The sequence below is a fragment of the Cajanus cajan genome, chromosome 5 (genome assembly GCF_000230855.2).
Source record: "Cajanus cajan strain Asha chromosome 5, NIPB_CcT2T_4, whole genome shotgun sequence".
Lineage (NCBI taxonomy): Eukaryota > Viridiplantae > Streptophyta > Magnoliopsida > Fabales > Fabaceae > Cajanus > Cajanus cajan.
The window spans coordinates 34,374,503-34,446,591 of NC_138521.1; the positions used below are offsets into that span (position 1 = coordinate 34,374,503).

The 72,089-nt window shown below is 39.3% G+C and overlaps 4 protein-coding genes and 3 pseudogenes across 5 annotated transcripts; 3 read left to right on the top strand and 4 right to left on the bottom strand.

Annotated features, from left to right (window-relative positions):
• Window positions 1-6,934: 6,934 nt before the first annotated feature.
• Window positions 6,935-11,033, top strand: LOC145957965 (uncharacterized; annotated as a pseudogene).
• A 4,166-nt stretch (window positions 11,034-15,199) lies between these two features.
• Window positions 15,200-17,569, bottom strand: LOC145957966 (uncharacterized). The gene has a single exon (XM_083074410.1). It carries the CDS (start codon window positions 17,567-17,569, stop codon window positions 15,200-15,202), a length of 2,370 nt encoding a protein of 789 aa, XP_082930536.1.
• A 2,083-nt stretch (window positions 17,570-19,652) lies between these two features.
• LOC109807097 (pentatricopeptide repeat-containing protein CRR2, chloroplastic-like) lies at window positions 19,653-21,505 on the bottom strand (annotated as a pseudogene).
• A 3,586-nt stretch (window positions 21,506-25,091) lies between these two features.
• Window positions 25,092-27,816, top strand: LOC109814777 (putative xyloglucan glycosyltransferase 12 pseudogene; annotated as a pseudogene). The gene is made up of 2 exons (XR_014433749.1): window positions 25,092-27,074; window positions 27,210-27,816. The product of XR_014433749.1 is annotated as a putative xyloglucan glycosyltransferase 12 pseudogene (transcript).
• A 1,611-nt stretch (window positions 27,817-29,427) lies between these two features.
• On the top strand, window positions 29,428-35,136 carry LOC109807098 (ammonium transporter 2 member 3). Its single transcript, XM_083075215.1, is given in 3 exon segments — window positions 29,428-31,104; window positions 31,997-32,351; window positions 34,445-35,136. Coding segments are annotated over 3 exon segments (1,530 nt in total). The 5' UTR covers window positions 29,428-30,486; the 3' UTR covers window positions 35,002-35,136.
• Window positions 35,137-45,636: 10,500 nt separating this feature from the next.
• On the bottom strand, window positions 45,637-50,133 carry LOC145957967 (uncharacterized). The gene has a single exon (XM_083074411.1). It carries the CDS (start codon window positions 50,131-50,133, stop codon window positions 45,637-45,639), a length of 4,497 nt encoding a protein of 1,498 aa, XP_082930537.1.
• A 3,106-nt stretch (window positions 50,134-53,239) lies between these two features.
• LOC145957968 (uncharacterized) lies at window positions 53,240-56,230 on the bottom strand. Its single transcript, XM_083074412.1, has 2 exons — window positions 56,136-56,230; window positions 53,240-53,849 (listed from the first exon to the last, which is right to left on the bottom strand). The coding sequence occupies exons 1-2, from the start codon at window positions 56,228-56,230 to the stop codon at window positions 53,240-53,242; spliced, it is 705 nt and encodes a 234-aa protein (XP_082930538.1).
• Window positions 56,231-72,089: the final 15,859 nt, after the last annotated feature.

Below are 72,089 nucleotides of genomic sequence, written 5' to 3' on the forward strand. Positions count from 1 at the left end.
CCTTAGGAAAACCTAGTTTCCTTCCCTTTGAAGTGTGCAATCCCTTGAGTTCATGAGCTTGGATGCTTCCTTCTTCCATTTCCGCAAGTGTTCTTCATCTTCACGAGTTCTTCAAGAGTGCTTCTATCTCCATTGAAGAAGATCCGAGCCTAGGAGGAGTTTAGGAAGAGTTTGAGCTTCACTCCTACTACTCACCTCCATCACTTTTGAACTTTTCTTTTGTTTTAGGCTCTGTATTTTCCTCTGTTTTCAGCCTCTTTACTCTTTTAAAATTTTGAATCCAAAAGATAGTGCACTAGAAGTAGGATTAAACACTTGAGATTTTAGGTAACACAAATTTTCTTAAGAATTTTTTTTAATGGAAAGTGATTTGAAAACTTAAGTACACAAAGGAAACCTAACTCTAAAGAAATTTGCTAGAACTAATAGCAAATTATGAACTCAATAAGGAAAAAGAAAAAGCACATATAGGTAGGCACAAATGAACACAAACCGAGACCAAAATATGAGACAATGCACTCAAAGAAAATTAGGTCAACATGCTATTCAAGGAATTCTTAAACATATAAGGACTAAACAAACACTCTAAGACAAAACATGGATTAAAAACCAAAATCTAATGCAATGCATGAAGTCCAATCACGGACACATACAAGAATGGAGAGACTCAAATAAAATCAAAAAAAATAAGCACAAGCTAATAGGTCCTAAACATGTTGATTGTGGAAGAAATTCAAAAACAATCAAGCAATGGATCTATGGAACACAAGATGATTCAAAGCATATAGATCTGAAAAGAAACTCAAATAGGACAAGAAGAACACATAGAACACAAACACGGACACAAAAGGATGAAGCAAACTTATCTCCTTGAAGACCTTGCTCTTGATACCAAAATTGATGGAGAAGGTGAGGAGGAGAGATTGATGTTCTTCTCCTATTCTTCTCTCTAGCTAGGATCTTCTTCAAAGAGATGCAAACCGAAGTGGATGAACACTATAAGAAGGATGATTCTCGGATAGGATGAAGGCTCAAGCCTTGGATGGAAGCATCCAAGCTTAAAGATCAATGGAAGACTCACTTCAAAGAGAAGGAAGAAGATGAACTTCCTAGATTTTTTTAGGTGAATTCTCACGAAGACTTTGATGAGGAAATTTGGCTCTTGGCTCTCAAATTTCATATAAGGTTCAAAGTAGTACAAAATGGTAAGGAAAGGAGCTTATAAAACATCAGGATTGGCTCACACTTGGCGCCAATGTGCAAGCCTCATGTGGCGCCAAGTTTTTGAATTCAAATTTGAATTTGAATTCAAAAACTTAACTCACATGCTAAGGTCCGGTCACATTAGTGTTAAGTGTACATTTAGGTTGGATTTAAGTGGCATTTAGGGTTGAATTTGTGTCACACTTGTTCAGCCAAGGTGGCGCAAACAATGTGACTCCAAATTCAACTTAAATGCAAGTTAAATTTAACCTAATGTTGCCTAATCCTTAGATTTAATAATTCCTCCTTAAATCCTAAACTAATGACCCAAATACAATGGTCAATGAAATACAATGAAATACAATGAAAAGGAAAAATTATAAGTAGAAGAATGAGCCTAATATTGGGTATCAAAAGCCCAAAGCCTAAGAAGCCCAAATACAAGCCCAAAAGCAAAAACCCTAATCTATGATCAAAATACAAGACCAAAAATCAAAGTAGCTTCCTATGCTAAGAAATGCAATAAAACATGGTGTTCAATCAATTAAGGTCCAAGTAAGAACACCCTAGGCCCACCAAGCCCAGTGGGCCCACTAAGCTCTGAAGCAGACAAATCTTCAAGTAATCTCCTGGCCATAGCTCTAGTGGTTGGCCTTTAGCCCATGCTTTTCCATCACCTCCCTCATGACTTTCTTTAATCAAAAGCTTTCTAATGGATCCTTGGGGTATGCAAAGTCTTCCCATTTTAAAAAGATACCCCTCAAGAAGATAGAACCCATCAAAAGGCTTTTCGAGGCATTTGGTGAAGGTGGATTGGAAATCTTGATCCTTCTCATACAACTCCTTTACATTATCAAATCCAAGAATTTGAGAGCCCAAGGAAAAGAGTAATGAGTGTCTTCTAGATAAAGCATCCGCCACTACATTATTCTTTCCCTTCTTGTATTTGATAATGTAAGGAAATTGCTCAAGATATTTTACCCACTTGGCATGTCTCTTGTTCAACTTCCCTTGCCCTCTAATGTACTTAAGTGACTCATGATCAGTGTGTATGATAAACTCTCTAGTCACTAAGTAATGCTCTCATACTTGGAGGGCTCTAATAAGGGCATAAAGCTCCTTGTCATAGGTGGGATAATTCAAGGTGGCCCCACGAAGTTTTTCACTAAAGTAAGCAATGGGGTGGCCTCCTTGAAGTAACACGGCACCTATGCCAAAACCGGATGCATCACATTCTAGCTCAAAGGTTTGAGCAAAGTTTGGGAGGGCTAGAATGGGTGCATTGGTGAGCTTTTCCTTAAGAGCATTGAAAGCTTTTTCTTGGGCTTCACCCCAAATGAAAGGGACATCCTTCTTAACAAGCTCATTAAGAGGGCATGCAAGTGTGGAGAAGTCTTTGACAAATCTTCTATAGAAGCTTGCTAAACCATGGAAGCTCCTCACATCTCCCACACTTTTTGGGGTGGGCCAATCTTGGATGGCTTTTATTTTCTCAGGGTCAACTTGCACTCCCTATTTGCCAACTATAAAGCCCAAAAAGTTCACATTTTCTTTACAAAAGGTGCATTTCTCTAAGTTGGCATAGAGGTGGTTGTCCCTAAGAATTATTAACACTTCTCTTAGATGCCCAAGATGCTCACCTAAGGATTTGCTAAAAATTAAAATGTCATTAAAATATACAACTACAAATTTCCCTATGCAATCCCTAAGTACATGATTCATGAGACGCATGAAAGTGCTAGGGGCATTGGTGAGACCAAAAGGCATCACTAACCATTCATACAAACCAAACTTGGTTTTAAAAGCGGTTTTCCATTCATCACCCTCTTTGATTCTAACTTGATGATAACCACTCTTAAGATCAATTTTGGAGAATATGATTGCCCCATGTAGTTCATCCAAAATATCATCTAGCCTAGGGATTGGGTGCCTATATTTTATGGTGATGTTATTTATGGCTCTACAATCCGTGCACATCCTCCACTTGCCATCTTTTTTAGGCACCAAAAGAACGGGAACGGCACAAGAGCTAAGGCTCTTTTGAACCCAACCCTTCTTCAACAAGTCCTCAACTTGAGATTCTATCTCTTTGGTCTCTTGAGGGTTAGTCCTATAGGCGGGCCTATTAGGAAGACTAGCCTCCGGTATGAGGTCTATTTGATGTTCTATTCCTCTTAAAGGTGGAAGCCCACTTGGAACTTCTTGAGGGAATAGGGTATCAAATTCTTTCAAAAAATTTTGAACCTCTTGAGGTAGAGACTCAAGTTCATGACTAGTTGCAGCTAGTGTCTCTTTGAAATAGAGGAGGTATAAAGGTTGCTCAAGCAAAAGTGTTTTTTTATGTCACTTTTAATGGATAAGTGACTTTTGTGAGCAACTTCTTTAGAGGGGACACTTGCCTCTGAACTTGATACCTTCTCTTCCCCTTCTTTAGCTTTTAAGGGGAGGCCTTTTTTTTCTTTCTTTTGTTTTCTTATTTTTTTTCATCCTCTTCTCTTTTGGCTTTCATTTTGAGTTGGTCCTCACTCACTTGGGAAGGTGATAGAGGACATAACACAATTTTCTTGCCCAAGTGGTGGAAACTTATTTTATTAGAAAGGCCTTCATGAATAGTTTTCTTGTCAAATTGCCAAGGTCTTCCAAGTAAAATGTGACTAGCATCCAATGGCACTATATCACATAAAATTTCATCTTTATACTTGCCAATGGAGATAGGTACATTTACTTGTTGGTTGACCACAATACCTCCCTCCTCATTAATCCATTGTAACTTGTAAGGTTTAGGGTGAGGTAGAGTAGTCAAGGCTAACTTGTTAAACAATCTAGTACTACAACAATTACAACTAGACCCACTATCCACAATGAGAGAACAAGTATTTTCTAAAACCTTGCATCTTGTATGAAACAAGTTCTCTCTTTGGGATTGGTCTAAATTACTAGATTGGTTCCCAAAAAGCCTTCTTACCACTAATAAGTCTCCTTCACATGGGTAAGTTTTCTTCCTCGGACTCTAAAACTTCTTCTTCATCACTCGAAGATGAGGAAGTAGCTTCATCAAGGCTACTATAGTGATCTTGGCCCCTTAAAATCATGGTTTTCTTTGTTGGGCATTGAGAAGCAATGTGCCCACGGCCAAGACACTTAAAACACTTGATGTCACTTATTTTAGCATCTTTGGAAGGTGCTTTAAAAGAAGATTTTTCTTTTTCTTGCTCTTTTTCTTTGGAATAAGGTTTGGAAGAGGGGCCCTCCTTCTTGAAGTTCTTGGAATAAGAGGGAGTGAAGTTTTTTCTAAAAAAATTTCTTTTGAGTTGATGCTCCACTCTTGAACAAAGTTGAACAAGCTCATTGAAATCTCTATAAGGTAAGAGTTCAAATTTGTCTCTTATTTCAAGATTTAGGCCACTTTGAAATCTAGAAATGGTAGTCCTCTCTTCTTCCCTTATACCCGCCCTCATCATAAGTAACTCCATTTGTTGCCTATACTCCTCCACACTAGATGACCCTTGTTTCAACCTTTGAAGCTTATCCATAAGCTCACGGTCATAGTATGGGGGAATATGCCTCCTCCTTAAGGCACTACGGAGTTCATTCCAATATTGAATTGGGGGTTCATGATGCATTCTTCTTTCTTTTTCTAAAGAGGTCTACCAATACATAGCATGCCCTTGGAAGCTAAGGGTTGCTAAAGAAACCTTTTTCTCTTCACTTATTCCATGGCAAGAAAAAAGTTGTTCAACTTTCATTTCCCAATCTAAATATGTTTCAACATTGTCTTTACCATGAAATAAGGGAAGAGTAATGTTAGGTTCCTTATTGGAAGACTCCCTTGGTCTTGGTCTTTGTGTTCTTGGTGGCCTTTGATAGTAATCATCATTGTGATGACTACTATAATGGCTATCACTTAGGGGGTTTGTAGGGTGTTGACTACCCTCACTTTCACTTCTAGGGATGCTTACCCTTGGGTTGGATCCCCCAACTCCCCCTCCCATGACTAGTTTTGCTAACATCTCTTTTATTTCCTTATTGTTTTTCTCATTTTCTCTCTCTTTTCTCTTATATTCTTCCTCTCTTTTTGCATTTTCTTCTTCTTTTCTTTTTATATACTCCCTAAGTTCTCTAAGATCATCCCTAAGACTATGTCTACTACTATGAGTATTTTGACCCCTCACACTTGAATGATCACTCATCTTTGATCAATAAAGGTTTTCACAAAGAAGTTCTTGGAAATGTTTTCACAAAGAGTGAGTGATAAATGGTTTTCACAAAGGAATTTTGAGGTCAAGAATAGTGATAGGAGGCCTAAGTGTACAAAGTGGACTATCAAGGGAGGTGGACCACTAGGGGTCTCTTAAAAACCAAGACTTTTCAAGTAGAAATCACTAAGCCCCTTTTCACTTTTCTCACAAAAATCAAATTTGTCACAAAAGTGTGAGTGTGTGCACGGACCCTTAGTAGGCAAATTTAGAGCCTTCTAAATGCACAAGAGAACCTAAAGCATGCATACTAACAATAACAAAGAGTAAATGAAAGCAATAAAACAAAGGCTAGTCGGAGGCCCTAGGGTGGAAGCTTGAAGTGACCTTGGGGGTATTCAAGACACTTCCACAAGTACTAAACGAAATTATTACATAAATTAATTAGTTACAAGGCCAATCACAACCCAACAAATGAATAGGGACCAATACACAAGTGGCCCAACAAAAACAACAAGAAAGGGAAAGAAAAAGGCACAAAAGAGAAAACAAGAAATTAAAGTCTTCAAGCCTCCAATGGTGGTTCCTTCACAATGAGCAAACTTGGTTAGTCCTCTCCCAAGGTGTCTATACTCAAATACTTTTAGTAATCCTTCCAAAGTACTTTGGGCTACATGAACAACTCCTCCCACTCAATCTCCCAAAAGTTGTAAGGGAAAATTGTAGTGTACTTTATCTACACCAAGTAAACCAACCAAGAGCAAGAAGGAGGCCAAGGAAATGAAAACTAAAAATGCTCAATTAGAAAGGCTAAACTCAAAGGGGATATTTATGAGACAAAACACAAAGAATTCCAAGAAAGACAAGCAAAAATTAAGGCACATTTAAAAAGGAAAGCACTCAAAGGAAATCCTAGAATGGTTCTAGAGTAGAATTAAGTGTTTAGTATTTCTTGTCTTTATAATTTCATGTCCATCCTCCCAAGTCCAGCCAAGGTATTTGTCCAAGTTCAACCAAGATTTTGGTCTCAAATAGGTCCAAAGATAGTCCAAGTCCAAGTCCAAATGTGTAGGGTAAAAAGGTCCAAGTCCACAAGTTTAGCAACAATTCCTTTTACTTTTTTTTTTCTTTTCCATTCAATTTTCGTACCAGATTTTTGGCCAGCCCATGGGATCAGATTTTGATACTATTTTTCTTATTATGTTGCTTGGTTTTTACACTTGTGGTGGTTTACAAGGTTACACAAAAAAAGGAAGGGGACAAAAAGGACTAGTAGCATGTAAATGGCAAGTTTTGGGTGAAGTGTCTTTGGTACTTTTGTCTTCTTGTTAGGTGCAGATTTTTGCAGTATGTTCAGCAATATTTCAGACTTACATCTCACTTGGTTGACTCATAAAATGGGCAACAAGACAAGGGGTGATGGTGGCATGCAAGAGTGGCTAACCATAAATGTGCAAGATACAAGTTACACATAGAAACTCAAAAAATCTTGGAGCATGTTAAGGACTAATTATCATGCAAGATTGACTTCTAAGATGGACATATATGGTTCAGCCAGCCACAAGGAAAGAGGTGTCATGCATCATTTTTCATGTTTCATGCAAACCAAGGTGTGTCATGCATAGATTTTGAATTTTAAGGAGAAAGAAAAAGAGAGGGAAACATAACTTTGACAAAACTTGGATGAGAAAAGATCAAAATAGAGTTTATCTAGTGTTCAACATGTTCATCATGTTCTTGAAACAAAAATGTCCAGCCAAGACAAAATAGAGAAAAGCACAAAAGAACCTATTTTAAGAGAATCCTAAAGGAGAACAATGAGGCTCATGAACAAGTAATGAACCACTCAACAAGAACACAATATTTCAAGCAATATTTGAGAAGACAACATCAAAGATAACATCAAGACATGTAAGAAGACATAGACATGACAAGGAAAAATTTTAAAGACACAAGAGAAGGAAACAAGTCACCCTTGAAGACAACCATGGTTCTTGATACCACATGATGGGCTCCTTCCTTCCATGGTGTGTTCTTTGGCTTCCAAGGAGGAGCTCCCTCTTTCTCCACGGTCTAGGAAGAAGGATGATGGCTGGATGTTCCTCAAGGGTGGTGGAAAAACAATATTGAAGGGTGGAGGTGAAGGTGGACGAAAATGGAGGTGGGAAGGTGGAAGGTGTTTTTGGTGCTCTTGGCTAGCTTTCTCCACCAAGGGTTGGTGGAGGCCACTCAAGGGAAACTCAAACTCTCTTTAGGGTAGAGAGGAGAGGAGGTTAGGCATGAGGACCCTAGGAGACTAAGGAAGGATTTTGAGGCACAAAGGCTCACTCAAAATGCATATATTCCAAAGTGGGTACAAGGTGGAGGGACTAGAGTACTTATAGAGATAGGAGAGCATCCTAGGGTTTCTTGGGAGCATTTGGCCAAAAATTTCAAGTCCAAATGCACCCTAAATGAACCCTAGATGCAGCCCAAATGAAATGGCTCTCATCTCTCCAAAAAGACTAAAGTACCCTTAGTCCTAAAAAATGAAAGAAATGGACTTTTGACCTTACTAGTCAAGGTTAAGTCCCTAGATAAATCCTAAGCCTATTTTTGCCCCATAATACAAAGGCTAAATAAAAATACACAATAAAATCCTAATAGCTAATGTACCCCAAAATACAAGGGCAAAATAGGAAAGGAAAGCAACAAGCTAAGGAGAGGGCCCAAAATCCACACACATGATGATCATGGCTTTTGGTGTGGTGTATTCTTCATCTTCTTCTACTCTCCTAGCCATGGACCTTGTGATAGGCCCTATATGATGTCTCAAGGATGGTCCTCCATCAATAGATCTTCGGACGCAAGTTTTTTTTTTTATTTATCTTACACTTGAAATACTATTTTCTGACAAAAAGTAGCACCTCTAAGAAAACATTTTTAAAATTCTTCATTCACACACATTCAATCCTCCCTTCTATGTGTTTTTCATCTAACTTCAGTTTGTTGGATGGCTTAGTTACTAACATTAAGGGATGTCTAGGCAATAATGAAAGGAATAACTAGTTAGAGGTTTAGGAAACTACTTTGTAAGGTATAGTAGGTTTTTTTTTATAGTGGAAATCTTACATATGATGTATTATTTTCTTTCTCTGTATTTCTATTTCAAGATGCAATTGTTTGATGTATTTGTTTTCTTTTGACTTATGAAAAGATTCAACCAAATTATCTTTGTATGTTGCTATTTTTTTTTTGTATCATGATATCCTCTCACAAAAAATCATTGATTTTCATTAAATAAAACAAACAAAATAAAATAAAAACAATCAATTAACTTTGGGTTGAGTGCAATGTAATAAAGTGTTACAAAACACTTTGATTTCAAGTTTGTATTTTAAAACAAAAAACAATTTAATGTAGTATTTAATTAATGCTCTTAATTATTTATAGAAAAATATAAATAAATAGACTTTTCTAATATAGTATGACACGATTAGGTTATGTATTTAAGAATTTTAAAAGTTAGTTTAAAAACGTATTTTAATAAGGGAAAATTCAAATTTATATTTATCTATATAATATACAATTTTATAAACTAAACTTGAAAAAGAATATTACACTTAGAAATTTTCAAATATATATATATATAAGTAACACAAATTTTCTATCTCTTTTTATGTATACAGAAATAAATTTGACTTGAAATAAAGTAATAATATAGCATTTAACTATCAGTGTAATTTTTATAAAATATATAAATAAAATTTTTAATAATTATACATTATCAGTGTAAAATATTTTATATTATCAATCAATTGTAAATCATAGTATATGACTTAATTATTATAAATGTTAATAAACTTACCTTATATAAGTAATTTTTAATTGGATAACAGTATAAAATATGTGCAACACAAAATAATTTCTCATAAATAAATAAATAAATAAATTTCTTCTTTACACAATTTTATCATATTGAGTATAATATCTATAATGAATGTCAACCTTAATATTTCTCTGATTAGTTAATATGCATGTATCACTTTTTGGCTTTTTGCTCGCACTAAAGCCTTTTGTATCCCGTCCCAGTGCCTTATTTATAGTCTTGCATGGGCATATTTATAACTGTAGATTAACAAAAAGAGACTAGACCCATTGATATTCTCGGGAGGCATAAATCCATTGATGGAGAAATTGCCTTAATAGTGTGTTTGGATGAGGAATTTTACAAATTCAAGGAATTTTAAATTCTTGGTATTTGAATTACTTTGATTTCAATTTCTATCATTCTTAAAATATTTTGTTTGAATAAGTCAATTTAAATTTCTTAAATTTTAAATTATTAGGTTGAATATGATAATTTGATTCCATCATAGTAAAATTGATTTTAAAAATATATTTATATATTGAGATTTTTAAATTAAATTTTATAAAAATAAATATTAATCCATTTTTAAATATTTAATAATTTTAAAAATTAATATTAGATAATATTTAATAATTTTAAAAATTAATATAAGAATATTTAATAATTTTAAAAATATTTTTGAATATCTAATAATTAAAAGAATGAAGAGATAAGATAAAATATATAGGTGAAAGAAGAAAAACAAATATGAGGAATTTCAAATTCTCCTATTTTTGGGAGAATTTGAAATTCTACTATTTTAAGGAATTTCACAAATGCTTGGATTTCAAATTCTTTGTAAATTCCTCATCCAAATAAAACATTTCACTTCAAGGAATTTAAAATTCTTCAAATAAATGAATTACCCTATATAAATTCCTCATCCAAACACACCATAAGTGAAAAGTTGTTCAAGTTTCTACCAAAACAACCAGTAGCTTCGGTGGCCTTTCAGAACCCAATTGCAAGCCCTAGTGAAAGTGTTACTCCACGTGGAGGTCAATCACCTAAACATATGGTCTCAATTATTCCAAAGGAAGCCCAAAGAAAGCACGAAATTAGAAGCTTTAGTGCATGAGAGCCCACCTCACCCAAGGTGTCTTATGTGAGCCAAAGGGTAAGAAAAAGAAAAAGGCCCATAAACAAAAAAGAGTTCAAACAGATAAGAGAGATTTTGTTCTATTTTGTGAAAAGATAGCTAAGTTTCTGATTAGAATTTTCAAGGGGAGTGCTGAGAACACAAAACAAAGTAGAAAGGCTTTTGTGGTGGAAGAGAAGGCACCACCAACTACCCAGGTATCTGTATCTCCAACGTTGGCTACAATGAAGAAATTTGCAACGCGTAGAGGTCATTGTCTCATTTCGATGTTCAACTTGCGGAAAAGTGAATGTCAATTTTGTAGTAGCGTTAGTAGAAAATTTAATATGGTGATTTAGAATGATAAGAATGTTAGCAAGAGTTATCACGTATGATGGATTTTTTTACTCACATGGTGGATGATATTTATGATTACCAAAAACAAGAAAATCAAAATAATGATACATGTGGAAGTGTGTAACTATTCATCCAACAACATTTTTTTGTATCTACCTCTGTTTATCTCATAATTTATTACATTTCAAATTTATTTTTTCTTTCTATTGTTTACACAATCTGTTATATAAGCATCATTTTTATTAAAATAAAACTATTTATGAAATTGGATTTTAAGCAAAATATAGTATGTAATTTGTTTGGTGCAAACAACTTAATAGAACCTCTTGAAGAAGATGATTGTTGTTCCTCCTTCAAGCTCCACCTTAAGACATCCTTTCTTCTCTTGAGGCCTTGAACACCAAAAGGAAGCAATGATCCAAGCTCCAAAGCTTGGAGAAGCAACTATATGGTTCGGTTTCTCCTTGAAGGTGGAGAAACTTTAGGAATCGAACACAAAGGAGGAATTCCTTTGTGGAGTTCTTAAGGAGAATGGAATTCTCCACGGTTTGAGACTCTTGAAGGAGAGAGAATTTTTAGAAAAAGTGTTTACAAATGAAGGTTTTGAGAATTTATAGAAGTAGGAAGCTTGTGGAGGAAGCTAAACTTGACCATGGTTCAAGTAAATAATGGTTGGCTTAGTCTTGACAGGCCACCCTAGTTTAGGAGGCTTGTGGGGCAAGCTTCTACCTTAGCTTGCTTGGAAAGCTAAGTTAGAAGCTTGTAGCACAAGCTTCCTAAAGCTCCAAGGTGAAGAGAAGCACTTCGGCCATAGAAGGGAACTAGGCGGACTTAGCTTGTTCTGGCTCCTTGAATCATTTCAAAAATTGTGGATTTGGTTTAGTTAGGTTCATCCAAAATTGATGAGACCTAGCTAAGTCAAATCCTTGAAAAATTAGGAGCAAAACAAGTTTAATATGTAAAATTTTACCTAAGCCCAATTCCGACCCAATTACTAGTCACACCCTCAAGCATTGTTAAATGCCACCCCACTTCTACTATTGAAAAAATAGAAAAAGAGTAACTTTCAATACAAAGTTAAATGGAGTTAAAGTCTCCGAGTAACCTACCCTAGAAACAATATACAATGATCTATAAAAAAAAACAAAGTGCTTCATAAATACAAAGACAAAAATAAGCCTATACAAGGAAACTATGTACAAGTTTATATACAACAGAGCTATGTCTTCCCTTCATGATAGGTTGGTCCATATGAATAATACCTTGGGCTTGGAAAGCCCACTGGTCTTCAAGTTGTCTAATCCTTCTTGAATACTCCTGGCCATAGCTCTAATGATTGGACCTTTGGCCCATGGTCCATCATAACTAAGTTTAGTTTTAATATATGTAACATTAAAGAAAATCCAATGCGGCCTTATTTGAAATTTCATAAATTATGAATTTGTCTAAATGTTTTAATATATATATATAGAATCATTAATATTGATCTAATAGTGACAAGTTGAAATAATTTATAAAAAGTGTTAAATTTAAACTTTATTATTGTCATTGTAATTTTTAGTCAAAAATAGATTAGAAAAAGGCATGTAACCAACAATTTTAGAGAAAAGCATTAGTTTCAACAATAATTTATAATAATGAAGATATTATCAACTCACAAGATCATTCAAGCTAGTATCTTCCTCTACTGATTTCAAGCAACACACCATCCTCTATGTCTAAGGACTTCAAAGAATCATCATAGGACATATTCTCTTCGCTAGTTTATAGCATTGGAGCAAGGTCCATCTTTCGTTTTAATATACAAAACCGATAGGGAACAATTAAAGAAAATTAGAACAAAAGATGCGTATTGAGTAGGGGACAAAAAGATGCATTCACTATATTGACCTGTTTTGCTTCGTGTAACCCACTATCTTAAAGAAAATCTTTGATCCCCATTTCATTTGCATTATTTGATCACACATTTGCAAGATCTCCTAAATCACCATCAAATTTAATTTACATGGACCCAGTAGTATGTTAGTTAAATTTATAAAATTAAATCATGATGTACCAATTTTACCCTCCTTACTTATCATTAAATTTTTATGAGAAGTAAAAATATTATTCTATCTCAAAGATTATGCAATAATATCAGTAAAATTGATAGCGTGGAAGTAGGGTTGGAACTTCATGACCAATTGTTAACAATAAAGAAGGATGCACTGATTTAGAGGACAGGCTGCCTCCTAAGAAAGGAACAAGAGGAGAATGAGAATACTTTTTCTGCCAATTCCATTCACAGTACAGGCCATATAAAGCAATAATTCTAGAAGGATTCCCCTAACACTTGGCACCATCAGGCCATACAACAATCACCAAATCTTAACTAACTTCTTCTAGAAATAAAGGGGAAAATACATAATGTAATAAAAGAGCTGCACTAATAGTGAATGAAGTCAGTCCAACCACTGGGCCTGTTGGTGACTCTTTTGGGCCTTGCATTGTCAACCGTAGCCTCACATGTAACAATACCATCCCCTTCGGCAACGACCTTGTCCTCAAGGTCATAGAAGGATTTGAGCTCCAACCAATTCTCCCATGATGTATCATCAGGAGACAGTCCATGCCACTGAACCAAAGCAAACTTGGTCGGTGTTCCATTGACCGGAACAGTTTTGAAAGCAAGAATTGCCAAGGGGGTGACAAGAGGATTGTTGTCAACAAAAGACGATGGAAGCTGATCAATTAGTGCTGAAACGGGTCCCTCATGCGGTTTCAACATAGAGCAATGGAAGACATTGTGAATTTTGGATGATGAAGGGAGCTCTACACGATAGGCCACTGGTCCCACCCGCTCAAGCACCTGGAAAGGGCCATAGAAACGCCGAGCCAGTTTATGATACTTCTCCCCTGATACCGAAATCTGCTTATAGGGCTGAAGTTTAAGATAAACCCATGACCCAACAGCAAAAGTCTGGTCACGGCGCTTCGAATCAGCTATCTTCTTCATTCGCGCCTGGGCTTTGGCTAAATTGGTCTTCAAAAGTGACAGAATCTCCTCTCGTGTGGCCAGGGTGGAGTCACAGCCAATGTTAGAAGAAGTCCCTTCGACATATGCAGGAATCGAAGGAGGAGGCTTGCCATACATTACCTCAAAGGGAGACAACCCTGAACCAGAATGAACAGATGTATTATAATGATACTCAGCCCACGGTAAGTATTTAAACCAGTGAGTGGGTTTGTCATGAGCAAAGGCGCGCAAGTACTGCTCAATCGTGCGATTCATGACCTCAGTTTGACTGTCCGTTTGAGGATGGTAAGAGGAACTCATTCTGAGAAGCGTGCCACTGAACTTGAAGAGGTTGGACCAGAATCGACTGATGAAAATAGGGTCGCGATCAGAGACGATACTCTTGGGTAACCCATGATGCTTGCACACAATGGAAACAAACAGTTCTGCAACCTTGTAGGCAGTAAAGTCAGATCGCAGGGCCCCCAAATGAACCCCTTTAGAGAATCGATCAACAACAACCAGCAGCACCGTGTAGCCATTGGAGGGAGGTAGCCCAGTCACAAAATCGAGGGAAATGTCCTCCCAAACACCCGTGGGAATGGGCAGAGGTTGCAAAAGACCCCCAGGGCACTTAGTGTTATACTTGGTTCGCTGACAAACAAGGCACTGAGCAACAAATGACTTGACATCCTTGGCCATAGACGCCCAATAGAAGTTGGCACTAAGACGTTTCAGTGTCTTGTTGACCCCTGCGTGGCCCCCTATAGGAGTCTCATGAAACTCACGCAAGAGCAGGGGAATGAAAGTGGAAGTGTTACTCAACCAGATCTTCCCACGATAAAACAATAACCCATCCTTCAGCTTGAAAAGGGAATGAGACGTGGGATCAGAAGAGACCTTATCCCTCATAAGGACGAAATCTGGATCAAATAGTAACGACTTCTTCAGGTCACGAAAAAATACAAACTGCAGAACTGTGAGGGTGTGCAACGATGCTTGAGCGTCACAAGGGGAACGAGAAAGTGCATCTGCAACAATATTCAACTTGCCCGGTTTGTATTGAATGTCATAATCATAACCCAGCAACTTAACAAGGTAATGCTGTTGTTCCGGAGTCTGGATGACTTGGGTAAGCAATTCCCGGAGACTCTTCTGATCCGTTTGAATGACGAAATGGTGACCCAACAAATATTGACGCCATCGCTTCACGGCACTAGTGATGGCATGTAATTCACGGATGTAAGCAGAGCACTTGGAAAGCCTTGGGCAGAAAACCTTGCTAAAGAAGGCAATGGGACGATTTTCTTGAAGTAACACTGCCCCCATAGCAATACCAGAGGCGTCAGTCTGCACACAAAAGGGCTTAGAGAAATCCGGAAGCGCTAAGACTGAGGCACTAATCATAGCAGCCTTTAATGCCTCAAAAGCCAACTACGCTGTGGGAGACCATTGGAAACTGCCCTTCTTAAGGAGATCCGTCAAAGGGGAGGCAATAGCAGCATAATTCCGGACAAATTTGCGATAAAATCCCGTGAGTCCCAGAAACCCACGCAGCCCCTTGACACTGATTGGAATGGGCCACTGCACCATAGCCTCGATCTTAGCGGGGTCAGGAGACACCCCCCCTCAGCCACAATATGTCCAAGATAAGCTATCTGAGACTGATGTAGATGACGCAAGTGTTGCTCAAAATCGCTGCTGAAAACCAAAATGTCATCGAAGAAAACAATGACTGAGTTGCGTAATAAAGGCCTGAAAATCTCGTTCATGGTGGACTGGAATGTGGCAGGGGCATTACACAATCCAAACGGCATAACGCGATACTCATAGTGCCCATCATGTGTACGGAAAGCCGTCTTGTGCACATCGGAGGGCTGGAGACGGATTTGATGAAAACCCGATGTAAGGTCCAATTTGGAAAAGCAACGTGCAGCACCCAACTCATCCAGCAGTTCATCCACCGTGGGGAGAGGAAAACGATCCTTCACCGTGATGGCGTTCAAAGCACGATAATCCACACACATACGCCATGTCCCATCTTTCTTTTTGAGGAGGAGGACAGGGGAAGAGAAGGGACTGGAACTGGGTTGGATCCACCCGGATTTCAGCATCTTGGAAACCTGTTGTTCAATCTCCAACTTCTGGACATGAGGGTATTTGTAAGGACGCACGTTGACGGGGTGCGATTCGGGAAAGAGAGGAATGGCATGGTCAGTGTCTCGGGAAGGAGGCAAGGAAGACGGTTCAGAGAACAGGGATGAGAAGGAAGAAAGGAGATGCTGAACTCGTGGATCAGAGTGAGTTGGAGGAAGGACTGATGTTGAAGCAGGCTGCACACTAAGAGAAAAGAACTGGGCCTCAGAGTCTGAACGAACCACCCTCTTGAATTGGTGCAGGGAAAGAAGTGACGAAGACTGGCCCGAATCACCCTTAAGTTCAACAATAACTTGATTGTAAACAAATTTCATAGTGAGAGCCTGATAATCCATAAGAATGGGCCCAAGTTGTTTTAACCATTGTGCACCCAACACCACATCTGACCCCCCCATGTCCAAAACATACAAATCCAGTTGGAAAGAATGGCCCTGAATGGATAATGCAACTGCCAAACAAACTGTATCACATGCCAACTCCTCCCCACTGCCCACTAAGACTTTGAGAGGGGAAGTGGGGGATTGGCCCAAGCCCAATTGAAGGGCCACATTCTTCTGGATAAAATTGTGAGTGCTTCCCCCATCCACTAGCACCCGAATCGGGTGATGGGCAATCTGGCCCGTGAGCCGCAGCGTCTTCGGGGCACCCGTACCCGAGAGGGCATGCAAACTAATCTGGGCTGGGTGGACCGAAGTGACGGTTGAAGGATCCACCAAACTCGGGTCAGGGTCCGCTGCTGGGAAATCTAAATCAGGGGCACTGGGTGGGTCATCATCTTCAGCGATGAGAAGAAGGAAACGAGCAGGACACCTATGAGATCTGGAATACTTCTGGTCACAGTTGAAACAGAGCCCCTTTTCACGGCGATCAGCCATCTCAGCCTCGGTTAACTGGCGGAAACGTGTCGTAGGTGGCGGGGAGGGCAACAATGGAGGAAGTGGTTTTGGTGCTATCGTTTGAGGTGGAGCAAAGGGAGTGAAGGTGCGGGAAAAAGGAGGAGAGGACCAAGGTGCACCTGGTTTGGCTCGTTGGATGCGAGAGAGGTCCTGAAGCTTCTCCTCGTGGAGACGCGCCAACCCGACGGCATGAGTGAGAGACGGTGGTTGTTGCGCAATCACCTCACGCCGGATCTCCAGCTTCAGCCCGGAAATTAAACAACTCAAGAGAAATTGAGGAGAAAGACCCGTCACGCGATTGGCCACAGCCTCAAACTCTGTGAGGAATGCAGAAACAGTGGTTGTCTGAGTGAGCTTGAAGAGTCTGCCGCGAGGGTCATCAAAGGCAGTGGGGGCAAATCTGGTCTCAAGAGCTTGCAACAGGTGCGGCCACGAGTGGATCTGTCCGTTCCGATACATCCACTGGAACCAGGCCAAGGCTGCACCATCAAGATAAAACGAAGCAACGGTGATGCGTTCTTCCTCCAGAGTATTATGATAATCAAAGAACTGGGTGATTTTAAAGATCCAGCCAAGGGGATCAGAGCCATCGAAACGGGGAACGTCAAGTTTAAGGAAGTGGCGGGGAGAGGGTGGGTTGTTAATGGCGTTGATGGAATGTGGAGAGGAAGGCGGTTTGGATTCCAGGTTGGAAAGGCGGTGTTGCATATCGATCATTTGTGAGGAAAAGATGGTCATCTGACCTAGCATGTCATCTAGCTTGTCAGAGAGGTTTTTGAAGCGAGTACCGTCAGCCATGAGAGTGGCAATGAAAGCACCAAATGTTAACAATAAAGAAGGATGCACTGATTTAGAGGACAGGCTGCCTCCTAAGAAAGGAACAAGAGGAGAATGAGAATACTTTTTCTGCCAATTCCATTCACAGTACAGGCCATATAAAGCAATAATTCTAGAAGGATTCCCCTAACACTTGGCACCATCAAGCCATACAACAATCACCAAATCTTAACTAACTTCTTCTAGAAATAAAGGGGAAAATACATAATGTAATAAAAGAGCTGCACTAATAGTGAATGAAGTCAGTCCAACCACTGGGCCTGTTGGTGACTCTTTTGGGCCTTGCATTGTCAACCGTAGCCTCACATGTAACACCAACCCAGATGCGCTCGTCACACGGGTCTTCAACTCCAAATATTTCCCAAGAGGGGACTTCCTAAGTGCTAAGCTAGGTCACAATCCTAGCTTTGTTTGGAGCAGCATCTTCGCTTCACAGGTTCTGGTTAAGGAAGGATTCAGGAAATGTGTGGGTAATGGTCATAGCATCAACCCTAGGCATGACCCTTGGCTACGTGGCTTGCACGGCTCGTTCGTGACATCAAGCCCTCCTCATGATAGCCTCCAATGGTCTGTCTCATCTCTTATAGACCATGCAACTGGTTCATGGAAAGCTAACGTTGTCACTACTGTCTTCAATTACCAGGACTCGCGTGCAATATTAGCTATGTTGCTCTTAAGCCTATCAGAAGATGATACCATGACTTGTACTCTGAACCGTAAAGGAACATATACGGTAAAGTCAGCATATTATCACCTGATGGAGTCCATTACTTCAAACGATCACCTCAAGACTCTCGGAAATTGGACTAAACTGTGGAAGTTGCGTATACCCCGCAAGATGAAAATCTTCACATGAAGGCTTATGAAAAGTTGTCTCCTAACATGTGTGAGATTACAGTCAAAATGAGTGCCATGCTCATCATTATGTGCCCACTGTCATACTGAACTAGAGTCTGACTGGCATGCTTTCCTTACATGCCCTACAACTACATCAATCTAGGTGAACTCTAGTATACGGGACCAGATTCAGGCGAAAATAGAAAATAGGGAAGGAATGAAGGAAGTCATGCACAATCTACTCAGTCCTCTCGACTCCTCGTCACTTATAGAAGCCATTCTCGTTCTTTGGTGCATATGAAAACGACACAACGACTAGGTCTAGAAGGTAGCTCCTATACCTTCTCACATGGCTCTCATGCAAGCACGACAAGGTCTTCAAGAATGGCAACAAGTCCATGCTACAACACCAGCAATCCATGCCAGGAACTTCTCTGGTCTGTGATGGAGCAAACTATAACCAGGTACTTATAAATGCAACATCGACGCTGCTTTATTTCCGAATTCAAACACCTTTGGCTGCGATATGCGTATATGGGATGAATACGGTGCATTCGTTCTTGCAAAATCTGCCTGGTTTAATGGGTCCCCCGAAGCAAAGGAAGCAGAAACTCTATCTTTGGTTGAAGCCATAAACTAGGTATCTACACTGAATCTCCCTAGAGTCACTATCTAAACAGACTACAAGCTATTACTAGATGACATCAATCATCCAAGACAAAGAACACATTCTAAATACGACCAACCGCTAAACAAATGTCGTCTGCTCCTAACTACCAACCCAAACTTGTATCAACAAAGTTCAAAAGGAGATAAGCCAATCAAGTTTTCCACTCTCTTGCTAGGGCATCTAGATCTTTTGCTTGTTCCTCTAGTTTCAATTTTATTCCTCAATGTATTGCTCCATTTATTTTAAATGAAATGACATAAGCATATTTCAATAAAAAAAATCAATAAAATTGATAAATGACAATTGAAAAGTTTGAGAAGAGAGAAAATTTATTTCTTAAATTCTCTTTTCATTATCCAATAACAAAAAATATATATTCTCACAATTTTTAATAAGGGTAAAATATGAAAAATAAAATCAATATTTTACAAAAATAGTAAAGTGTCTTATAAAAAAATAACCATCATTTCCTTCTAAATCTAAATTGTGTCTAAGGCCAAGAGGGAGTAAAATATTATATTTAATAACTCGGAAACATAAAATGTGCAAAGTCCAGATTGTATTGGCAACTTACTAGCATGGTGGTGATGGTGAATCCGATATCCCTTTCCCATGGTCGGATATACCTGTTTTATCAACCATTTTCTACAAAAAGGCACCATATTGTGTTTGGGTTTCTTTCCCCATAACCCTATCTAAGCTAAGCAATATCTGGAAGATCTGCGTTGTATATAGATGAGTCTCATCATTTACTCCAAATTTATGATGACCTGATTCCAGCTCTACAGAGCTATACCCAATTGGCTTCTTGATTTCTTTCTCCTTTACCACTTTCCTAACTCTGGCAGCATCCTGCCATCGCCCTGAATCTTCGTACATCTGTGCTAGAATCTCATAGCGCCCAGCATTATCAGGGTCCAAGACAAACAACTTCTCCGCAGCCAATTCAGCAAGCTCAATCTTTTTGTGTATTCTACAAGCACCCAACAATGCACCATAAACATTTTTCCCTGGTTGGATAGGCATAGACTGAATAAACTGCACTGCTTTCTCCAAATCCCCGGCTCTCCCCAACAGATCCACAATGCAAGCATAATGCGCCTCACTCTTCGCCACTCCATGAGTTTCCATGGTGTGAAAAATGTGCCAACCCTGCTCAAGCAACCCTGCATGACTGCATGCAGATAATAAACACAAAAACACAATGCCATCAGGGCGCAACCCAGACTCAACCAATTGCTGGAACAAAGCCACCGCCTCCTGTGCAAGACCATGTGTCCCATAACACCTAATTATCGCATTCCACACTACAACATTTCTATCAGAGACCTTGTCATTGTCAAAGATGGCTCTTGCCATGCTTACATAACCACAATTTGAGTACAACGATATAAGCCCACTCCCCACAGCAGAATCAAGTCTCATCCCTGTCTTCACAATATAACAATGAATCCAATACCCTGCATGAACATCCGCTACCTGAGCAAATGCGGGAAGAACCATCACAAAAGTGGCATGATCTGGACCCACAACACCCTCATCTCTTAACATATCACAGAAAACCCGAATAGCATCATCCACATAACCATTCACAATATACCCCGAAATCATGGAGTTCCAACTAACAACATCTCTTTGAGGAATTTCATCGAACAGTTTTCTAGACACTTCAACATCTTGACACTTAGCATAGAACGCAACAAGGGCATTACCCACAAACAAGTCCAAGTCCAATCCACACTTCACAGCATGCCCATGAATCACTTGACCCTTTCTAGAAGCTCCCTCGGCCCCACAAGCCTTGAGCACAAACGGGTAAGTGTAGCGGTTCGCGGCGGTGCCACGCCACCGCATCGCATCGTAAACCTTCAAGGCTTCGGCGAAGGGGCGAAGGGACCCGCGTTGGCGTAACCCTTGATGACCACGTTGCAGCAGAAAACATCAGGTTGGGACAAATTGTCGAACACCTTGCGTGCGTTGTCGAGGTTGCGGAGACCGCCGTGAGCGTAGCTATCAATGAGCTTAGTGGCTATCAATGAGCTTAGTGGCTATCAATGAGCTTAGTGGCGATGAATGGGTCTTGATCGTAGCCCTCGACGACAATGTGAGCATGCGTTTTCTTAATGGTGTCGGTGGTTTTGCAAAGGTGCAACAGGTGTGTGTAGTGAAACGAGTCTTTGTGAGGTTTGGGTCCCAAAATTTGTTGCACTCTTCGAGATACGCCACGCATTGGGGCTCATTGAGTTCTTTGGAAGCTCTGAGATGGCATTTGGATGTGAAGGCAATGAATTTTTATTTTTATATTTTTTTTTATTTTTTTGGTATTTGAAGTGACTTAAGAATTTTCACATGGGAGAAGAAACTGCGTAATTTAGCAACGGGAACTGAAATATAATATGCAATAAAAGAACAGAACTTATATTTAAACTAAATTAAAATAATGCTTTATCGAAATTATAAAATGCTTTATAATAGATCAGACTTAGAATTTAATTTTATAAAACAGACTCAATCTATATATTTAAAATCTAATATATTCTCATTATTTATTTTTTTAAGTATTTATCATTTTAAAATTGAAAGTGATACATAAGGGAATTTTTTAAAATATAAAATACTGACTTTTTATGTATTTCTTTCAATTTTTATTATAAGACAATACGAAAATAATTGATTTTATTGAATTTATAAAATAAAATCATGATTTATTAATTTTATCCTTCTTATTTATCATTAAATTTTTATTAGAAATATAAAAATATTACTTTTTATAAAAGTTTGTGCATCAAGATAAATGTCAATTAGAAAAGATTTCAAAAATGAAAAATAAATATATATATATATATATATATATTTTCACAATCTTTAATAAAAATAAATAAATAATAATAATTTAATGTTTTCTAAAAAATTGTATCATATATACCTTATAAAAAAAAGTAATTTTTTTTTCTTCTAAACCGTATTATAATAAATATTGGAGAAAATAATACTTATGTGCATATATGTTTAATTAAAAAATAAATAAATAAAAGTTACATTGTTTGGCTTTGATAGCACTATGGCTCTTTACCAGAATGTTTTGGTACTTTCAATATTTATTCTTAAATGTTTTGATACTTTCAATATTTATACTTATATTTACTGTGACTGACCAAAAGTAGAAATAAGCTCAGTAACTCTGCATATAGTATATTTCGTTCTTTTTTATGAGTCGTATTTTGGAAACTTATATTATTTGTTTTTATATATTACTTTATAAAAATATATAACAATATTTTTTTAGGTATTTTTAATCTCTAATTATATGTTAAATGTAAGAATTCTAAACTTTTCTATAAGCTTTTCCACCTACCAATAATTATTAAAATTAATAAAATATTAAAAATCTAATTAAAGTGAAGAAAAAAATTATAAAATATTTTTTGATTTTAAATTAGGATAATTTTTTTATTAAATTTTTATAAACTCAAAATTATTAACTATTTTTTTACAAATCCCATTACTTTTATAAATTAGTTATACAAGATTTATATAAATAAGGGATAAATAAATTATAAAAGTAAAATTAATTAAGCATTTGTCTTTTTTATTCCATGTCATCCCTCACGCACAAAAGAAAAACAAATGTCTTTTAATTATTTTTTTTCATAAAATAATTCGAGCTATGTGAGGGAATCCACAACCTGCAACTGCAACATTAATAGCCATATTTTGCTCCCCACTCTGCATATTTTCTTTTCGATCATTAGGGTGGTGGGGTTGACTTTTTCCACCCTTTCATGTTTCCTCAATATAGCAAACCAGTATCTCTGTTGCGTTTTGCAACTTTTGTTTTATACACCATTTACTTCGTGCTTTGGTTCATATGGTATTTATGGGAACAATTAATAATACCCCATAATATCTTTCCTCTGCTTACACATGCACACACTCAGCGTCTCTATTTTCTCACCAAGACAAGTGGATGTACGTGCATCAGGCCATTTCTGCCACTCTTTATATGCTATCATGGGAATATTACAATCCTTTTCTTATATATTTTTTTCATTTTTTTATTCATAGTCGTTTAAGATTTTATATGAGACTTAAAAAAATAATTGATATTTTTGTTTTCAAAAATATTTATTACTTACTTTTTTATTTTACCTTCTATTTTTTATAGTATTTCATTAGAAATATATTACCCTTTTAAATATAACATTAATTTTTTATAGGTAATTAGAAAAAAATAGGTAAACATTAGAAATAAATAGGCACATTATTCAGTAAACATACATCAATTATCAAGAATAAAAATAAGAAAAAAAATTAATAAATAATTAATTTTAGTAAAATGACAATAAAAAAAATGACAAATTCTAATAAAATTACTATGAATAAAAAATTGAAAGAGTTCACTTGATTTTGGAGAAGAATGATGTACAGGATCTGGGTTATATATATATATGGTCCAAAGCAATAAATTAAGCATTAAAGAAATTTGACTATTAAGATTAGTCTAATAATTATGTCCTTGGGAAGAGGAACTCGAATAGAGATAAGGGAATTTAGATTTATTTTTTTCAGGCTTTTTATAATTTTTTTATGGATAAAAATAAAAATGTTTTAACAAATTATATCTGGTGATGTAACATCCCGAAAAAGGAAATGGAAAGCGCATTGCAATCAGTTTTAGGTTTGAAAAATTTAATGCTATATTGAAAGATGAGAGTGGCTCACCTTTATTTTCTTAAATCAAAGTTGAAGGATTCCTCCCCAACAATTAAAAAAAAAACAATCGAAATTAAAATTATAAAGGTTGGTGAAAAGTTAATCTAAACAAACTTAGGTATGGTGTTGATGCTCAAAATAGTGTTTGTGTAAATCTTGTGCTCTTAGAAGTTTTACTTGATATAACCATGTTTTTTACACAGGATTTATCTAAATCCGTAATTTCATTTTTGAAAGAATGTAAATCCATGGTTAAAAAAGATTTTTTTTTTGAAGTATACAAATGACAAAAATAGATTTTATCTCTTTCAATAAATTATTATTCATTCGATCCTTGAAAAAAAAAGTATTATTCATTTACATGAAAAGAAAAGAAATTGAACACATGATAATAAAACACTAATTAATATATTTTTATAAGAAGACGGTATATTGAAATTTTTAAACACTACAAGATAATTGTCATGTAGTGACACACATCTTATAGTGATACAAAAAGTGTTATTAAAAATTACTTTTACCTACACAATAAATATAATATATGTTGATAATTGTTAAAAAGTATGGATATAAACTATAGTGACATACAAAATATGTTGTTAAATCTCATTCAAAATCGACAATAAAATTATGTGTAGTTATATACCAAATAAAAATATACCTACATATATTATATTTATAGTGACACTTTTTGTATGTCACCATATATAACATTTATTGTAATGAAAGATTCATTTATTTACTAATTATATTAAATCTAGTTGGTTTTGTTTGATAGTTTGATAGTTTAAACTATTTCATCTAAAGTACCAATTAAATAATCACTACTAGAAAAATACTATTCTACGTCACCATATTTACATCGGTTCCTTATAAAACGATGTAAAAACAATGTACGGTGGCAATTTCGTAAATAACTTGAATAAATAAGAATATTTACATCGGTTATTCTAAGAACTGATGTAAATATAAACAATTCTACATCGGTTATATGAGTGACCGATGTAGAAATGAAAATAGTGATCTATTCTACATCAGGTTTTGTGTTCACCGATGTAGAAGAGGTGACTAAATTCTTCCCCTCCCCGTGACAATGATGTGCGCTCACTCCCAAACCTAAAACACTCTCAAAGCTAAAGCGCTCTTCTCCAAGCTCTCCCGCCGCGGCCGCCTCCCGGAGTCCCTTGCGCGCTGCTACTTCGCGCAGCTCATCTCCGCGCTCCGCTTCTGCCGTCGAGACGAAGGTGAAGGAGGTTGGCTTGAATTTGGGGTTTAGGGTTGAGGTTGGGAAGCTTCTCCAGGCTCCCCTTCCGCGCTTCGCCTTTAGGGTTTTTCACGCGATCTCTCATCCGCGCCGGGGAAGAGGTTCCACGCGCTGGAGGGTCCCAAAGAAGAAGACTTAATCATAAGCGAAAAGGAAGAGGCAAAAATGCCAAACAGCTCACATGGGTTCTCCTCCTCAAAGCGCACCGCGCCGCTGGCTTCTTGACCTCCCTCACGCCGGCATTGTGGGGGCTCGTCTCCGCCGTCAAGCACCGCGTGGCCGCCAGGAAAACCAACGCTGATACTAAAGGTGGCCGGGAGAATGAGAGGGCCACCGTGAAGACGCGCTTTTATTCTTGCATCAAGCTCTTCCTCTTCCTCTCCGTTTCCCTCTTATGCTTCGAGGTCGCTGCGTACTTCAAAGGCTGGCATTTCGGCGCCGCGACTCTTCAGTTGGAGTCTTTGCTTTGGGCACCTGGGTTTGGAGTTAAGGATTTCTTCGATTGGGTTTACTCGCGCTGGGTTTTGGTTCGCGTGGAGTACCTCGCTCCCCCTCTGCAGTTTCTAACCAATGCGTGTATTGTGTTGTTCCATATCCAGAGTATGGATAGGCTTGTTCTGTGTTTGGGCTGTTTCTGGATTCGGTTTAAGAATATCAAGCTTGTCCCCAAGGGTGGGGGTGTGGTAGATCTTGAATCCAGAGAGAAGGGTTTTGGTTTTTTCCCAATGGTGCTTATGCAGATCCCTATGTGTAATGAGAAAGAGGTAATAACTTATAATTACTCTTATTTTTTAGTTTAATTTGTTCCGATCTAATTTATGTTTTTGGTTTTTTAGGTTTACCAGTAGTCAATTGCTGTGGTGTGCAATTTGGATTTGCCCAAAGGGAAGTTGTTGATTCAGGTTTTGGATGACTCGGATGACCTAACCACGCAGTTGTTGATAAAGGAGGAGGTTCAGAAATGGCAACAAGAGGGTGGCAACATTTTGTACTGCCATTGCTTCATAAGAGATGGCTACAAAGCTGGGAATTTGAAATCCGCCATGAATTGTAGCTACGTCAGAGACTACGAGTTCGTTGCAATTTTTGATGCAGATTTCCAGCCTATGCCGGATTTCCTCAAGAAAATTGTTCCTCATTTTAAGGTGGGTGTCATTAATGATTCGCTGTCTAGTGTCGTTTGTAATTTATTATGAGTTATCATAACAAACTACAAAGCTAAGGTTTTCCTTTTCTGTGTTTGTTTGTTGGAGCAGCAAGTGAATGGGATTTTTATTAACTTCTTTGGGTTCAATGGAACCACGGGATTGTGGAGGATAAAAGCTTTGGAGGATGCTGGTGGTTGGCTGGAGAGGACTACTGTTGAGGACATGGACATTGCCGTTCGAGCTCATCTTCATGGATGGAAATTCATTTTCCTCAATGATGTTGGAGAGGGCGGAGGCGAGCTGTATATGTGATTTTGACAATAAGAGGTTTTTTTTTCTCTTCCCAAAAATTAGATAAGACAGGGAATTGGCTGCTGGTGTATGTTGGTTTGCCTTTGTTTGCAATCATACCAGGCAATGAGCACTGTCTTCACTAGTATTAGGTTTATGTTTTTACTTATTATTCATGAATTTTTACTTTTATGTATCTTGGTTGTATATAATATACTATATTTTATTATTGATAATGAATCCCAGTTCAATTATCATGCTCTGAAATGATTCTAAAAATACGTGATCTTTCACGAAGGCATTGTGGATATTTGTCCAATGCATATGTATTCTTTATTTATTTGCACTGTTGCCAACTTTTCCTTGTTCAGGTTTATTGTTTTTGCACTTAAATGAATTATTAATTTCAAGGATCTTTTCTTTACCATTATATTTTATTGAACCAGGCCAAGCTTGCAGCTATGCAAGAAAGATTTGGACGAGAGATCCACGTTTTTGAAACATTAGCTTTGGCTTCATCATCAAATGCTCCATTATCCAATGGTAATGGCATCTTATCTTTGACAATCCCAAGGCGCTAGTTAAGTTTGCATTTAAAATTTGAATTATTGATATTCGTATGTTGAATTTTTCTCAAAAATCCTGATTAAGATTACATTTCTTGTTGGTATGTTGTAGGAGAGGAGACCGATGACTTCTATGACCTTACTAATATTTTTAGTTACATGGAAAGTTTGTAGTTCATGTCAGTGGGATTTTTTTTAGGAATTGGAAGGTCTTTAACTTCCTTGTATGTATTGTGACAAGTTTTTAAGAAGAAAAATTTACTTAATGGATTCTGCTAGTCAAACATTATTTTATTTTACTAAACAATGTATGTATTGTGACAAGTTTTAAAACTGCTATCCTTTAGGACAATTAAAAATTAGTCTATGTTTGTAGAGCTTGCTGTTATTTGATTTCAGGTACTGCCAAGCACTATTGAAATCCTTGAAAATGGTCGTGCTCCATAAGTAATCATAAATAATCAAAAAAAATAAGCATGTTTTTTTTTTAAAAAAAAAATTGCAATCTACATCGGTTCTCTTGAGAACCGATGTAGATTTAAGCATAAATCTACATCGGTTCTCTGGAGAACCGATGTAGATTTATGCTTAAATCTACATCGGTTTTTCAGAACCGATGTAAAAATGTATACATTTTTTACATCGCTCTATTCTACATCGGTTTTAGAACCGATGTAGATACCTTTGGAGAACCGATGTAGAATATGCATCTTGTAGTAGTGAATATATAATGATTTGTAACTGTGTTGTCCAATAATAAAAAAATTGTTGTTTGTAAGTAAGTAATATTTGAGATTGAAAAGTTCAATATAAAAAACTAAGTGTCTTCCAATATATATTTTAAAATATTTTGTAATTTAAGAATTAGAAAGACATAAAAATAACCATTAAATCATATATTACAAGAAAAAATCTAACAAAATATTGTTTGAAGGAAATTGGATTTAATTTCCTTGAATAAGTTTCGAATTTGAATTTTGAAACATGAATTAAATAAAGAGAATATACTCCTGTAAAACTGATTAGTCAAATCTTTAGTGAAATTTAATCATTGATAAAATATCAGTAACCACTTCACCTTAATAACATAATTAAATAAAAAAATATAATTTTTTTTAATATTAAGAAAAGACTTAATTTATAATATGGAAGTTAATAATAAAAAAGGCACATGTATAAATTTAAGGAGAGAATGCATTGACTTCTATATATCTCTTTAGACTTGTTTCTAATACTTCAAAAAATTTGTAAATTATAGCTACCAATTTTTGCTGTGATTATTTTCTGATCTCTTAATTTAGACTTATATCTAATACTTCCAAAAATTAACTACCAAATATAATTATCAATATTTTCTGTAGTTAACTGTGGCTAAAATTTCACCGATTAGCTATCGGTTAGTTACAAAATAAATTTCTCTAATTTTAAAATGTTAAGAGACAAAGTTTTGTTAAAAATTAAAGATTAACAACAAATAATTTCATAGCTAATTAGTATAACTTGTTCATAATTAATTTATCACTAATCCATTTATTAATTAGAGTTAACAATGAAAAACTTTCATTATTAATCTCTTAATATCTTGTAATAAATCTCATGAATTTTACTAATCTTTCTGCAGAAAACACTACAATAAAATAGACTTTTAGTGGCATTTAATATGAGTTTTAGTGGCAATAAAAATTGTTACAAAATCTTTTACCGACATTTTCACATTAGCCATTGTATGCAGTGTCGCTAAAATATTTAGCGGCAATTATTCAAAATGCTGGTAAAAACCCTTATAATGGTCGAAAAAAGTGTATATCTTTTTATAACATTTTTTTTACTTTCTAGTCGATGTGGGACTTATAAGATGAGTAAAAATAAATAATTACTTTATCTCTAGTTGATGTGAGACTTGTAAGATGAGAGTTATCTTTCTACTTATATATTCTTTTTAATTACTTTATTTCTAGTTGATGTGGGACTTTAAGATGAAGGTTGTCTTCTAATTATATATATATATATATATATATATTAATCTCATACTAATTTAGAATAATAAGTTATAGGTCTAACACAATCCTATATAACAAACTTGTAAGGTGAGAGTTATTATTTATTTATATACTCTTTAGTTATCTTATTTCTAGTCGATGTGGGACTAAAGTTTTTCTTAAAATAATTGTCGCTAATAATAAATTTTGGTGTGATATAAATATATTTTTAGTGACCATTATATATTAGTCACTAATACTTTTATTAAATAATAAAACATAGGCAATTAATTTATTGCCGGTAAATAATTGTCGGTAAAAATGAATTTTGTTGTAGTAAAACCACATTAAACATTATTAGAATGGTTAGATGAAAACAAAGAAGTGAATTACCAACAACTTCTAACATTTTAAATTGTTAAATTTCTTAAATATGTCAATAAAAATGTGATTTCAAAAAGATTTTATTGAGAGAAATGAGTCTCATATAAAATCTATATTTTTAAGAAATTTAGTTTTCAACCTTATGTGTGTGTGGGTACATATGTGAGAGAGATAGAAAAAAAAAAGTAGTTGATTTTAATTTCTCTTATACTCAAATATTATATACAATTCTTTATTATTAATTTTAGATATTAACTAATTAGAATTAAAGATTTTATCTCATTACATAACCTATTACAGCCTTTAATGCAAATTTTATTACATAAATTATTGAAATAAAACTTTGATTCTAATTACTGAATAATACCTAAAACAACTGAGAAACAGTGTATAAATTTTTTCCCAAATATAATTGTAGGTTTTAGTGCTTTTTAATCCTGTTAAGACTTCAGTGTTAATAAACTGATATGCCATTTACTGTCGAAAAAAACTAATAAACCACTTCTATATATCATAGTGTTCTGATTCTTACCAGCCACAAACATTCGAATACAACATTCCAATAATTTAATATAGATATTTTCATGCTTTAAGTACGTAATATGTAACAACAACATGATTTTGTCTATCATCAATTATTTACTTGTTGTCTTAAAAATTAGTTAAAATTCAAACACAAAGAGTTGAAACGAAAACATTTTATACGAAAGCGATTAGAACTAAGGCAGCCCATTACGTCACAAATGAATTCTCTATGTTATGTGTTCTGTTTCAATTGCAAATTACAAAATAAAAAATTCGACAACGTGAACTTCCTTCAAGAGGCTCAAGATTCTCAGGTTTAGCCCCTTTACGTGAGAATTTTCAAATGAACCTAATTGCGTTGACAGCAAAGAATGTCGAATCACCGCAACAAGAAACCGACTCAGCGATTATTTCAAAGATTCCTTAAAAAATGTCCAAAAATTATAACCTTTTAAATTCAGAAGTTTACCCCACAAAACAGAATTTTGTTAAAAAACAACTATGAATTCAAGTTCAACTTCAAATTTTAATGGTTTCGTTTTACCATGGTGGCTTTTGCCAAGTGACGCATCGCCTGGGTGGAACAACAAAGCAGACAATGCGTGGCAACTGAGTGCGGCAACCTTAGTGGGCCTACAGAGTGTTCCTGGGCTTGTGATTCTGTACGGCAGCATGGTAAAGAGAAAATGGGCGGTGAACTCGGCCTTCATGGCCCTGTACGCATTTGCCTGCGTGCTGATCTGTTGGGTTTTGTGGGCCCACCGCATGGCGTTCGGTGCGAAGCTTTTGCCGTTGGTGGGAAAGCCCAACCACGCTCTGGCGGGGAAGTTTCTCCTTGCGAAGTCAACGATTGGGTATTTCCCGATGGCTGACTTTGTGTTCTATCAGTTTGCTTTTGCGGCAATCACTGTTGTGTTGCTCGCAGGGTCTTTGCTCGGGAGGATGAATTTCTATGCGTGGATGGTTTTTGTGCCTTTCTGGCTTACGCTGTCTTACACTGTTGGTGCCTTCAGTATATGGGATGAACATGGCTTCCTTCAGGGAAAAATTATTGATTATGCTGGTGGATTTGTCATTCATTTGTCTTCCGGCGTTGCAGGTTTCACAGCAGCTTATTGGGTACATTCAAATTCTAACACTTGATTCGAAATGTTAGATTTTCAAAAAAAAAAAATTTATATAACATCATTTTTATAGAGATAAATTAATGGAGAGATAGACATAAAAGTTAAAATTATATTATAAGGTTATTGTATAATTTTTTATTTTTTATTGTAAGTGTAACATTATACTTTTTAGATTATCAATACATTTTCAATGTGATTTTTAATAATTAATATATATATATATATATATATATATATTTTGATTTCTTAATTAGTGTTTTATAGGAAGATCTATCAAATAATGTTTCAAAATTATGAGTATATGCATACACTCTTATAAGATGATACTTTTACCTAATATACTAGAGTTTATTGTTGGTGTAAGTTTTTTATACTATTAATTAATTAAAATAGAGTTTTTATATTATTATTTATTATAAAAATTAATTAAATTGTCATACAAAACAATATATGATTGGATTGGATGACATATGTCTGTAATAAGGACCATAAAAGAATTATAATATGAGCATACAATAGGGAGGGAGAGTGATCTTGCGAGTCAGTGATCCTCCCTCGTTGACTTCTCTAGTGCCAATGAGACTCATTTTTAGTTGAGTTCCATCTTGAAAGATGAAAAAACCCTTCCTCTCCTATTTAGAAATCTTTTTGCATTAAAATTATGATTTTGTTATCCAATAATCTTTTGCTTTTGATTGGCACATATATAATTCAGTTTTATATTATTTTCATGATATTTCATTATATATACAATTAGTTAAACATTTAAAAGTAGTTTATGCAAACAAATTAATTAAAAATGTTACTTGCGAAAACTATATTTTAAATAAAAGTTCCTATCTACAAATGGCTTATAAATTCACTTTTAACCAATTGTTAGAGAGAAATGGTTTGTTTGCAGAGTCCTCATGCATGAAACATGTAACTAATAAATGTGGATGAATGGGTGGCAGGTTGGTCCAAGAATTTCACATGACCGACAAAACTTTCCACCAAATAACATAATTCACATGCTTGGAGGTGCAGGGTTTTTGTGGATGGGTTGGACAGGGTTTAACGGTGGAGCTCCATTCCAAGTGGGAGAAATTGCATCGTTGGCCATCTTCAATACCCATTTATGCACTGCCACAAGCTTACTTGTTTGGCTTACACTTGACATGATTGTGTATACCAAGAGCTCAGTCATAGGTGCCGTCCAAGGAATGATCACTGGCCTCGTTTGCATCACACCAGGCGCAGGTAATAAATTAAACCTCGCATGTACACATACCACTCCTAAATCCTAATCAAACCAATAATGTCATGGCTTGTGGTAGAAGTTACGTATCATATGCTTACACGTTATAAACACAGAATTTGATCCTGTGCGAAAATTTGTCGGATCAATGATAATCTAGAAAAGATCTAAACACTTCATAATGAGGGGCCAAATTTTTTTTTCTTCTGTTCCGGTATGCCTAAAAGTCCCACATCGCTTAAGAGTCGATGTTAAGGGTAGTTTATAAACATCATTCCTCCTTAACCCACCGAGGCGCTTTTTAAAGGACAAAATCGTGACGGCCTAACGAGTGCCAAAGCGGACAATACCTCGGATGCGGTGACCCTAACGATGACAGCGGACTTACTGTAGGAACACCTTCTAATTTTATAATTATTTAAATATTTGACTTCAAATAATGTAGTACACTAGTTAAAGCTTACAAATAATAATAAAAAACTATTAGAATTTCACAATATTGTATTCATTATGTCTTAATGAAAGTTTTTCACAATTTATTTTTAATTAAATATATTTTTATAACAATTTTATATTAAATGTATTTTATATTCACTATAAAAAATGGAATTTTCAAGTGAAGGGGCCAAGGCCCTTACCTGCCCCTCTACATCTGTCCCTAAGTTATATATAGTGTCATGAATGGATATATACACTAGTAGAAAATTAGTCTTTTACATCACTGTTTTCTCGTTGGTCAAAACAAAAATCGACATAAAAAAGATGCGGTGACATTTTTTTAATTTTTGTAAACTTTTTTACGTCGGACTTGATAGGGTCCGACGTAAAATGTAAAATCTACGTCAGATGTATCTTATGTCCGACGTAAATTTTACATTTTATGTCGGACTTCTATTATATCCGACGTAAAAAAGGTTTCTATTTACACACCAACATTGCAGGCAAAGGTGCAAGAGGTGGAGGGTGTCCCGCGCATGGAGGTCGCACCTGGCATCGGGGACTTGGAGCCTGAGCCGCGAGCAGGGGAGCCAGCTCCTCGCGCAGTAGTTCTGGCTGCGTCCACAAGGAGAAGTGCAAGTACTGGGTTTGGAGAACCATTCACGATGGCAACAAGAGGAAGCTTGATTTGCCTTGCGCATTTTGTGCTTGCAAGTTCACCTGGGATCTCCACTCCGCGTTTTGCTTGCGACGCGACTTTGGCTTCCACAACGATGGTGAGCCTGTCGTTCGGGCTTACGTTTGTGAGAACGGTCAAATTCCTTTTCCCATGTACACTTAATTGCAAGTTCCCTTTTTTTATGTATTTTTCATTTCCTTTTCCCTGTCTAGCTACTTTCCATCTTCACTACTACTTGTTCTTTTCTTCATTTTTTTTTTCCGAATATTATTATTTTAAATCTTCTGCGCCCTCTCGTTTCTTCTGCATCTAGAACGGGCCATTTTACAACCTGAACGGCCCGTTCTGCTTGCAGTCATTGTGTGTTAATTGTCCATCTAGAACGGGCTGTTCTACAACTAGAACGGGACGTTCCAGATGGATAATTAACACACAATGACTGAGAGTAGAACGGGTCATTCTGGTTGCAGAACGGCCCGTTCCAGATGCATTAAATTTGTGCCATCACAATTTTACGTCGATTCTTGCCATGTCCGACGTAAATTTACGTCGGCCATCACAACCGACGTAAATTTACGTCTCCCGCATCAACGTCGGAGGTTTTTCCGACTTAAAACCCCTAAAATAACATACGTAAAATGTACATTCTGTACTAGTGATAATATGATCTAATGAATTAGGGGATATCCTAGTCACCGCCGACGTAAATTTACGTCTCCCGTATCAACGTCGGAGGTTTTTCCGACTTAAAACCCCTAAAATAACATACGTAAAATGTACATTCTGTATTAGTGATAATATGATCTAATGAATTAGGGGATATCTTAGTCACCCTTTCAAAAATAAAAATAAAATTAAAGAGTGGTTAAAAGTGAACAAATGTTAACGTATACGTAGGCTAAAATACCTTTGGATATCTTATTTTATTTATTTAGTGTTAGATTGGGATTTTAACCTTTTGTTTGTGCATGTGAAAAGGATTGGTGGATTCATGGGCAGCAGTATTGATGGGAGCTTTGTCTGGTTCCATTCCATGGTATACTATGATGGTGTTACATAAAAAATCAGCATTCTTTCAAAGCGTGGATGATACACTAGGAGTTTTTCACACTCATGCTGTGGCTGGTCTTCTTGGGGGACTCCTTTCTGGAGTCTTTGCCAAACCTAAGCTTCTAAGACTAATGTATCCCGAGTTGCCTTATTACCCTGGCTTATTCTACAGCTTTTTTGATGCGAAATTGGGTCTTGGCTTTAGGCAAATAGGGTTCCAATTACTAGGAGCAGGTTTTGTTGTTGTTTGGAATGTCCTTGTTACTAGCCTCATTTGTATTCTTATAAGTCGTATCGTGGATCTTAGGATGCAAGAAGAGGATCTTGAGGTTGGTGATGATGCTGCTCACGGGGAAGAAGCATATGCATTATGGGGTGATGGAGAGAGAATGAGGGTTCCTCTTCGTCTTCATATAAGTCCAACTATTCCTTCCTTGTGTCGGAGAAAGTTTTCAATTCCTCTCACCAGGAATGAAGAAGAATAGATGTTGCATTTTCCTTGGATTCTAGTTCCTATGTTATGATGAGTTTGATATAAAAGGAATTGGAAGAATTTTTGCAAATATGATTTGGTTGTTTTGTAAAATTTTGATTGTGCAAATTGTATCTTTAAGGTGTAAAAGTGTTGAGCTACTTTAATTTCATTTGAACTCGAAATTAGATCCGTTGTGCGTCTCTGACCTATCCAATAAACAAAATTAAAAGAAGAAACACGTAAAAAAAAAATAATAATGGAGAATTAAAGAGAAAATAGAGAAAAAAGATGGGTGGGTTAGAAAGAGTTGGAGAGAGAGCCTTTTGCTAAAGACAATACAGGTCCTTTATAAAGTCCACTCTTTTATAATTTGAAACACCCCAAGTTTTTTCTATGAATAATATTTATGTATTATTATTTATTAAATATGTTATTTGAGACTTTTAATTAAATAATAAAGTATTTTAAAAAATTAGGGGACTGAAAATTATGTCTTAGAAGTTAATAAGTGTTTGTAAAAGAGAATTGAGGTTTTCTCTCCATGAGCCTAATTATCTCCTTAAGAGCTATTAAGGTTTTAGATTTGGTATTTCTTTAATACTCACTTGTTTATGGTTGTCTTCGTGCCATCAAAAATGTTTAACGAAATTCTTATAGTGCAAACCCTTGCCTTTGTAAGAGTATTTTCCAGGTAAAGGAAGCCAATTATCTCATTCATGAGAGCGAATCAAATTATGGGTAGTAGGGCTTGTCCCTCAACCTCATAGGTTTTTAATTGTATGTCTTATGGATGGGTTGTAAACACCATGAAGCACGTTTATTTATTTGTATTGATTAATTGATTGATTGTTGGTATTGTTTAAGTGAGACTATCCTATGTTTTGGGTGTTTAGGATTCTTATGTATTTGGATGAATTGTATCATATGTATTTATGATTGGAGATAATGGATTGATTTCTTGAATAATACAATATCAATGATTATAGACTTGAGAATGTGATTTATTAGAACATATGCAAAATCTAAGATAATTGAATTGACTTGAGAGATTGTGAGGGGTTTCCATAAAATCCCAAATTTGGGTTTTCACGTGTTTGTATTAAGCATGAAATTCTCCATTCTAAGCGTGAGATTCCTAGTATGCAGAATACCTGATATACTTATTAGCCTATATGCCAGTTTGAATCAAATAAAATTTCTAAATATTTTACAAGGCCAATTTAATGACTTAGTGACTTTGTTGTTGTCTTGTGTGGGTTATATTGAATAAATGATAATAATTTTTGGTTTGTGTAGTTGAATATGATCTTTAGTTCAAAAAAACAAATAGTTGCCTGGGAAATAACAAATGGAGGTAATGGATTAGGTAGTCGTGCCAATTGATGGGCTAAGGCATAATGAACTATATTTGGATACATAATTACATACACTATTTTTTGGCATTACTTTCCTTCAGGGAATGGTAACTATTTAACGAATGCTTTTTCAGATGAGTGCATATTTTGCACCTGTTTTTTTCAGCTATCTCCTGGGTAAATGTCTGAGGCGTAAACATCCAATCCTTGAGGTGTTGAAACTGGGGTTGCTTTCTTAACATGTGTTGATTCGCTAAATGATGCAATACTGATTTTTGTACTAATATTATAATAATGTACAATTAAAATAAATAGTTATTATTTATTTATCCAATGATTAAGGTGTTGTATTAATTATTAAATTCAAATTTATTTTTCTTTGACAACAAAAATAGCAACTAATTTAAATTAATTTAATGATATATATCAGTATATGTATCATACATTAAGGTGGATGATAAAAAAAGAAATTAAAGTTTGTAATAAATATTTAATTAACAAAAAATATATTAGACAATTAAGTCGTAATGAAACATAATAATTGTATTAAATTTTTTTTAAGTAATTGATATTTTAAAATTTAATAATTATTTTAAAATTAAAGTTTGTAATAAATATTTAATTAACAACAATTAATTTAGACAATTATGTCATAATGAAATGTAATAATTAATAGTTATTATTGATTATTACTTTTTAATTAAGAGACATTGATTATAATTTAATTTAGAAAATAATGAAAAACAAATAATTTTATTTATTTATAATAATTTGACATTTAATTTTTTATAATTTTTCTCATGACTTTTTGAGATGTCTCATCATTTACTGAAAAACAGATAATTTTATTTATGTTGTTGCTAGGTGTCATCAATATTTATTTGCTTCATTAAAATTTATACATAAGCATATATATTATAATTTGTTTGTGTGATTTTTGTTAATGTAATTTGGTAGCCAAGTTAATCTTGATGCACAATATTTGTCCATTATATTTATATATGAAAAATCTGTCTAATATTTATATATATGTTTATTACAAGTAATTAGAAAGAATCTAAAAACAAGCATGATTTTTTTTTTTAAAAAATCTAATCTACATCGATTTTCTTGAGAATCGATGTAGATTTATGAATAAATCTACATTGGTTTTCCTGAGAACCGATATAAAGGTATACACAAATCTACATCGGTTTTCCTAAGAACCAATGTAAATTTATGTATAATCTACATCGGTTCTAAAATCGATGTAAAAGGGTATAGATTTTCTAAGTCGCTCTATTCTACATCGATTTTAGAACAGATGTAGATGACTTCGCAGAACCAATGTAGAATATGTATCTGTTCCGACCAAAAGGTGGACTAGGAGTTTTTCCTAGGTCAAGCCTCAAAGCCAGAGCATTCAAAAGTGTAATCTGTCGTCTCAAACTCTAGGGTTTTGAGTCTTATAGTTTCTTGTTCATGGGCCTTACGGGCCCCGGGAATGCAGGGATTTCCTTAACCGTCACGATCTGGAAGATATTTGGTGAGGTTAGTGGGATCCTCCCTTTTGCTAACGGATATTCCCCATGTACGAAGGTTGTGTCGTCCCCCGACCGACCATACTCGTGCTGAAGGCACAGTCGAGCATTGGTCGAGTTGGTTCTCATAAGCAAAAGAGATCGGAAATAGACCGACCAGGTTAAGTAGAGAGACTAGGAATTCGATCAATAACCGAATTCCTTTTAGAGGGATGGTCGGCGGGAGGGCTTTTCTAGCCAAGGGTCGACTTAGCTATGACCGACCAGCCCCTCGTCGACCCCTGGTCGGAATCTGACCTGGACCGTACACTAGCCCTCCAGCCTTGAGCGTGTAAGGCGAGAAAGCTTTGATAGATAGAGGGTCGGCTTAGCCATTGCCGACCTGTCCCTCGTTAACCCCATGGTCGGAATCCGACCTGGACCGTACACTAGCCCTCCAGGCTTGAGCGTGTAAGGCGAGAAGGCTTTGCTAGATAGAGGGTCGGCTTAGCCATTGCCGACCTGTCCCTCGTTAACCCCATGGTCGGAATCCGACCTAGACCGTACACTAGCCTTCCAGCCTTGAGCGTGTAAGGCGAGAAGGCTTATTATTGACCGATCCATTCAATGTAGAGATCTAATGTCGGATTCTCGGGCCAAGAGGGTTCATAAACTCTTTATCTCAATTCGTGGCTCCTCGGGCTCTGGTATGGGGTGTCTTTTCCACTTACCCACGAAGAGACACACATTTATTGCACCGTAGCGTTTTGCAGGGTAATTAATGATGATGCTGCCACGTGGCAGCGTCATTTGATAAAGCTGGAAGGGTGGGGCCCCCCACGGCCAGGGGTTGTAGCTCCCACGCGCGTACCGACCCTTGGGTTTTGACTCCCCACGCGCGGCCCCGCATGCCTATAAATATGGGATGCTTTCCTAACTTCACATTTCTTTCTTACACTTTCTTTCGCGCTTCTTTTCTCTGGTGGTTGCCCTCTCCGTCATAATTCACGGTGGTTCGCGGTGGTTCTGAACTATGTTTGGGGTGGGTGAAGTTGGAGTGTGAGCCCTTAGGTACGCGTATCTATTCTAATCCTCTAGTAGTTTTTATTTGCACACCCTCGAGTTGTAGGTTGAATTAGGCTTATTTAATCAAATGGTTGTCGTTCATTATGTGGATTCATACAAATGGGTTAGGGACGATGTTTTAAAAAGTGAGTCTTTAATGAACTCATGGGCCGCCATGGACAACTTTTGTAGAGAGCACGTAGTGTGCCGTGAGGGTGATGGAATGGTTGTTTGTGAACCCTGTGTAGATAGAGAGCCTGTGTGCCTTAGGTCCTCGTCAGTTGAGCGTTTTACTTTTTGTTATACAACCCTCATCTCAAAGATCAAAGTGAGGTGGCCCTTGACCGAGTGTGAGAAAGGAGTGCTCAATTCGTTGAACGTAGCCGCCACCCAATTTCATCCCAATAGTTGGGCTTTTGTCCGAGGGTTCGAGATTTTATGTGAGGGACTCGGCATAAGACCGACTTCTGATAAATTTTTTTACTTCTTTGAGGGTCGGGTGACGAAACGTAGCAGTTGGGTGTCGGTTAGTGGTGTTACAGGTCGGGGAATACTGTCATTATTCCAATCATCGTATAAGGATTTCAAAAAATCGTATTTTCGGCTTCGGTGTACGTTGGGGAATGAGAGCCTACTCGAGGGATACCCGTTATATTGGAACGAGAAACCTGAGTCTTTCGGAGGGCTAAATGCCAAGACGATGTCGGAGGACGACCGAGCCGATGTTAGGAAACTTGAGGATCTGAAAACAATTTTCAACACTGCCAAACTCTTAGACTTAGAAAATAGGCCTAATGAATTGAAAATCTATATAGGTAATCGGTCCCTCGCCTATCACCTCGTGAATTGTTTTCTCCCTGTAATTTCATGTGTTTTTGACTAATGCTTATTGTGTGTTGATGCAGCGAATATGGCCAGCATGAATAATCGGGAGCTGAGAAAACTTTGGAAGTTGCAAGAGGCTTCCAAGGATGTCGGCGTGGGAGTGGTCGGCGAAAAGACGAGAGATGCTGAAGTGTTGCTCCAAAAGGGGGTGGTTGGTGAGACTTCACACAAACGTCGTCAGGAGACTGAGACCCCTATTACTCTGGTAAACTTGGAGACCGAGATCGGCGGGGAGGAGGCCGAGAAAGACGCTGAGGTTCAATCGGCTGAGAGAACTCTAAGCATGTGTTATGGTGATAACTGGGAACCCGTCGACCACGGGGCCGTCGGAGAGAAGACCATGTCTTTTTGGGACGAGAAGTTCAATCACTCGTCTCATATTCGCCGCACTGATTTACTTGATGGTGATAAAGATGATCTGGAAAAGATGAGCGCCTTTTCCATTTCTAAGGGGGTCGAATCTTTGACCAATCGTCTATCTGCTTTGTCTCTCGTCAACGAGGACAAGATTCGCGGAATGGCACGCGAGATCAAGCTTCAAGGTTGATGGAACTAGGTTGAAGAGGATGGATAATCTTCAATAATTCCATGCTTAGGACCGTGAATGTTCTTGAGGTCACCTTCAATGACTCTTGAAGCTCCACGAAGTGTTCTTCATGGAGGAGAAGTCTTGAAGAGATTCGGTTCTCCTTAGCTTGTGTAGGAAGCTTGAGGAACCAAGCAAAGGTTGGAAACCTTTGGTGAGAAACCTAAGAGAGAATTTTCCCTACGGTTTTGGAGAGACTCTTGAGAGAGAAATCTGAAGTTTATTTCTCAAATTTGTCAAAAGTGAGTACAAGAGAGGTATTTACAAATATATAGGGAGAGGTAGCTTCTAGGAGAAGCTAACCTTAACCATGGTTCACTAGGAACCATGGTAGGGTAAGCTTTAACTCCCACGGTTTAGCTAGCTTGTAGGAGAAGCTAACCTTGACCATGGTTCACTTAAGAACCATGGTAAGGTAGGCTTAACCTACCAAGGTTTAGTAGCTTGCAAGGCAAGCTTCAAACCTTGAAGAAGATGACTTGAAATTTTCGGCCAAGGAGGGACTTAGAGAGCTAGGCGGCCAAGTGCTCATTTTGCTCCATGAATTAATTTGAAATTCCTTGATTTGGTTTAGTTAGGTTCATCATATGATGAAGAAACCTAGCTAAATCAAATCTATGAAAAATTAGGAGCAAAATGAGTCTAACATGTAAAATTTTGCCTAGGCCCAGTCCAGGCCCAATTTCTAGTCACACCCTCAAGCTTTGCTAAATGTCACCCCCTTTTCCCTACTGAAAAAATACAAAATGAATGTATCAACTAAGGAGGTTAAATGGAGTTAAACTTTTCAAGTAACCTACCTCAAAATCAATATACAAACACTAGAAAAAGTAAGTAAAGTGCCTCACAAATACAAAGGCAAAAATGACCTATACAAAAGGCTATGTAGAAACTGTACAATATAAACAAGTAGAACTAGGCCTTCTCTTCATGATAGAGCATTCCAAGTGAAGATTACCTTGGGCTTGACAAGCCCACTAGTCTTCACAAGGTCCAACTCTTCCTGTATTCTTCTAGCCATAGCTCTGGTAACTGGGCCCTTGGCCCATGGTCTATCAAAGGTAAGAGGATCGGCTCTCTTGAAGATATTGTGAACAAAGGTAAAGCGAATCTCAGGTGGGTGACCAATGAGCGAGACAAATTACTTGAGAGTCGGCGTGGGTTTGACGATGAGAGGCAGGCTTGGGCTTCCGAGAGATTAACCTTGGAGAAACAACTTGAAGAGATGAAGCTTGCCCGAGACAAGAGTGTTGATGCGGCCCTAGTGTTTGAAAATGATTTGGCCTCGGCAAAGTCGGAGGTTGAAAAATTGCAGGCTGATCTCCACGCGGCCAAAATGGACTCGCTGAAGAAATTCATGCAAGGTTTTGATGCTGCTACCAGCCAAGTGAAGTTTCTTCACGCTGATATCAATCTTGAAGACGTCAGCTACTTCAAGGAGATTGTTGATGGTGAGCTCGTTGACCCTCCCGAGGACGATTGAGATTTATTTTAGGATGTTGCATCTTTTGTCAATGTTGTTCGATTACTTTTGAGAACTATTATGATCTTTTATTTTCGAATCTGATATGACTTCTAGTTGTTGCTTTTTTGATGTGAGTTGAATGATTGTATGATGAAATGCCGATTATGATCATGGTGCAAATGGAAAGTGATAAAAAATTTTCTAAGTTAAAAATTGGTTTTGCAAAACGAAATCGGCCAAATTCCGATTATAATAAAGGTGAAATTTTTTCTAAGTTAAAATTGGTTTTGCAAACGAATCGGCCAAATTCCGATTATAGTAAAGGTGAAATTTTTTTCTAAGTTAAATTTGGTTTTGCAAAACGAATCGGCCAAATTCCGGTTATAATAAAGGTAAATTTTTTTCTAAGTTAAAATTGATTTTGCAAAATGAATCGGCCAAATTCCGATTATATTAAAAGCAAATTTTTTTCTGAGTTAAAAAATGGTTTTGCAAAACGAATCGGCCAAATTCCGATTATAATAAAGGTGAAATTTTTTCTAAATTTGGTTTTGCAAAACGAATCGGCCAAATTCCGATCATAATAAAAGCAATTTTTTTAAGTTAAAATTGGTTGTGCAAAACGAATCGGCCAAATTCCGATTATCAATAAGGGTGAAATTTTTTCTAAATTTGGTTTTGCAAAACGAATCGGCCATATTCAGGTTATAATAAAGGTAATTTTTTTTCTAAAGTTAAAATTGGTTTTGCAAAACGAATCGGCCAAATTCTGATTATATTAAAAGCAAATTTTTTTCTAAGTTAAAAATTGGTTTTGCAAAACGAATCGGCCAAATTCCGATTATAATAAAGGTGAAATTTTTTCTAAATTTGGTTTTGCAAAACGAATCGGCCAAATTCCGATCATAATAAAAGAAATTTTTTTTTCTAAGTTAAAATTGGTTTTGCAAAACGAATCGTCCAAATTCTGATTATATTAAAAGCAAATTTTTTTTCTAAGTTAAAAAATGGTTTTGCAAAACGAATCGGCCAAATTCCGGTTATAATAAAGGTAAATTTTTTTCTAAGTTAAAATTGGTTTTGCAAAACGAATCGGCCAAATTCCGATTATAATAAGGGTAATTTTTTTTTTTCTAAGTTAAATTTGATTTTGCAAACGAATCGATGCGTGAGGCTAAGCAACGATTCGAATTTCGAATTTTTAAGTTAAAAGAGAAATTTTTGTGAATTTAATCGGTCAAAGTCTGATTTCTATCTCGACCGAGTAAAAAAAATTTCAAGTTTGAAATAAAATTGTTGGAGTATGATGAGTCGCCAAATGCCCGATCGGTTTCTCAACAAGCGAAACATTGTAATTTAAAAATGAATTTGAATTATGGAGAGTCGCCTAAATTCCGCTTGCTAATTAATCAAGTGTGAAGATGAGGCCAACGTCGTAGTAAGGAGTCGGTCAAACGCCGACTCATTCCCATGTATCCCTAAAATTTTGAATAGCCCGATAAGAAAAGATTCACCCACTTGGCAATTATTATCAACATAAATGGGGTCGGACAGATACCGATGAAATAACTATGTGTTCCGGCCACGGGACGAACTAGGGTTTTCTCTAGGTCAAGCCGCGAAGCCAGAGCATTCAAAAGTGTAATCTGCCGTCCTAGCTCTAGGGTTCTAGGTTTTATACTTTTGTGTTTATGGGCTTCGTGGACCCCGCGATTTTCGGGATTCTCCTTAACCGCTCTTATCCTGAAGCCAAGGGAGTGGGTGGTTGTTTTCCAAATCGGTATTTTTCCGAGAATGCCTTTACAAGAGGACCTATCGGGAAAAAAGGCGTATCCCCTCTCGGGTGCATGTAATTTGGCGTTATAGCCGAGTCGCCACACCCCGTGACGGTCCAGTCGGGAGTTAGACGAGTAGAAGGTCCAGTCGGGTCTTTACCTAGACACTGTGCTGGTCGGGTTTTTACCTAGACGATGTGCTAGTCGGTGGTTTTTTGCCTAGACGATGTGCTAGTCGGGTTTTTGCCTAGACGATGTGCTAGTCGGATTACGACCTGGGCAGTCCACTTGCCCTTCAGCCCTGAGCCTAAAAGGCGATAGGGCTCAAGACATGGCCACCTGGTCGGTTATTTGCCAAGAGAAGGGTCGCTAACGTCCTATGACCGAGAAGGGAATCAGGTCGGAAAACGACCTGAACGGTCCACTTGCCCTTCAGCTCTGAGCCTCATGAGGCGAGAGGGCTTGAAGTCGAGTTGTCATATGTTTCCAAAGATCCCATCAGGCAAAAAACCGAGTGACCCTCCTTATAGGCGAGTGGAGTTGGGTTAGGGGCGAGTCGATCGGAGAGATGAACTCGGTCGTGGGCCAAGCGGCATCCGATCCAAAAGAGATCAAGTCGGGCCATTACCTGGATGGCACACTTGAGTCGTTCCGAACATAAATTGAGAGAACGTCTCGGCCAATAGCCGAGACGGTACATATGGTCTGACAAGTCATGTCTCTTCACCTTACTCGAGGTGGGATATGCATTTATTGCGAAGCCGGCGTTGCAGAGGCGTTAATAAAGGTGGTGCCACGTGGCAGCATTTATCACGAAATATTAAATGCCAAAACGTCCCACGCGCTTCGTGACTCTTGAGCGTATTCTTTCATGCGCGTTGTGACTCTTGGGAGTACCTCCTCACACACGGCCCTTCGTTGCTATAAATAGGGGTGGCCCCTTATGTTGTTAAAATTTTGCATTTCCCTTTCCATAGCTTTTCTTCCTCCGGTGGTGGCTTTCTCCTCCGTTCTAATCTACGGCGGCTGGCGGTGGTTTTGTGCCCCTCTTTTGGTAGGTGGAGTTGTGAGAGGAAACCTTTAGGTACGCTCGTATTTATTTTACCCTCTTAGTGGATTTTTCTTGCAAGCCTTTAAGTTTTAGGTTAAAACTAAGGTTATATTCACAATGGCTAACGCGATTTATGGGGAATTATATGGATGGGTTAAGGATGATGCATTGAAATGCGAATCTTTGATAAATTCCTGCGAAGCCATGGATAGCTTCTGTAGAGACTATGTAGTTTGCCGGGGTGGGGATGAAGTGGTCGCGTGTGAGCCTTGTGTTGATAAGGAACCAGTATGCATTTGTCCTCCCCCAACCGAAAAATTTACCTTTTGTTACACCACTCTCATTTCTAAGATTAGAGTGAGATGGCCCCTAACCGACTGTGAAAAAGGGGTACTTCGAGCTTTGAATGTCGCCCCAACCCAACTACACCCAAATAGTTGGGCTTTTGTACGGGGTTTTGAGATTTTGTGTGAGGGGATCGGGATAATTCCGACTGCAGATAAGTTTTTCTACTTTTTTGAGAGTAGGGTTAGCAAACGTACGAGCTGGGTGTCCGTTAGCGGAGTGTCAGGTCGGGGTTTGTTGTCATTGTTTCAGTCATCCTACAAGGATTTCAAGAAATCATTTTTCCGAGTGCGTAGTATACCGGGTCATGAGAGTGTGTTCGAAGGGTTTCCTTTGTATTGGAATCGGGGAACAATAGCATTTGGTGGACTAGATTCCAAGAAGCTTTCCGAGAGCGATCAGGCCGACATTAAGAAAATTGAAGATTTGAAAACCTTTTTCAACACTGGGAAACTCCTAGACCTAGAGAGTAGGCCTCAAGAATTGAAAATATATATAGGTATAATGTCGCTTTGAATGTTGAGAATTCCTTTTGTCTGTTTAAACCTGTACTTTTATCATAATTTGTTTATGTCTTGTAGCGAAAATGGCGAGCATGAGCAATCGGGAAATGATTTGTTTATGCTCTGACCTTTTCTGCTGAGATGGTTGCAACCGGTTCCGCCTCGATCCATTTGCTAAAGTAGTCTACTGCTACTATCAAAAATTTCAGTTGCCTCACAGCGATCGGAAATGGACCGAGAATGTCAATCCCCCATTTGTGGAAAGGCCAAGGAGACAGGATCGAATGTAGTCGCTCGGCGGGGGAATGGTGCAGGGTAGCATGTCTTTGGCATCCATCACATTTCTGGACCCAGTTGACGCAGTCATTTCTCAAAGATGGCCAGAAGTAACCTGCGCGGGCGACCTTGTACACTAGAGCTCGGCCTCCGATATGACTGCCGCACATACCACTATGTACCTCGTCCATCACCCTCTGCGCTTGCGACGTGGTCAAACACCTCAGGAGAGGAGAGCTAAAGCCCCTTCGGTACAGCCTTTCGTTGATGACAACGAACCTGGCCGACTCCCTTTGCACTAACGATGCCTCCTTTTTGTCTTCCGGTAGTTCCCCCCGAGTCAGATATGCAATGTATGGTGCCATCCAAGAATTTAGCTCTTCCTGGATGAATAGGATATTTCCTTGCGCCTCGTTTATGCTCGGCCGTGACAGCGTTTCTTGGATGACTGACCGAGTAGCTCCTGGTTTCTTTGTGCTTGCAAGCTTGGAGAGCAGGTCGGCCCTGGAGTTTTGCTCTCGTGGTACATGGTTAAGTGTGAATTCTCGGAAATTTTCCGAAAGGTGCTTAACCTTCTCTAGGTATTTGGCCAGTTGAGGGTCCTTTGCTTGGAAGGTGCCGGCTACCTGTCCTGTGATTAATTGGGAGTCACTTCGTGCTGATAAGCTTGTCGCCCCCATTTCCTTCGCCAATGTCATTCCGGCCAACAATGCTTCATACTCGGCCTGGTTATTGCTTGCCCGGAACTCAAATCGCAATGACTGTTCCAACAAAATTCCTCCCGGTCCTTCCAAGACAATCCCCGCTCCACTTCCTCCAAGGTTCGAGGCTCCATCTACCGACAGGATCCACTGTGTGTCTTCAGTTCGAACTTCCCCCACTGGTGAGGTTAGTTCCATTACGAAGTCAGCCAGCGCCTGAGCTTTGATTGCTCCTCTCGGTTCGTACTTGATGGAATGCTCCGACAACTCCACGGACCACTTCATCATCCTTCCTGCCAGGTCGGGCTTCTGCAATATTTGCCTAATCGGGTGATCTGTTCGAACTACCACCTCGTAACTCTGGAAGTAATGTCTCAGTTTGCGTGCTGTAACCAGTATCGCGAGGGCTAGCTTCTCCATCTTTTGGTAACGAGTCTCCGCGCCTTGCAACACCCTGCTAATAAAATAAATAGGCAATTGAGAACTACCTCTTTCTTGTACTAAGACTGCACTGATGGCGCTATCAGATGCCGACAAATACATCAGTAAAGGGAGGCCGGCTTGCGGTTTAGAGAGTATTGGTGGCGAGGTGAGAGACTGTTTGAGTTCACCGAACGCTTTTTCACATTCATCTGTCCATGCAAAGCGGTTGTTCTTCCTCAAGCACTGGAACAAAGGCAGCGATTTATCCGCCGCCTTGGAGAGGAACCGAGAGAGGGAAGCCATCCTTCCTGTCAACTGCTGGACCTCTTTTACCGTCGCCGGACTTCTCATATTGATGATCGCGGAACACTTCTCGGGATTTGCCTCAATACCACGATGGGTCAGCAGGAAACCGAGGAACTTTCCTGCTTGGACGCCGAAGGAGCACTTCGCGGGATTCAACTTGAGTTGATAACGCGCTAAAGTGTCGAAGCTCTCTTGCAAGTCGGCGTAATGCCGAGAGAAGCTGTCCGACTTTACCACCATATCGTCCACGTATGCCTCAACGTTCCTTCCCAGCTGCTTTGCCAGGACTTTGTCCATGAGCCGCTGGTATGTCGCTCCCGCGTTCTTCAAACCAAAAGGCATGACCCTGTAACAACAAGTAGCCTGATCGGCTATGAAGGCCGTTTTGTCCTCATCAGCTGGGTGCATTCGGATTTGATTGTAACCGGAGTAGGCGTCCATGAAACTTAACAGCTCGTACCCCGAGGCGCCGTCGACCAGGCAGTCTATGTTGGGGAGTGGGTATGAGTCTTTCGGGCAAGCTTTGTTTAGGTCAGTGAAGTCGGTACACATCCTCCAACTTCCATTACTCTTTCGTACCATCACTACGTTCGCCAGCCACGTCGGGTATTGGATTTCCCGAATATGACCAGCTGCCATCAATTTTCTCGTCTCCTCCACTATGGCCTTCCTTTTGTCTTCTCCAAACTTTCGCCTTTTCTGGATCACGGGCTTCGCCTTGGGGTCGACCATGAGGTGGTGACATAAGAAATCGGGATCAATGCCCGGCATATCCCCGACACTCCACGCGAAGGCCGATATGTTTCTCTTTAGCACGGTGACTAGACCTTCCTCGTCTTCCTTGTTTAGAGATACACCAATCTTGACGATTTTCCCCTCGGCCAGGGTAACCTCCTTTACATCTTCCGCTGGGGCTGGTCGGGTATCGAAATGATTCATTCTCGGATCCAACTCTATTGACTGAACACCCCGATCAACCTGTGTCACATATAGTTGTCGCCTCGCCCTCAAACTGTCTTCGTAGCATTTCCTCGCTACATCTTGATCGACGCAGACGACACCCACCTTTCCGCTGGGCAAAGGGTACTTCAGCTTCAAATGAGGCGTGGAGACGACCGCTCCCAACTTATTTAGTGTTGGTCTACCGACTAGTATGCTGTAAGATGATTGAGCGTTTACCACAAGATATCGGATAGTGACAGTTTTCATATTGTCTCCCTGGCCGAACGTTGTCTCCAAGTCGGCGTATCCCCTGGCTATTACCTGATCACCTGCAAAACCAACCAACGTACCTGCGTACGGCATGAGACGATCAGTCGGAATCTTCATCCCGACGAAAGCTTCCCAAAACATTATATCCGCCGAACTGCCTTGGTCCACTAACACTCGTTTCACGTTGTACCCCATGACGATTGCCGAGACGACTATGGGGTCATCCTCGTGGGGAGATACACCCTCAAAGTCGGCGTCCGAGAACGTGATGGCTGATCGGGAGGGTCTCGGCAACTCGGAGACCGACAGTACTGACCGAGAGTACCTCTTCCTTGCCGCAGAAGTCGAGCCTCCACCAGCAAATCCCCCTGCTATGGTGTTGAAGTCTCCATGAATGGCTTGCTGGTGAGCCTCCTTAGATTTTTGCGGGGGGTCTCTCGGGGGAGACCTCCCCTCGCGTCTTCCTCTCCTGTTGTCTTCTCCCTCCTGCCTATGTCGCCTGTCGGACGAGCTCTCACCCTTCTTTCCTGCAATAAACTCTTTCAACCGACCCTCCTTGATAAGGCGCTCAATTTGCCTCCCAAGAACGAAACAATTCTCCGTCTTGTGTCCATGAGCCCGATGAAACTCACACCAGTCAGTTTTGTAGGGCCCCAACTGCCGGTCAGTTGCCTCTGGGAAGTCAAATAATGACGCACTATTTACGTCATGCAGAATGTGTCGCCTGGGAACATTAAGTGGCGTAAACTTCTCCTCCTCCTTGCTTCGTGACCATTCGGCCTTTGGACGACTGATATGATCGAACTGCCGATAGTTACCCTCCTTTGCGTTGTAGCGATCGCTTCGCTTATTCCAGTCCGACCGCGGTCGGAGATGCTTGTTACTCTCCTTATTACTGCCCCCTGCCTCTCGGTTCTCGGCTGCCCTCTTTATGATCTGGTTTTCTTCCGTCTTGATGTGGCTTAAAGCAAAAGCCCTTACCTCCGACATTGTTTGACAGTTAGCTCTCTCGAGCGCAATGTCGAACGCTCCAGACCGCAAACCCTTCTGGAAGGCGATGACCGCCATTCTCTCATCCAAGGATGCTATCTTCAGAGCCACCTCATTGAATCTCTGCAGAAAATCCTTCAATGACTCCTCCCGTTGCTGCTTAAGGTCAAATAAATCCGACGTGATCGGTGGCCTCTTCTTATTGGCAGCGAATTGAGCCATAAACAGCCGACTGAAAACGTCAAAGTCGATGATGGATCGGTCGGGGAGGCTACTAAACCAATCGAGCGCCGCCTTTTTAAGCGTACCCATGAACAGTTTGCAACGGACTTCCATGCTCCCTCCGCAAATCAGCATCTGAGCTCGGAAATCTGTTAGATGTTGACTGGGATCCTGTGATCCATCGAAAGGTTCGACCTGCGGTATCCGATGATCCCTGGGGATGGCCTCAGCCTCTATGGCCTCCGAGAAAGGCCGAAAATCCCTTGGGACTTCCTGCATGACATCCTCCTCCAACGCTCTGGTGTTGGCTTCTATCCTGGCCTGTAACTCATCCGCTCGCCTCCTGATCTCCTCGTTTTCGCGCTGAATGGCCTCCTCTCTCTCCCTGGATCGTGCATTATCCTCCCGTAGGCCATTGATCATGGCCATCATCTCCTCCATGGTAGGGGGTTGTGAATTGCTGTTGTTGCCGCCTCTCGCCATGGTAAAGTGTAGGTCTTTCTGTATTTCTTGGGGCGTAGGAAAAGTTTTACCGTGGCCCCACGGTGGGCGCCAAAATGTTCCGGCCACGGGACGAACTAGGGTTTTCTCTAGGTCAAGCCGCGAAGCCAGAGCATTCAAAAGTGTAATCTGCCGTCCTAGCTCTAGGGTTCTAGGTTTTATACTTTTGTGTTTATGGGCTTCGTGGACCCCGCGATTTTCGGGATTCTCCTTAACCGCTCTTATCCTGAAGCCAAGGGAGTGGGTGGTTGTTTTCCAAATCGGTATTTTTCCGAGAATGCCTTTACAAGAGGACCTATCGGGAAAAAAGGCGTATCCCCTCTCGGGTGCATGTAATTTGGCGTTATAGCCGAGTCGCCACACCCCGTGACGGTCCAGTCGGGAGTTAGACGAGTAGAAGGTCCAGTCGGGTCTTTACCTAGACACTGTGCTGGTCGGGTTTTTACCTAGACGATGTGCTAGTCGGTGGTTTTTTGCCTAGACGATGTGCTAGTCGGGTTTTTGCCTAGACGATGTGCTAGTCGGATTACGACCTGGGCAGTCCACTTGCCCTTCAGCCCTGAGCCTAAAAGGCGATAGGGCTCAAGACATGGCCACCTGGTCGGTTATTTGCCAAGAGAAGGGTCGCTAACGTCCTATGACCGAGAAGGGAATCAGGTCGGAAAACGACCTGAACGGTCCACTATGGATTGCCAACATACATATAATTAAGTGAAAAATTTCCCAAGTTAAAATTGGGAACTTTTCGAATCATTAAAAATCGGCCAAATTGCGATTAAAGCTTCAAGAAATTAACAAGATTGTAAGTTGGACGCCACACCGGGAATAAAATGCTCGGCTAAATTCTGTTTAAGAAAGAGGAAATAGATAATTCTAAGTTGAAAAAATTACTTGAATCAAGTAATCGGCCCAATTCCAATTAAATAAGAGGGAATAAACAACTCTAAGTTGGAAGGTGCCAAGTAAGATTTGTTAAAAGCTGCATATCCAATCGGCCAGGGCCCGATTTCTATCTCAGCTAAAAGTATTCCGTCGAAGAAACGAGACGAGTTTTAAAGAAAGCGTCCCCATTAGGGTGTCGGTCAAATGCCGACTCAGTCCCCATGTATCATCAAATTCCGAATAGCCAGATATGGAAAGATTCGCTCAGTCGGACTTTTACCGACAATCACGAGTTTCAGTCTTCGAGTTATTTATACTCGCCCAGTCGGACTTTTGCTGACAATCACGAGAGCCGACAATCACGAGAGCCGACAATCATGAGTTTCAGTCTTCGAGTTATTTATACTCGCCCAGTTGGACTTTTGCCGACAATCACGAGTTTCAGTCTTCGAGTTATTTATACTCGCCCAGTCGAACTTTTGCCAACAATCACGAGTTTCAGTCTTCGAGTTATTTATACTCGCCCAGTCGGACTTTTGTTGACAATCACGAGTTTCAGTCTTCGAGTTATTTATACTCGCCCAGTCGGACTTTTGCCGACAATCACGAGTTTTGGTCACTTCTGTATAAAAATGTCAAAAATCATATGAGGAAACAAGAAGTAGTGATATTCATTGAATAGAGAAATTATTGGATTGTGGTGCCTCGTTAAAAACCTTCTCAGCAAAAACCCCTCTTATTTTTACGGGGAAAAAATACTGAGTTAGGAAAAGAGTGCACCTAATACAAATGTAAGGAGAGATTAGCTATAATAGAAATGTAAGTTTGCAGCGTTCCAAGTTCTCGGTATCATCCCTCCATCCAAGGTCCTCAGTCGGTAAGCTCCCTTGCCAACTACATCATCAATCTTATACGGGCCGACCCATTTAGGTGACAGCTTATTCCTTATCTGTGTTAGCTGAGCACGCTTCAAAACGAGGTCTCTTACAACGAAGTCTCTTGGAATGACCTTTGTGTTGTACTTGAAAGCTGCTCTTCTCTGGGCTGCTACTTGATTTATTCTTGCTCTCTCTCTGGTCTCTGCGATCAAGTCCAAATCAACTCGCCTTCCCTGGTCGGATTCCTCTTCAGAAAAAGCTGTAGTGCGCACTGAAGGCTCTGTAATTTCGATCGGGATCATGGCGTCTGTTCCGTACACTAGATTGAAAGGAGTATCTTGGGTTGACTAATGAATAGTTGTGTGATACGACCATAGCACTCGGGGAAGCTCCTCCACCCATGAAGCACCTGAGTCTTGGACGCGTTTTTTTAGTCCCGAGAGTATAACCTTGTTAGCCGACTCCGCCTGGACGTTAGATTGAGGGTGTTCGACGGAAGTGAATGTCATTCGGATGCCGATCTGTTGACAGAAATCACAGACTCTCGCACTTGCAAATTGTGTCCCATTGTCAGAAACTAGTACTTGGGGAACGCCATACCTGCACACCACATTCTTCCATAGAAATGCCCTAACTTTCTCTGCCGAAATGGTTGCAACTGGCTCCGCCTCGATCCGCTTGATGAAGTAGTCCACAGCTACTATCAAGAATTTCAACTGTCTTACGCCTATCGGAAATGGACCGAGAATGTCAATACCCCACTTGTGGAAGGGCCAGGGGGACAAGATTGAGTGAAGGCGTTTAGCTGGGGAGTGGTGCAATGTCGCGTGTCTTTGGCATCCATCGCACTTTTGGACCCAATTGACGCAGTCATTTCTCAGAGATGGCCAAAAGTACCCTGCTCGAGCAACTTTATATACCAGAGCTCGTCCTCCGATATGACTTCCACACATTCTGCTATGCACTTCGTCCATCACTCTTTGGGCTTGTGATGTTGTCAAACACCTCAAAAGGGGAGAACTGAAACCTCTTCGATACAACCTTTCATTGATGACCACAAACCTGGCAGACTTTCTTTGTATCAGCGATGCTTCCTTTTTGTCTTCTGGCAACTCCCCCCGAGTCAGGTACGCAATATAGGGTCCCATCCACGAATCTAGCTCTTCTTGGATGAAAAGGACACTCTCCTGTGGCTCGTTTATACTCGGCTGAGCTAAGGTTTCTTGGATGACTGACCGAGTGGCTCCTGGCTTCTTTGTGCTTGCTAACTTGGAGAGGAGATCTGCTCTCGAGTTCTGCTCCCGCGGTACATGGTTAAGTGTGAACTCTCAGAAATTTTCCGATAAGAGTTTGACCTTTTCCAAGTACTTGGCCAATTGAGGATCCTTGGCTTGGAAGGTTCCAGCCACTTGTCCAGTGATCAACTGAGAGTCGCTTCTAGCTGACAAACTCGTCGCCCCCATCTCCTTTGCCAAACTCATTCCTGCTAGTAACGCCTCGTACTCGGCTTGGTTGTTGCTTGCCCGGAACTCAAATCGTAATGATTGTTCTAGCAGTATTCTGCCCGGGCCTTCCAAGACAATTCCAGCTCCACTTCCTCCTAGATTTGAAGCACCATCAACCGATAGAATCCACTGGGTTTCACCGATTGTGTCCTCCTCGGCCGGAGGGGTCAACTCCATCAGGAAGTCAGCTAATGCTTGAGCTTTGATTGCTCCTCTCGGCTCATACTTGATGGAGAATTCTGATAGCTCGACCGACCACTTCATCATTCTACCAGCTAGGTCGGATTTCTGCAGGACTTGGCGAATCGGATAGTCAGTTCGAATTATCACCTCATAACTGTGAAAATAGTGTCTCAGTTTCCTCGCGGTAACCAGTATTGCGAGGGCTAGCTTTTCAATCTTCTGGTACCTCGTCTCTGCTCCCTGTAGGACCCTACTCACAAAGTAAATAGGAGTTTGTGAACCTTCCAGCTCTTGCACAAGAACCGAACTAACTGCCCGGTCGGATGCCGATATGTAAACCAGTAAAGGGTATAACGACCCGGCTGGCCATTCCACTCATCAACAAAACACACCGGAAACACTAGACAGAATAGAACAAGTATATAAATATAGAGTCTAGAATATAAGTATATATATATGTCCCGAATCCGACTAGAGTTAGGGTATGTAAAACAAGAATTACATCAGAAGTCACTATGCCTAGTGACTAAAACAAACAAAACATCCATAGATGTCAGCTCCATCTATCAGCTGCCGACTCATCGCTATCCACCTTCTATCCCTGCTCTGCTCCCGTACATAGTACGATCGTAGCAGTCCAACCACATGGAAACACAAAGGGTAAGCTAGCATAAAAAAACAACATATGGAAAGATTTTTAAGAAAAATAGAAACAAACACGACTATTTACACTTCATCAACATTCATTCCATCAGTTTTCAACATTATCGTCAATAAGAATACAATGCATCGTCACGCATATCAACTCGGAGATCTCCTACAACAACTCAGCCTTTCGGCCTACGTCAACTCAGCCTTTTGGCCTACAACAACTCAGCCTTGCGGCCTACAACAACTCACATCAATATTCCAACACAACATAACTTATACATCTCAACATATCAACTCACAACACAACACAAACGTACAACTCAACATATCAACTTCACAGTTCAACAAATCAGCTACAACATAACACCATGATAGACTATGGCCAAGGCCAAGGAATCCAAGAGGTGATATATTGAAAGAACCAAGAGGAATGGGATGATATTAAAGACCTTTTTCATATATTTTGTAAATAGTCTCTTGTATAGGTTATTTTTGCCTTTGTATTTGTGAGGCACTTTACTTGCTTTTTCCTAGTGATTGTATATTGTTTTTAAGGTAGGCTACTTGGAGAGTTTAGCTCCATTTAACCTCCCTAGTTGATACATTCATTTTATATTTTTTTAGTAGGGAAAAGGGGGTGACATTTAGCAATGCTTGAGGGTGTGCTTAGAAATTGGGCCTGAGTTGGGCCTAGGCAAAATTTTACATATTGGACTCATTTTGCTCCTAATTTTTCATAGATTTGATTTAGCTAGGTCTCATCATCATATGATGAACCTATCTAAACCAAATCAAAGATTTTCAAAATAATTCATGGAGCAATTTTGGTTCAAGGCCGCCTAGCTTACTAGTTCTCACTTGGCCGAAATTTCTAAGTTTCCTTCTTGAGTTTTGAAGCTTGTCTTGCAAGCTTCTAAACTCAAGTAAGGTTAGCTCACCTTACCATGGTTCTTAAGTGAACCATGGTCAAGGTTAGCTTCTCCTACAAGCTAGCTAAACCGTGGGAGTTTAAGTTAACCCTACCATGGTTCCTAGTGAACCATGGTTAAGGTTAGCTTCTCCTACAAGCTACCTTCCCCTATATATTTGATTTTCCTACTCTTGTACTCACTTTTGACATAAATGAGAATTAATCTTCAGATTTTCTCTCAACTCAAGAGTCTCAAAACCGTGGGGACTTTCTACTCTAAGAAATCCTCCAAAGTTCTTCAAACCTAAGCCTAGGTTCTTCAAGTTTCTCCATCCAAGAGAAGTAATCGAACCTCTAGCAAGACTTCTACTCCTTTGAAGGTTCTTCAATGGAGTTTCAGAGATCTTCAAGTGTCAACCTCAAGTGCATTTCGGTCCTAAGCATGGAGCAATTGAAGGAATCATCAATCTCCTCACCTAGTTCCATCACACCACTTCTCAACACATTCATCAGATACAATTCAATATCAATAATAACTTTATCTGCTAGACATCATTTCATAACCTTCTATTTCAATTCAACTCAGCATAAAACTTCATACATAACCATCCCATCTCCGCGCCCGGCGCACACGTGGCTGCGCCCAGCGCAGCGCAACCAGAGAGCACTAGGGGGCCAGCGCGCCCAGCGCAGGTGTGCCCGCGCCCAGCGGGACTTAACCAGAGAACCCAAGACTATCTCGCGCTTAGCGCAATAGTCTTTGCGCCCAGCACTGGCCGGGCAGAGACTCAAGGAGTCTCATGCGCCCGGCGCACCAAAACCCGCGCCCAACGCGGGGATGGCAGAGACCTCCCTTGGTCTCGCGCCTAGCGCAATTCAAATTGCGCCCAGCGCCCACAACGCAGAGACTCTTAAAGAGTCTCACGCCCAGCGCGATAAGGGGCGCGCTCAGCGCCCAACAGAAAAGACCAAAACCTGCCACAACTGGCATCGCGCCCAACGCGGTCCACGTCACGCCCAGCGCGGGCCAGCCAGAGAACCACATTCTCAAGCGCGCTCAGCACACTCATCATTGCGCTCAGCGAGCTTGGCCAAATGGGGTCTCCTGGTGGCCGCGCGCCCAGGCGCGAAGAACCCCGCTCAGCGCGAAGCTCAGCAACAACCTCACCATTTCGAAAACCTTAACCAAAACCTGCAAAAACAACCACCAATCCAACATGCAAACCATCCGAAAGCTTCCTCTTTCATCAAATATCAATAAAAACGATCCATTTCCAACATGAAATCACAAAATCATCAAAAACCCTAAAATTTATCCAACCCCAGAAAAACACCAAAATCCCATTTTGTTCAGTAAATCTCAGCTCAAAGTCAGTGATCATTCAACCACAAATGAGCATATGCACTCATTCCTAGCCAAACACAGAAATTAACTAGCTTCCCTTACCTCGGGTGAAGATTCCGAGTTCTGGGAGCTTGAGCGGAGAAGAAGAAAGAGCTTGTCCAGAGGAGAATGTTAAACTTGAAAGGAAGCACCACCCTCAACTAGCTCCACCCGCCCCTGGCTCAGCACCTAAAGCCACCAATTCAGAGAAAAGAGAATGAGAGGGAAGAAGAGAGAGTTGGAGTGGTTGGAAGTGAAGGAAGGGAAAAAGAGAGGGAAGGGGGTCTTACAAAGGGAGGTTCAGTCGTGGTTTTGTTAGAATCCGCGGTGATGCCAATGATCTCTTGAGTTTTGTGAAAGCTTCTTCACACTCGGTCGTCCAAGAAAAACGGTCATTCTTCTTCAGACATTGGAAAAGCGGTAGCGCCTTATCGGCTGATCTGGACAAAAATCGAGACAGTGAAGCCATTCTTCCTGTTAGTTGCTGGACTTCCTTCACCGTGGACGGACTCCTCATGTTGATGATGGCCGAACACTTGTCGGGGTTTGCTTCAATGTTGCGGTGAGTCAGTAGGAAACCGAGGAACTTTCCTGCTTGCACACCGAAAGAGCACTTTTCGGGATTCAACTTGAGCTGGTACTTGCCAATAGTGTCGAACAACTCCTGCAAGTCACCGAAATGCCGATTGACGCTTTCTGATTTCACCACCATGTCGTCCACATAAGCTTCCACATTCCGACCTAGTTGATTCACAAGGACTTTGTCCATCAGTCGCTGATAGGTCTCCCCTGTGTTCTTTAGACCGAACGACATAACCCTGTAGCAGAAATTGGCTTGATCGGCTATGAAGGCGGTCTTGTCCTCGTCCGCTGGATGCATTCGGATTTGGTTATATCCCGAGTAAGCATCCATAAAGCTCAGCAACTCGTACCCCGATGCTCCATCCACCAGGCAGTCTATGTTTGGCAACGGGTAGGAGTCTTTTGGACAGGCCTTATTCAGGTCGGTGAAATCCGTACACATTCTCCATTTCCCGCTACTCTTGCGCACCATGACTACGTTCGCCAACCAGGTTGGATACTAGATTTCTCGGACATGTCCTGCCATTACCAACTTTTGCGTCTCTTCCGCGATAGCCCTTCGCTTTTTCTCGCCGAACTTCCTTCTCTTCTGGATCACTGCCTTCGCACTAGGGTCTATAGCAAGTTTGTGGCACAAGAAATCTGGATCAATGCCAGGCATGTCGCTGGAATGCCACGCAAATGCCGACACATTATCTTTTAGAACCCTTACCAACCGCTCTTCGTCCTCGGGAGTCAAAGAGGTACCGATCTTTACGTTTCTCCCTTCCATTACCTCCACTTCCTTGACGTCTTATGCGGGGGCGGGTCGGTGGTCGAACTGACCCATTCTAGGGTCCAGTTCGACGGAATGGATGTGTGATGGAGTTTAGGTTGAAGCAATGGAGTGATTCTTGCTTCTTGTGACCTTCTCCGAATTTGAAGACCTTTTTGTTGAGCTTGCTACAGTTTAAAAGATGGAAGAAGATGGAAGGAATGGTAGGAGAATCCCTAAGCTAAGGATGGAAGCATCCAAGCTAAAGATCCAAAGGAAAGCTCACTTTAAAGGCTAGGAATGGAGGTTTTCCTAGAACTAGAATGGGTGAGGTTTCGGTGACTCTTGGAGAGAATATGGCTGAAGTAAAATTCAGAATTCTCATTCATTCAAAAGTGAATACAAGTTGTGAAGGATCTTGCATATATAGGTTCGGCTAGGGAAGCATTTTGGTGCCAACATTTGAATTCAAATTTGAAATTTGAATTCAAATCTTCACTCCCATGTGCATGTCCATGGATGTAGGTGCCCTCATGCATCTTAATTTGATTTAGGAAGCATTTAGGGTTGATTTGGCTAAGCACATGGTCATCCACAAGTGGCACCATCCATGTGATCCCAAATTCAACTTAAATGCCTTCTAAATTAAATCTAGTTTAGCCTAATAAACCTATTTAAGTAATCCCTCAATAATCCTAATCTAATGGCATAAATACAATGGCCAAGCAAATACAATGGAAAGGAAAAATTACAAGAATGAAAATGAGCCCAATACTGGGTACCAAAAGCCCAAAGGCCCATGAAGCCCAAAACTAGGCCCAATAAGCCTATAGCCTAAAATGTTATCCTATATGGTCCAAAATACAAGACCCAAAATATAGAGAACCTATACTAACATGGTATATACAAGATATAAGAAAATAGCTAAAACAAGATATGGCCCATGAGAAGCTCAACTTGGGCCTTTCAAGCCCTATCGGGCCCATTGGGCCTTGACTGGCCCAATCCTCCATGTCTAGCCCACTCCTCTTGGCTCCTTCAATATGTCACCCCTTGCTTTCCTAAGCATGATTCCATTAATGTGCTTCTCGGCTGGAGCAGTATATAATCGCCTTCTTGCCTTCAGACTGTCTTCATAACACTTTCGGGCGACCTCCTGATCTACCTTGAGGACCTCGACATCCACATTCAGCAATGGGTATTTCACCTTCAGATGTGATGTTGATACTACAGCTCCGAGTTTGTTCAGTGTAGGTCGGCCGATGAGTATATTGTAGGACGACTGAGCATTCACCACCAAATACCGGACAGTTACCATTTTCATCTACGAGCCCTGTCCGAAGGTTGTTTCCAAATCGGCGTACCCTCTAGCCATAACCTGGTCTCCTGCAAAACCTACTAGGGTTCCCGTGTAGGGTACTAGTCGGTTGTTGGGGATCTTCATTCCCACGAAAGCTTCCCAAAAGAGAATGTCAGCTGAGATCCCCTGGTCGATCAGGAAGCGCTTTACATTATAGCCCATCACTATCGTCGAGATGACGATGGGGTCATCCTCGTGAGGGGCTACCCCTTCATAGTTGGCGTCCGAGAAGGAAATCGTGGGTTGCGGTGGTCGGCGGAAATCTGAAACGAACATGACGGAGCGGGTGTATCTTTTCCGAGCGGCCGAGGTGACTCCTCCTCCTGCAAATCCTCCTGCCACTGTGTTGAAGTCCCCATGGATTGCTTGTTGATGGACTTCCGATGACCCTGCCGGGGTGTTCTTAGGGGGAGTTCTTTCTCTGTGTCTATCCCTCCTGGTGTCGTCCCGTGCGCGCCTATGTCGCCTATCCGAAGAACCTTCTTCCTGTTTCTTTGCCACAAACTTTGTCAAACGCCCCTCCTTAATCAAACGCTCGATCTGCCTTCCAAGGACGAAGCAATTTTTTGTAGAGTGCCCGTGGGTCCTATGAAACTCGCACCAGTCGGTCTTGAAGGGACCCAACTGGCGCTCCGTCGCCGCTGGGAACTCGGATAGCGACGCGCTGTTGACGTCGTGGAGTATCTGCCTCCTGGGGACGTTGAGTGGAGTAAACTTCTCTTCGTCGTTATTGCGTGTCCACTCGCCCCTTTGCCGACCAACATGATCGGACTGCCAGTAGTTGCCCTCCTTCATGTTGTAACGATCGCGTCGCTTATTCCAATCCGATCGCGGTCGGAGATGCTTGTTACCCTCCTTATTGCTGCCCCCTGCTTCTCGACTTTCCGCTGCTCTCTTGCTGATCTGCCCTTCCTCCGTCTTGATGTGACTCAGCGCGAAGGCTCTCACCTCCGACATCGTTTGGCAATTTGCTCTTTCCAACGCGATGTCGAAAGCTCCAGACCTCAGGCCCTTCTGGAATGCGATGACAGCCATCCTTTCATCCAGGGAAGCTATCCTCAAGGCGACCTCATTGAATCTTTGTAGGAAGTCCTTCAACGACTCTTCCCGCTACTACTTGAGATCGAACAAGTCCGACGTGATCGGTGACTTCTTCTTGTTAGCGACAAACTGTGCCATGAAGAGCCGACTGAAGACATCAAATTCAGTGATGGATCGGTCAGGAAGACCACTAAACCAATCGAGCGCTGCCTTTTTGAGTGTTCCCATAAACAGCTTGTAGCGGACTTCCATGCTCCCTCCACAGATCAACATTTGAGCTCGAAAGTCCGTCAAATGCTGACTGGGATCCTGCGTTCCATCGAAAGGTTCAACTTGGGGTATCCGATGATCCCTGGGGATGATCTCGGCTTCTATGGCTTTCGAGAAAGGTCAAAAATCCCTAGGGACTTCCATCATGACATCTTCTTCCACCGTCTTGGTACTGGCCGCTATTCTGGCCTGCACCTCATCCGCTCGCCTCCTGATCTCCTCGTTTTCGCGTTGAATGGCCTCCTCTCTCTCCCTGGACCGCGTATTCTCCTCCCTTAAGCCATTGATCATGGCCATCATCTCCTCCATGGTAGGGGGTTGTGTGTTGTTGTTGTTATTGCCGCCTCTCGCCATGGTAGAGTGCGAGTTCTTCTCTATGACTTGGGGCGTAGGAAGAGTTTTACCGTAGCCCCACGGTGGGTGCCAAAATGTTCCGCCCAAATGGTGGACTAGGGGTTTTTCCTAGGTCAAGCCTCAAAGCCAGAGCATTCAAAAGTGTAATTTGCTGTCTCAACTCTAGGGTTTTGAGTCTTATAGTTTCTTGTTCATGGGCCTTACGGGCCCCGGGAATGCAGGGATTTCCTTAACCGTCACGATCTGGAAGATATTTGGTGAGGGTTAGTGGGAGCCTCCCTTTTCCTAACGGATATTTCCCATGTACGAAGGCTGTGTCGTCCCCCGACCGACCATACCCGTGCTGAAGGCACAGTCGGCATTGGTCGAGTTGGTTGTCGTAAGCAAAAGAGATCGAAAATAGACCGACCAGGTTAAGTAGAGAGACTAGGAATTCGGTCAATAACCGAATTCCTTTTAGAGGGATGGTCGACGGGAAGGTTTTTCTAGACAGGTGATAGACTATGGCCCAGGCCAAAGAATCCAAGAGGTGATACCTTAAAAGAACCAAGAGGAATGGGATGATCTTAAAGACCTTTTTCATATATTTTGTACATAGTCTTTTGTATAGGTTATTTTTGCCTTTGTATTTGTGAGGCACTTTACTTGCTTTTTCTAGTGTTTGTATATTGATTTTAAGGTGGGCTACTTGGAGAGTTTAACTCCATTTAACCTCCCTAGTTGATACATTCATTTTGTATTTTTTCAGTAGGGAAAAGGGGGTGACATTTAGCAAAGCTAGGAAGTGTACTTAGAAATTGGGCCTGAGTTGGGCCTAGGCAAAATTTTGCATATTGGACTCATTTTTCTCCTAATTTTTCATAGATTTGATTTAGCTAGGTCTCATCATCATTTGATGAACCTAACTAAACCAAATCAATAATTTTTGAAATAAATCAAAGGAGAAAAATAAGCCAAGGCCGCCTAGCTCCTTCATTTCTCTTTGGCCGAAATTTCCATGTGCATTCTTGAGCTTTTGAAGCTTCTCCTCCAAGTTTCTAAACCTTGGTAGGATGGTTGACCTTACCATGGTTCTTAAGTGAACCATGGTCAAGGATAGCTTCTCCTACAAGTTTTAGAAACCATGGATGGTTAGCTACACCTTACCATGGTTCCTAGTGAACCATGGTTAAGGTTAGCTTCTCCTAGAAGCTACCTCTCCCTATATATTTGTAATTCCTTCACTTGTACTCACTTTTGAGCATTTTGAGAAATAAACTTCAGATTTCTCTCCAAAAGTCTCTCCTAAAAACCGTAGAGAATTTCTACTCTAAGGTTTCTCACCAAAGGTTTCAACCTTTGGCTTGGTTCCTAAAGCTTCTACCTCAAACTAGAAGTGACCGAACCCTCTCCAGGGCTTCTCCTCCATGGAAGCTTCTTTCATGGAGATTCAAGCTTCATATCAAGGTCAACCTCAAGAACATTCAGTCCAAGCATGGAGCTATTGAAGATTATCAATCATCTTCAACCTAGTTCCATCATTTTTGGTATCTAGAGCCTAGTGCTCTTGAGGTTATGTTTCTAATTTTTTCTTCATTGAATCCGTGTTGTTCCTTCTTTATTTTTGTCTAAACTTGTGTTTTCTGCAAGGATCTAGTTCTAATATGATTTTTGATGGAGCCTATATGTCTAATATGAAGTAATTGATTCATGTTTGCTTGTTCCTATTCTTATGAATCAATTTCGGTTTTGTGCTTTAGGAACTCTTAAACTTGTGCGTTTTTGATTTTTGTTTGAGTATCTCCATTCATTCACATGTTTCCGTGATTGGACAACATGCATTGAGTTTAGATTTTGTTTTGAATCAATTGTTTTGTCTTAGAAAGTCATGTATAGTCCTTTGTATGTTAAAACTTCCTAGACTAGCTTGTTTGACCTAATTTTTTGTTTTGTGTTGTTATATCCGAATTTGTTGTGTCTTTGCTTATTAAATCTGTACCTTACTATATGTGATTTTGCTTTACATGATTGAGTTCCTAATTTGCTATTAGTTCTAGCAAATTTCCTAGAGTTAGGTTTCTATTATGTCTCATTAAAAGTTGTCAAAAAAAATTGTTAAACACTTTTCCTATTAGGTTTCCTTGAGTCTTGTGTTGTGGCTGAAACCTTGTGCAATTTTTTTAGCCTTAAAACAGAGACAAAACAGAGGTGTGAGTGTCCTAAATGCATGAGAAAAACAAGAGAAAGAGTGCTTAAAAATTTGACAAAAAAATAGTACAAAATAGTGAAGCACTAGCTACAAGATGCATGTGAACATCTCTTGTTTTGTGTAAAATTTTTACTGCAGTAATTTTACACTAAAACCGAGACATATTATTGTTCAAAAGGCATTAAAACTCCTGAAAATTAAAAGAAAAACAAGTGAAAAATAATTTGCCAAAAAGAAAAGAAAGAAAAAGCAAAAGAAAAAGCCAAAAAGGAGTGAAAACTTGTTTGTGTTGCTCTCGGTTTTGGTTGTGTTTTGGCATATAAATTTTTGTCTCCAGCCACATTATTTGAGTCTTATTTTGTTTCTAATCTTAGTTTTAAATTTTTTAATCCATTCTAGTTCCTTTCCTAGGTCACTCTTTGTGTGCTAGCTTTCAAAATTCACCTTAATTTTTGCTTGTCAATTTTGTGGAATTCTTTCTAGTCTTGTCTTAATTATCTTCTACCAATTGGTGTAGCTTTTCTAAATTGTTCCTTTTCAGTTTTAGACTAATATTCAGTCTTGAAGGTGGTTGAGTGCTTCTTAAAAGGTGTAGGAGGCCAAGGCAAAGGACATCCACTTGAAGGCTTTGGTGGTTGCTTAGGGAGTTTGTTCTCTCTTGGTGGCTAGGCTCTTGAAAACACCTAGAAGTGACTTAAGTCTAGGTTGCTTCTAAAAGTGGAGTGAAAACACCTTGTGAGGCTGCAACTTGGTGGCTGGATTGGAGAAAGAAGGAGTTACATCATTTGTGAAAATTTTGTGAAAATTTAGAGACTAATTTAGTGACGGAAATTTTGGTTTCTAAAACTAGTTTTCCTTACAAAATCCGTCTCTAAATTTGTTTCTAAATTAGTGGCTAATTTGTTTTCTTTGAAATTAAGTGCAGCCACTAATTTCATATGAAAGTGAATTTACATTTCATTTGAAAGTGAATTTACATTTCATTTGGAGTGTGAATTTACATTTCATTTGAAGAAAATTTCAATTTCAATTTTCTTGTAATTTTTGTTTTCCAAATTTTTGTACAAGGCCTTTATTAAGGAGTGTCTTGGAGTGCCTTTGGTGTATCTCCATCTCTCCTTAAGAGTTCTTATAGTAAATCTCGTTTAGTACTTGTGAGAGTGGTCCTTGAAGGTCTTTGGTACCTTTCAAGCTCTCACCTAGGTTTAAATTACTTACCACGCCTAGTTTATGTTTTCTTGTTTTTAAGTTTTCAAGTCATTTATGTTTTAAGCAATTTATGTTTTCAGTCATTTAAGTCTTCAAGCAATTTATGTTTTCTTGCTCTTTATGATTTCAAGCATCATATAAATTGTACACTTAGGCACTTGATTGTTATTTTTCTTTGAGAAAAGATCTTTGTGAAAATTGATTTGTGCAAGGAAAAAGTACAAGGGGGTTTAGAGATTTTTACTTGAAGAGACTTGGTTATTAAGTGGCTCTTTAGTAGCTCACCTGCCTCCAAAGTTCAATTTGTACTCTTAGACCTCCAAGTGCCAAGTCTAAAGCACTTCAAAAAAATATTATTTTCATAAAAACTATTTTTGTGTGAAAAATATTCTTGAATTAAAATGTCTCAAGATTCCTCACATAGTGAAAGTGATGGCTCTCCAAAAAGTCTTTCATATATCACTAAAGAGCTCAAATCACTTAAACTATGGAAAAAGCAAGATTCCATTCAAAGAGAGAAGGAAAAGATTGAAAGAGAAGGACAACTTGCTTATTTAGAGGAAGAATTGAGGATTTTAAAACAAGAAGAAGAAAAATTGAAAGAAAATATGAGAAAACATAGAAAAAAGAGTAGGAGTTCACATTCACAATACACATCTCCTAATGAAAGCCTTAATGTGGGTAACCATTATCAACCTTCCCCCAAAAGAACTATTAAACCTAGGGAATCCAAGGTGGATCTCCCTCAATTTTTTGGGAAGGATGATGTGGAGGCCTACCTTGATTGGGAGATGAAGGTAGAACAACTCTTTGCTTGCCATAGGGTAAGTGAAGAAAGGAAAGTTCCTCTTGCAACCCTTAGCTTTCAAGGGCATGCAATGTATTGGTGGACCTCTTTGGAAAGAGAAAGACGTCTCCACAATGATCCTCCTATCCAATATTGGAATGATCTTAGGAGTGCATTGAGGAGGAGACACATTCCCTCTTACTATGGCAGGGAGCTTATGAATAAGCTCCAAAGGCTCCAACAAAAAGATATGACTGTTGAACAATATAGGCAACAAATGGAGCTATACATGATGAAGGCATGTATTAGGGAAGAGGAAGCCACCACTGTAGCTAGATTCCTAAGTGGTCTTGACTTAGAGATTAGAGACCAAGTGGAGCTACTACCCTACAGGGACTTAAATGATTTAGTCCAACTTTGTGTAAGGGTAGAACAAAAAATGTTGAGAAAATCTTCTTCTAAAAGAGTAGGCTCTCACTCTAGATCTCTTAAGAAAGACTACATGGAGGAGAAAAAATCTTTTGAAAAGAAAAATATTTTAGAACCCTCCAAGGAATTATCTAAGAATAAGGATAAGAACAAAGAGAAGGGTAAAGGTACCCACACTCCACACACTAGCACAAAGACTAGTGATATTAAATGTTTCAAGTGTCTAGGGAGAGGCCACATTGCTTCTCAATGCCCTACAAAGAAAGTCACGATCTTAAGGGGGCATGACACTTATAGTAGTCAAGAAGAGACTACTACCTCCTCTTCTAGTGAGAGTGAGGTTGAAACAAAGCTTCAAAGGACCAAAGTGGAGCCAGTTTATCCTTATGAAGGAGAGCTCCTAATGCTTAGGAGAATCCTTCATAATCAACCTAGTGGTACCCTATCACAAAGAGAGAACATCTTTCATACAAGATGTAATGTTTTAAATAATGCTTGTTCTCTCATTGTTGATAGTGGTTCATGGTGCAACTGTTGTAGCACTAGGTTGGTTAAAAAGTTGAGTTTAATTACTATGCCACATCCTCAACCTTATCATTTGAAATGGCTTAATAAGGATGGTGACATAGTAGTTGACCAACAAGTGAAGGTCAAGTTTTCCATTGGGAAGTATGAGGACCAAGCTTTATGTGAAATAGTACCAATGGAAGCTTGTCATATTTTGTTAGGAAGACCATGACAATTTGAAAAGAAAACTGTACATGATGGTCTTACTGATGAAATTACCTTCACTCACAAGGAAAAGAAATTTGTACTTTATCCTCTCTCACCTCAACAAGTGGCTGAGGATCAAGCACAAATGAAAAACAAAAGAAAAAGAGAAAAGGTAGGGAAGAGTAAAGAGGAAGAAATATCCTCTAAGGTAATTATGCCTAAAGAGAATTGCTTTATCACTAAAGAACCTATGAAAACTATTCTCTTTATTCATAAAGACCTTAACTCTTACCCTCACGCTGCCACTAGTCTTGAAGAAGAGATTCACAAATCCATTATTTTTAAAGAAAAAGAATCTCAACTTCAAGATTTTGTGAAGGAGAAGTGGACTTCATTTAGTTCTACTTCTCATACTACTTCCTTGGTGGTGCCCAAGGTAGATAGCCTTCTTTTGTGTAAGACTTGTCCTACCTTAGTTGCGTCAATAATGCACCCAATTTATGGAATATATTATTTGTTGGATATAACATATGAACCTTCAAGGTTCCTTGTGACAAATTCTTTTCATAACTATCCAACAAATAATATAATCCAAAATTGTTTAGGAAATTTCTTAGTAGTATTTTCCTTATTTTCTAAGAAATGCCTAGGTTACCACATAGGGTACTTTAGGCAAGATGTTTTAGTTTTTAGGATTACGTCTTTAGTGTGCTATAGTTTTAGTTTTAGCACATTTTTAGGATTTAGAAATATACCTAGTCTATGTTTAGGAGAGGATCCTATTCATTATGTTAGTAGGTCTAGTATCATAGATTTCTTTAGGTTCCGTGAAAGGATTCTTATTAGGATATACCTTTCACATTTATTTGTTGAAAATATCACCTCTCATGAATTTTATTATATATTTGTAGGTGTGGCCAATAATCATGAAGACCCTCGAGATTTGAGGTCAAATCCTTTTCAAGAGGGAGGGGATGATAGACTATGGCCCAGGCCAAGGAATCCAAGAGGTGATACCTTAAAAGAACCAAGAGGAATGGGATGATGATGGAGAAGACTAGGAGAAGTGGACGTTGTTCTCCTCCTTGAATTCGCCAATGCTAGGATCTTCTTCAAAGAGATTTGATTCCACTATTGATATGATTCCAGAGGGATGGATTCGTTTTACGGATCTATCTAGGTTTGAAACCTCATAATTAATAAATTAAAATAAAAAATATGGATTGAAATTAGATGCTAGAAATGGAGGGAAGGAAACGGTAAAGGAATGGAGGAAGAATCACTCTTCCAAGGAAGGCTTCACACAAAGAATTGTGGATGATCCTTTGATATGCCCAAATTCTTGAATCACTCAAGAACAATTGGAGAATCACTCTCACTTAGTTTTTTTATTATTAAAACTCAAATTCTTGTCTGTTTTTTATTCATCCCAATGGGCAGCTTATATAGCTTACAACCAACACCTTTCACTTACATTAGTGGGCAATTAATGGACTCCACTAAGCCTATCAATTATGACCACTAATGACAAAACATTAAAAAAAATCACTTTAGTGGGCAATTGTTGAACTCCACTAAGCCTAACAATTATGACCACTAATGACAAAACATTAAAAACACATGCTAAATTCGTGCACCCTTTGGTATGCCTCATGGCTGATTCATCCCAAAGGTTTTGGACCTTATTTAACTAAAAACAACTTGCCTAATAACTAGCCCAATAAGTGGTGCAGCCCAAACAAGAGTTGGCAGCCACTTTAACAAGAGTTTTAGGCCTTTATTTACTAATTACAAGTACTAAAAACACCCACTAAGAAAACCCTAGTCATTGGTCCTCCAAGTCCTTTGAGTGCTCCCATCAGATTCACATCATACCCTCCTTCTTTGAGGAGATTCGTCCCGAATCTTAAAACTTTATTTATTTCCTAATTTATTTAATTCAGTAACTACTGCCGAAACACAAATGCTTCCTCCTGGGTCGAAGACATCTCGCTTGTATCCATCTCTAGCTTCACCTGTTGGTAAGTTATTAATCATCAACGAAACAAATAAAACCTCTTCAAACTCATAACCACAAACATACTCAATGAATAGGAATTGAATCCCATTCAAGTGGCAGCTTTGGAAAATAGTAACTTCAAACAATAAATCAACTTCATCTTCCAGGTCCAAGGTCTCTTGAATTTTATTTTGAGAGGTGGGCAGAATGTATAAAGGTGCATTAGGAATGATGTTGACATGCTTCTTCAAACAAGAAAACTTGTGTTCCTGTTCCTGTATATTTGACACATCAAAAGAAGAAAATGTAACGTTAGAGTTGTCATATTCCTCTCTATGTATCTCATCTTCTTCTCTCATTTTCTCTTCTCTTTCTTTTGCTATCTTTATTTTCAATTTCAGTTGATCCTCATGTACAGCGTCGGATGATAGACATATCAACTTAATCCTTCGTCCACCATGCACAAAAGAAATAGAAGGTCGTTCAGGATTTATAATTTTATTGTACAACCATGGCCTCCCTAATAACATATGGCATGTCTCCATGGGGGCAATATCACAAAGAACTTCATCTTCATATTTTCCAATAGAGAATTTAATCATTGATTGTCCATTTGTAGTGGGCAGACATAATTTCTCAACCGCCCTGCTGCTCACAACATTTTTGAAATTGAATTCATCTACTGCGACCAAAAACAGAGAGTCGTCAACCAAACATCTTGTATAGTAAATTTCCATTTCCATTCAAACCCAGAGCCGAAGCTCTGATACCAAATGATATGAACCCAGAGGGATGGATTCGTTTTACGGATCTATCTAGGTTTGAAACCTCATAATTAATAAATTAAAATAAAAAAATATGGATTGAAATTAGATGCTTGAAATGGAGGGAAGGAAACGGTAAAGGAATGGAGGAAGAATCACTCTTCCAAGGAAGGCTTCACACAAAGAATTGTGGATGATCCTTTGATATGCCCAAATTCTTGAATCACTCAAGAACAATTGGAGAATCACTCTCAGTTAATAAAACTCAAATTCTGATCTGTTTTTTATTCATCCCAATGGGCAGCTTATATAGCTTACAACCAACACCTTTCACTTACATTAGTGGGCAATTAATGGACTCCACTAAGCCTATCAATTATGACCACTAATGACAAAACATTAAAAAAAATCACTTTAGTGGGCAATTGTTGAACTCCACTAAGCCTAACAATTATGACCACTAATGACAAAACATTAAAAACACATGCTAAATTCGTGCACCCTTTGGTATGCCTCATGGCTGATTCATCCCAAAGGTTTTGGACCTTATTTAACTAAAAACAACTTGCCTAATAACTAGCCCAATAAGTGGTGCAGCCCAAACAAGAGTTGGCAGCCACTTTAACAAGAGTTTTAGGCCTTTATTTACTAATTACAAGTACTAAAAACACCCACTAAGAAAACCCTAGTCATTGGTCCTCCAAGTCCTTTGAGTGCTCCCATCAGATTCTCGGACTTGAGGTTCCTAAGCTATGGAGGGAAGTATCCAAGCTCAAGAAACAATGGACTACTCACTTCAAAGAGAAGGAAAGAATGGAACTCTCCTAGGGTTTTGGGGTGAGAAGCTAGAAGACTTTGAGGTAGAAACTCGGCCAATGGCTCTCAAATTTCAATATGAATCAAAGTGTTTACAAATGACTAGAAGGAACACTTAAGTAAGCTCTACGGAAATGCACTTTTGGCGCCTAAACACAAAGCTACTTGTGGCGCCTAAAATTTGAATTCAAACTTGAAATTTGAATTCAAATTTTTGGCTCACAAGTACATGGCCGTGAGTTTTGGTGATAAGGTGCATTTAGGTCTGATTTTGAGGTCATTTAGGGTTAATTTGAGTGTCACATGTTCAGCCACCAATGGTGCAAAACATGTGACTCAAATGTAACTTAAATGGCTTCCAAATTAAACCTAATTTAACCTAATTAGCCTACTTTAGTATTCCTTGTATTTTCCTAATCTAATGACCTAAATACATTGGTCAAACAAATACAATGGAAAGGAAAAAAATACAAGAATGAAAATGAGCCCAATATTGGGTACCAAAAGCCCAAAGGCCCATGGAGCCCAAAACTAGGCCCAACTAGCCTAAAACCTAAAATGCTACTCTATGTGGTCCAAAATACAAGACCAAAATATATTCAAACTATGCTAACAAAAATATAATAAGAATGTTAATAACAAGATAGGCCCATGTTGAAACTTGTTTTAGGCCTTCCAAGCCCATAGGGCCCATTGGGCCTCGACTGGCCCAATCTTCCCTGTCTAGCCCACTCCTCTTGGATCTTTGAGTGTGTCTCCTCTTGCATTCCCAAGTATGATTCCATCATCCCCTCCCTCTTGAAAAGGACTTGTCCTCAAATCTAGAGGATGCATGGAAGAAAAATTAGTACCTACATGTAAAACATGCAAGGAATAAGAAATGACATGGTAAGAGAAAAAATCATGGATCCTAAGAGGAGTCCTACTATCTAACCTAACAAAGAAAAATAAAATGTTAGACTCTCTAGAAATAGAAATAGGCTCTTCTCCTAAGCATAACCTAGAAGTAAAACCTAAAAATGTGATAACACTATGACTAAGACAACGAAAAGAATGATTTTTAAACACTACAATATCTTGCCTAAAGTACCCTAAATGGTAACCTAGGCTTTTCCTAAAATATAAAGAAAAAACTACTAGAAAACGCCCTACACAATTTTGGATTTGATTGTTTACTACATACTCATAATCATATAAGCTATATTTATCTTGTAGGGAAGGAAACATATTAAGTTCAAAATTGATGGAATCATGCCTAGGAAGGCAAGAGGTGACATATTGAAGGAGCCAAGAGGAGTTGGCTAGACATGAAGGTTTGGGCCAGTCAGGGCCCAATGGGCCTGATGGGCCTGGGAAGGCCCAAGTTGAACTTTTCATGGGCCATATTTTGTTATAGCTATTTTCATATGTTTTGTATACATCATGTTAGTATAGGTATCATATATTTTGGTCTTGTATTTTGGACCACATAGAGTAGCATTTTAGGTTTTAGGCTTGTTGGGCCTAGTTTTGGGCTTCATGGGCCTTTGGGCTTTTGGTACCCAATATTGGGCTCATTTTCATTCTTGTAATTTTTCCTTTCCATTGTAATTGTTTGATCAATGTAATTAGGTCATTAGAATAGGAAAATACAAGGAATACTAAAGTATGCTAATTAGGTTAAACTAGGTTTAATTTGGAAGCCATTTAAGTTACATTTGAGTCACATGTTTTGCACCATTGGTGGTTGAACATGTGACACTCAAATTAACCCTAAATGACTCTCAAATCAGACCTAAATGCACCTTGGTACCTAAATTTTCGGACTTACACATGTGCACCAAAGTTTGAATTCAAATTTCAAATTTGAATTCAAACTTTAGGCGCCAATTTGTGTAGCTTTGGTTTAGGTGCCTATGTGCTTCATTTCCGTGCATACTTAAGTCCTCCCTTCACATTTTTGTATTCACTTTTGAGAATAATGAAATTTGAGAGCTTATTCAGCCAAATTTCTTCAAGAGTCACCAAATTTAGAGAGCTACACTTTTAGGAACCCTTTTAGGTTTCCTCCTCTTTGAAGTGAGCTTTCCCTTGAACCTTAAGCTTGGATGCTTCCATCCAAGGCTTAAGCCTTCTTCCAATCCGTGAATCATCCTCCATCTAGTGTTCATCATTGTGGTTTCCATCTCCTTGAAGAAGATCCGAGCAAAGGAGAAGCTAAGGAGAAGTCATCTACCACTCCTCCTAACCTTTTCCATCATTTTTGGTATCAAGAGCAAGGTTCTTCAAGGAGATAAGT

Bases quoted from the DNA above. Each gene is read 5' to 3' on its own strand.
- LOC145957966 (XM_083074410.1), bottom strand. From the start codon at position 17,569: ATGGCTGACGGTACTCGCTTCAAAAACCTCTCTGACAAGCTAGATGAC.
- LOC145957967 (XM_083074411.1), bottom strand. From the start codon at position 50,133: ATGGCGAGAGGCGGCAACAACAGCAATTCACAACCCCCTACCATGGAG.
- LOC145957968 (XM_083074412.1), bottom strand. From the start codon at position 56,230: ATGAGTGTGCTGAGCGCGCTTGAGAATGTGGTTCTCTGGCTGGCCCGC. The intron at 53,850-56,135 runs GTTTTGGTCTTT...CTTTGTGAGTAG, and splicing joins CGCGATGCCAGTTGTGGCAG to GGTCCTACAGGGAGCAGAGA.